General features: G+C 42.8%; 3 protein-coding genes across 3 annotated transcripts; 1 reads left to right on the top strand and 2 right to left on the bottom strand.

Annotated features, from left to right (window-relative positions):
• Positions 1 to 17,130: 17,130 nt before the first annotated feature.
• On the bottom strand, positions 17,131 to 22,721 carry LOC311144762 (serine/threonine-protein kinase PLK2-like). The gene is made up of 13 exons (XM_084180864.1): positions 22,495 to 22,721; positions 22,224 to 22,331; positions 21,982 to 22,098; positions 21,624 to 21,753; positions 21,247 to 21,430; positions 20,920 to 21,118; positions 20,589 to 20,736; positions 20,242 to 20,339; positions 19,844 to 20,057; positions 19,479 to 19,638; positions 19,041 to 19,170; positions 18,606 to 18,716; positions 17,131 to 18,268 (listed from the first exon to the last, which is right to left on the bottom strand). Exons 1-13 carry the CDS (start codon positions 22,684 to 22,686, stop codon positions 18,077 to 18,079), a joined length of 1,983 nt encoding a protein of 660 aa, XP_084036990.1. The 5' UTR covers positions 22,687 to 22,721; the 3' UTR covers positions 17,131 to 18,076.
• A 1,293-nt stretch (positions 22,722 to 24,014) lies between these two features.
• Positions 24,015 to 27,408, bottom strand: LOC311144211 (adenine nucleotide translocase lysine N-methyltransferase-like). Its single transcript, XM_084180218.1, has 6 exons — positions 27,147 to 27,408; positions 26,283 to 26,473; positions 25,351 to 25,455; positions 24,918 to 25,058; positions 24,785 to 24,835; positions 24,015 to 24,577 (listed from the first exon to the last, which is right to left on the bottom strand). Exons 2-6 carry the CDS (start codon positions 26,451 to 26,453, stop codon positions 24,407 to 24,409), a joined length of 639 nt encoding a protein of 212 aa, XP_084036344.1. The 5' UTR covers positions 26,454 to 26,473; positions 27,147 to 27,408; the 3' UTR covers positions 24,015 to 24,406.
• A 3,576-nt stretch (positions 27,409 to 30,984) lies between these two features.
• On the top strand, positions 30,985 to 43,494 carry LOC311144731 (ras-related protein Rab-3C-like; the record flags this gene model as incomplete). The annotated part of the gene is made up of 5 exons (XM_084180826.1): positions 30,985 to 31,002; positions 33,291 to 33,515; positions 39,570 to 39,688; positions 42,876 to 43,000; positions 43,304 to 43,494. 5 exons carry the CDS (start codon positions 30,985 to 30,987, stop codon positions 43,492 to 43,494), a joined length of 678 nt encoding a protein of 225 aa, XP_084036952.1.
• Between the last annotated feature and the right edge of the window lie 13,488 nt (positions 43,495 to 56,982).

Raw genomic sequence — 56,982 nt, 5'->3', positions numbered from 1 at the left:
TCTCGCTCATTTCCGCTGCCCTCTGCTCTAACCTGATCTCATTTCACACCACAGGAGGCTGCTGAGGGGAGAACGGCTCATAATAATGGCCGGAACGGCGCAAATGGAATGGCATCAAACATCTGGAAACCATGTGTTTGATGTATTTGTTACCATTCCACTAATTCCGCTCCAGTCAGTACCACGAGCCCGTTCTCCCCAATTAAGTTACCACAAACCTCCTGAGGTCCACACAGGGAGCACCCAAAGCTTTTCGGTCAATGACTGAGAGTGGCCAGATGCACAAGTTCTGGAACTCAGTATTGTCACTGACTGCCCGGTCTAGAGGGGATCTACTCAGAACAATAGTTTCATAGTTAGGGTTATGTAAACGTTTTTGTATAGCAATGACATCAGCAGGGCGTACAGCTATTTTAAAGAAAGGATGGTTGGACGTCAGTTCTTGTGTAACCCGAACAGTAAAGTGTGTGTGTGTCTGTCTAAATGTGTGTGTGTGTGTGTGTGTGTGTTAGTGTCAGTGCGTGTGTGCGTGTTAGTGTCTGTGTGTGTGTGTGTGTGTGTGTGTCTGTGTGTGTGTGCGTGTCTAGCTCTGAAATGCCATATCTGTCAGGCCTCACCAGGGTTTTGGAGGAAGCCTGAAGGGATCTCTCACCCCAGATAGACGTCACCATGTGGGGCAGAGTTCTGGCCGTGTGTCTGTGCCAACCCCAGAGGGAGAACCACTGATAACATTTCACATGGCATTTCCCTTTACTAGTGCTGTGCCATGGGGTCTGAAGAAATGCCAGGGGAGCATTGGTTGTACCAGAGATATTTAACTTAGATATCAGTTTGTTTGATATGCCTGGCTGCTTTGAGTTGGCCCAGGAGTTTGTCATGACCATGTGACCTGCCCAGGAAAAACCTAGGAAAAACTCTGTTCAGGACAAACTCCTGTCCCTAGTTCTAACTAAGTAGGATTGTAAATATACTGATGTAGACTTGACTACGGCTCATGTTCTATTATTTACTGTAGAGATGGTGAGTGTTGACATGTGCTCCATGGTTTCACTGGCTTGATGAAAACCACAGGATTGCATTACAATGATTTATATTTACACAAGATGACTGATAGGGGGCGCTGTGTTGAAGCCATCGTGCCTCCATCTTCGCACTCCCCCACCATTGTAAAAAATATTTTGGAAGCTATAGAAATGCATTTATTAATGTCTACATTTGTTTTTGCCACATTTATTATATTACAGACCCCTTAATGCATACCTTTAAATATTATAGTGAGGGAAAAAAGTATTTGATCCCCTGCTGATTTTGTACGTTTGCCCACTGACAAAGAAATGATCAGTCTATAATTGTAATGGTAGGTTTATTTGAACAGTGAGAGACAGAATAACAACAAAGAAATCCAGAAAAACGCATGTCAAAAATGTAATAAATTGATTTGCATTTTAATGAGGGAAATAAGTATTTGACCCCCTCTCAATCAGAAAGATTTCTGGCTCCCAGGTGTCATTTATACAGGTAACGAGCTGAGATTAGGAGCACACTCTTAAAGGGAGTCCATGGCCAAGACCAAAGAGCTCTCCAAGGATGTCAGGGACAAGATTGTAGACCTACACAAGGCTGAAATGGGCTACAAGACCATCGCCAAGCAGCTTGGTGAGAAGGTGACAACAGTTGGTGCGATTATTCGCAAATGGAAGAAACACAAAAGAACTGTCAATCTCCCTCGGCCTGGGGCTCCATGCAAGATCTCACCTCGTGGAGTTGCAATGATCATGAGAACGGTGAGGAATCATCCCAGAACTACACGGGAGGATCTTGTCAATGATCTCAAGGCAGCTGGGACCATAGTCACCAAGAAAACAATTGGTAACACACTACGCCGTGAAGGACTGAAATCCTGCAGCGCCCGCAAGGTCCCCCTACTCAAGAAAGCACATATACAGGCCCATCTGAAGTTTGCCAATGAACATCTGAATGATTCAGAGGAGAACTGAGTGAAAGTGTTGTGGTCAGATGAGACCAAAATGGAGCTCTTTGGCATCAACTCAACTCGCCGTGTTTGGAGGAGGAGGAATGCTGCCTATGACCCCAAGAACACCACCCCCACCGTCAAACATGGAGGTGGAAACATTATGCTTTGGGGGTGTTTTTCTGCTAAGGGGACAGGACAACTTCACCGCATCAAAGGGACGATGGACTGGGCCATGTATCGTCAAATCTTGGGTGAGAACCTCCTTCCCTCAGCCAGGGCATTGAAAATGGGTCGTGGATGGGTATTCCAGCATGACAATGACTCAAAACACACGGCCAAGGCAACAAAGGAGTGGCTCAAGAAGAAGCACATTAAGGTCCTGGAGTGGCCTAGCCAGTCTCCAGACCTTAATCCCATAGAAAATCTGTGGAGGGAGCTGAAGGTTCGAGTTGCCAAACGTCAGCCTCGAAACCTTAATGACTTGGAGAAGATCTGCAAAGAGGAATGGGACAAAATCCCTCTTGAGATGTGTGCAAACCTGGTGGCCAACTACAAGAAACGTCTGACCTCTGTGATTGCTAACAAGGGTTTTTCCACCAAGTACTAAGTCAAGTTTTGCAGAGGGGTCAAATACTTATTTCCCTCATTAAAATGCAAATCAATTTATAACATTTTTGACATGCGTTTTTCTGGATTTTTTTGTTGTTATTCTGTCTCTCACTGTTCAAATAAACCTACCATTAAAATTATAGACTGATCATGTCTTTGTCAGTGGGCAAACGTACAACATCAGCAGACCATGGGCGGCGCACAATTGGTCCAGCGTCGTCCAAGGTAGGGGAGGGTTTGGCCGGCAGGGATGTTTCCCCACGGGGGGCCAGTATGAAAAAATAAAATAAAATAAAAATAAACATGTATGCATTTACTAACTGTAAGTCGCTCTGGATAAGAGCGTCTGCTAAATGACTAAAATGTAAATGTAAAATGTGATCAAATACTTTTTTCCCTCACTCTATGTAAGCTAAACATACAAATAAAAAATGTAAAAAATATATAAAAACGTTTTCCTTAGTATATTTTTTAGAGATTACTAATGTTACTGTCCCCACTACAACATAAAAATACTTAAATAAATGTAATTTTTCTCCTTTAAACATGTAATTGAAATAGTGTAGAATTCCATTAATTCCTATTGTTAACTGCTCCTACTGGGGAGTGCCGATATGGCTGACCGGTGGCTTCAAAGCCTCTGGATGGCCAATACGTAGCATCAACAATCCAGAGTTTATATACATCATTGATGTGTTAGCGACTTGTTGTGCCTTTGTGGAAAACATGTGTGAATCTCCAAGGAGAGGGAGAGGGAGGGAGTGACGGAAGGAGAGAGAGAGGGAGATAGAGATACATAGAAACAGATGGAGACTGGGCCGTTTATCATCCAGTGTAACAATATCAACATGTTATTTCATGTACCCAAACCTTGTACTGTGAAAAGAGATGTTGCCTTGCAGAGTAATTTGTAAACATCATCATTGCAGCTAAGAATGACAGGTAGGCCTATATCATATTGTGTTAGCTGCTGCAATATCTGCAGAGTTACTGTACTATAGACATATTTATCAGAGCATGAAATAGATACTGTCATCATAACTATTGTACATCAAAACATGTACTGTTACCATGGCATATGAGTCACACTGACCTCCAACATCAATACACTGGAGGACAGTCAGAGTGGATATACTGAACACAGTGAATGGTATATTATGCTTGTTTTTAAAGGGGGAGTCTGTGAAGTTATTTTGGAGTTACTTTGGACATTGACTGTGAGCAGAGCAGAACCCAACATGCCTCAGAGGGAGGTGCAGTGTGTGTGTGTGTGGGTCGGCCCACACCTTGAAAGCCACGGTGAGTCATGATATAGAGATCTCTGGTGGCCCCACCTCCGGAGTTCCCTCCATGTGTGTTGTGAAGCGCACCTCAACATGAAGCCGTGTATTTAAACCCTTGTCTCACTTGGAGTGTCAGTGTTAGATGCTCCACCAGTCTGTATTTAGCCACACTCACAGCTAGCAGTGTTCCTCTGGAATGCCCACCAACCCCTTGCACATAGCTACTCTGTTCCCTCCCAGCCAGGGGAAGATCCTGTTGTTTCTCTCTGTTGATCCCTCAGGCAGATCAAGGTTAATGTGCGTTAGAAAAATTTGCATTAGCTGTTAACACTGATACCTGCCACTGAAAATTGTGTTCGCTGCGTAATTGTTTGGCCAGATATCAAGTATATGTCTCTGCTAGATAAACAATAAATGCCAAAGCCCAAATAGCTTTGAGCTGTGTGTGCTTGCTTAAAAACATTATTAACATTTTGAGAATTAAAAGAAAGGGAGAGTGACTTGAGTTTGACTTGATAGAACATTATTAAAACAAACTTATATTTCATGATGACAAGCAAGAATGGAATGCCACTTCCACAATAATGGATTAACACATTAGAAGGTTGGTCTATCCACACCCAGTAGTTGACGTTCAACCCTCCTAATTCCAATGTTGACTGTGACATTCACCCAGTAAAAACACTCCCACGTAGCTCATAAACACTGTTGAGTCAGAGAAACCCAAGATAAATAAATAGATGATCGTTTTAGATTGATAATACTGTTTCTAGGCACACTTTTGTCTCCCTGGGAATGACCTCAAACTGTCGCCATACTAATATTGCTGTGGCATTTCTATCCAGTTTAGTTGATAAGTGCCAGGCTGATGTGTTCAGTAGTGAAATACAAAAAATGTGTGTGTGTGTTTGAATGATATTGTAGAGATTGAGGGGCGACAGCCAAAGTTTGTCCAGACCTATTGGCAGAGGCCATAATATGTTCACATGCAGGGAGGCTACTACAGCATACTGTATGTTGGAAGAACAGGCAAGGCTTGTAACACACTGCTGTGTAACAACAGTAACAGACTTTCTCTCTGTTCTATGTATTACTTTCTGAGGGAGAGAAGTGGGTTTAATTCTCCACTGTGATCAGTGACTGTGTGGCACTCAGTAGCAGATGCCAGGCTGTTGCCAAATCTAATGAATGTCATTGATTGTTGAGATCCTGTGACAGCAACAGAATCATTACTTGGGTGGACTGAGAGGAGGGGAAATTTCAGGCAAGTTGGAACTCAATGTGCTGCTAAAACACATCTACAGTATTGTGTTCATAAATCACCACCACAATGTATACAACAAGCTTGTTTAACAACAGTAAATTAGCCTAACTTTAACATTTAGTCCAACTAACTATCAATACTAGGCTTAATCCTTGTGTTTTGTGCTCAGTGCTGTTCACGTTAAAGATTAATCTGGCTCATTGACAGGAAAAGAGAAATGCAAGCATGTGACAGTGAATATGTATGTCCTGGAGAAGGGAACAGGATATCCCTTCACTTCAAGGAAGTCCGCTCTGCCTCCTGACGTCATACAATGAGAGGAAAAGCAGACCCACCTCTGGAGAGCGATGGTCAGCCTTGTGAACTTCTAACACCATACCTCTACATGATGCATATTCATGATCACATCCGCCATCCGTCAGCCTATAAATACATTGATCTTCTTGTAATAAATAATCATGAACCATGACTGCTGTTACAACATTCCTGCTGTACCAAGTCTCTTCAATTTATTGGTTTGTGATAGATTTTTTCATTCATCCACTACTGTGGATGAGCTGTCAATCATCATATTAATCTGACTGAAGTGTCAGTCAATGGAGCGGACGTCATCTCTGGGGATACATCTGTTAGGTTGAAGTTACCCATATGCACAGATCTAGGATCAGTTTACACTGCCCAATCCTAAAGTTAACCAATAGAGGGAAAACTCAAAACTGACCTTAGGTCAGCATCCAAGGGAAACTACATCCTACTCAGTTAGGCTCAAGGGATGCTGCCATTTTACTGGCTGGATTTAGCAGGAACTTCACCAATTATTTGTCAAATAGACAGGAAGCTGTCAGCTGATTGGCTGGGTATTGGCAGACTGTCATGGCATTGTGGGTACTCACGTGCATACACGTACCCATTTTACTAGCCCTGGTTCTCGTTGCCAACCACGCCCACAGGTTAGCGCCAAGCTGAATGGCCATCTCTCCTGCAGTGCCAAGCTGCATGAATGGGCAGGACTAGATACGTCAATTAGCTCTGTGTGCCCTGTCAAATACCAGGAGAGGGTACAGCTGAATTCTCACATCTATAACTGTGCTCTGCTCTCTGACATGCACAGGCTTGCATGAAGAGCTTACAATATGCATGAGCCAGATTAAAACCTATTCACTCGCTTTCACTTTTATTATGAGTGGAATGGTTTGTATTGATGGTTTGTGATTTATGTCATTCTCGATTAAACATAAAAAAAAAAAAAAAGTTTTGTTTATTGAGAAGTGTGTCTTAATAACTCACACAACGGAATAGGTACAAACTTACAGCTTCATGTCTGGTTCAAAGCTTTGCCTTATATTTATCATCTAAAAAAACTCAGCAAAAAAAGAAACGTCCTCTCACTGTCAACTGCGTTTATTTTCAGCAAACTTAACATGTGTAAATATTTGTATGAACATAACAAGATTCTACAACTGAGACATAAACTGAAAAAGTTCCACAGATATGTGACTAACAGAAATTGAATAATGTGTCCCTGAACAAAGGGGGGGTCAAATCAAAAGTAACAGTCAGTATCTGGTGTGGTCACCAGCTGCATTAAGTACTGCAGTGCATCTCCTCCTGATGGACTGCACCAGATTTGCCAGTTATTGCTGTGAGATGTTACCCCACTCTTCCACCAAGGCACCTGCAAGTTCCCGGACATTTCTGGGGGGAATGGCCCTAGCCCACACCCTCCGATCCAACAGGTCCCAGACGTGCTCAATGGGATTGAGATCCGGGCTCTTCGCTGGCCATGGCAGAACACTGTCATTCCTGTCTTGCAGGAAATCACGCACAGAACGAGCAGTATGGCTGGTGGCATTGACATGCTGGAGAGCCATGTCAGGATGAGCCTGCAGGAAGGGTACCACATGAGGGAGGAGGATGTCTTCCCTGTAACGCACAGCGTTGAGATTGCCTGCAATGACAACAAGCACAGTCCGATGATGCTGTGACACACCACCCCAGACCATGACGGACCCTCCACCTCCAAATCGATCCTGCTCCAGAGTACCTGCCTCGGTGTCATGCTCATTCCTTCGACGATAAACACAAATCCGACCATCACCCCTGGTGAGACAAAACCACGACTCGTCAGTGAAGAGCACTTTTTGCCAGTCCTGTCTTGTCCAGCAACGGTGGGTTTGTGCCCATAGGCGACGTTGTTGCCGGTGATGTCTGGTGAGGACCTGCCTTACAACAGGCCTACAAACCCTCAGTCCTGCCTCTCTCAGCCTATTGCAGACAGTCTGAGCACTGAGTGCGTTCCTGGTGTAACTCAGGCAGTTGTTGTTGCTATCCTGTACCTGTCCCGCAGGTGTGATGTTCGGATGTACCGATCCTGTGCAGGTGTTGTTACACGTGGTCTGCCACTGCGAGGACGATCAGCTGTCCGTCCTGTCTCCCTGTAGCGCTGTCTTAGGCGTCTCACAGTACGGACATTGCAATTTATTGCCCTGGCCACATCTGTAGTCCTCATGCCTCCTTGCAGCATGCCTAAGGCACGTTCACACAGATGAGCAGGGACCCTGGGCATCTTTCTTTTGGTGTTTTTCAGAGTCAGTAGAATGGCCTCTTTCGTGTCCTAAGTTTTCATAACTGTGACCTTAATTGCCTACCGTCTGTAAGCTGTTAGTGTCTTAACGACCGTTCCACAGGTACATGTTCATTAATTGTTTATGGTGCATTGAACAAGCATGGGAAACAGTGTTTAAACCCTTTACAATGGAGATCTGTGAAGTTATTTGGATTTTTACGAATTAACTTTGAAAGACGGTCCTGAAAAAGGGACGTTTCTTTTTTTGCTGAGTTTATGTGGCTCTGGTTCAAAGAACGTAGAGTTACATACAGCAAAGAGGAACTTAGTAATTGCTTCCTTCCCTCAGTGTGCACTTACCAGTTTAAAAAAGGAGTGTACTGCAGGGAAGAAAGTTACTCCAACTGTGAACTGACGTAATGTTCCCTATTTGGTATTTACTGTTCAGTTTGTAACAATGATCATACGGTAGAAAATCCAAGACTCAGTACTTGTGAATGAAACATTGTCAAAGGCGTCAGGGTAGCAGCATATGAAAATACGCTGTTCTATTTGTGGCACAGGCTACTTTAAAGAAGCCATGAGTCACACCTTCGCCCAGAGAACACTTTGTGATGATAGTTGAAGGAGAAAGATCCCAGTTGGCACCCTAACTCAGAGACTATCTTGCTAAGCCTGTGCACGTGTTAGGATTTCTCTGCTGACAACGTGACATGAAGAAGCAGAAAACAGCTTGTGTTTGAAGAAGCTGAAGAACCTGCATCATCTGAAGTGAACCGATTGTTGTCAGACACTAACACTCCCAAGAACATCTTCTGAACTTAGTCTTTATGTTAGGACTGAACTCCACTATCTAAATATATTTTTTAATTAGCTAGGCTGCTGTAAATTATTAATGTTAGTTAATAAATCCTCTAAGATTGTGCTACTGGGCCTGTCTCTTATGCTGACTCAATGACAGTTAGATTAAGTTGCCTCTAGAAGCTGATCTATGGTCAGTTTGGTATTTTACCCTCTAATGGTTGAGGTTAGAATGGAAAGACGCTCAGCTGATCCTAGATCTGTGCCAACCATTGAGGTGGCGTCATGCAACTCCTACCATTCTATCCAACGTACTTTTCCTTTTCTGGAGGATGAGGTTCGACCTCCTGAAATGTGTTTGGATGTGGAGAAGAGGGAGTATATTGGTCTTGGCGTGCATGGCATGCATCAAATCATTTGACGTCAGCGTTTGGAGTTTATTTGTGTGACTCTGACCGGAGGAACCACCGACTCCAGAGGCTGTCGATGTCAAACCACATGAACTGAGACCTGGAAGTGTCATCAATAATTCCTGTTCCTTCCTCTTGTACTTCTAGCCTTCTCTCGTTGTGTGTTCATGTTTATGCATGTGGAGCATGTATAATTTACCTTCAAGACAGTCACTCAATCCTCCCAAGTGGCGCAGCGGTCTAAGGCACTGCATCGCAGTGCTGAGGTGCCACTACAGCCTGAGGTTTGATCCTCCGTTCCTCCGACACATTGGTGTGGCTGGCTTCCGTGTTAAGCAGTGTGTTAAGAAACAGCGTGGCTTGGCACCTCTCCCGAGCCCGTTGGAGAGTTGCAGCGATGAGACAAGATTGTAACTATCAATTGGATATCACAAAATTGGGGAGAAAAATGGGGTAACATTTTAAAAAGACAGTAATTCAAGATGGATATACAAGATAATACATGTTTAACTTCTGTCTTTACATAATGCCTGAAGGGGCAAAGATATTTGATCAATGCAGACGACTCATCATGTACAGTAATTGAGGTTAGTTGTATACATATTTCCTCTTAACACAAACAGACACACAGACACACACACACACACTCACACACAGGATTCAGTGCCTTGGCTTACAAGACAACCATTTTAAAGACAATCCACTTTCAGCTCTGAATACCTCATGGTTCACTGACACTCTCAGGCTCTGCAGTTAATAATACAACCTGTCAACAAAAGACAAGTCCCTTTTCAGAAAGGGAATAAATAAGTGGTGGTAAATGTAATCCAGCTCAATGTTAAAACGCTATGTCAGTGAAAGCTATTATTACATTCTCATTATCATCAATTCTATGCTATGCAATGCTGAACATCTGTGAATTGTAAATGGAGGGTGAGCTAGGGACAGGCCCCGTCATCACAGAATGAGAAGATGAATAGACAGGCAGAGCTGAGGTCAGAGGCAGGCTGACGAGGAGAACCACGTCAAGGACCAGGTTGTCACTAGGACTGTATGTCTCTCTCTCTTACGTAACCAAAGTCCTTCCCATAGAAATATAATTCTTGATCGAGCTCTACCTGTTTCTATGGATACGAAGTCAAACAAGGTGATGGGAAATATCATAGAATTAGGAATTAGTAATTCAAAAGGATCTCTATGGGAAAGATTATCTTAAATAGTCAAACAGGAACATCAAGAACTGATGTAATAATAACCGTGGCATAATTTTACTACATTTATTTAATTTCATTTATTTAACCATTACATTTTATCAGGGAGTCATACTGACACCAAGGTCTCTTTTACAGATGAGCCCTGAATTACAGAAATTACAAAATATGAATACCAGATGCAAGCAGAAAGAGAAACACAGCCATAAAAAAAAAATACATTTATCAGTAATAAGGTCCTCAATCAGCTTTCTGAATTGCCCTAGAGGCACTAAAACATCCAATTTAAGAACATTTTGAAGATTGTTCCACAAATAAAGTGCAAGAAAAATAAAAGCTGATTTACCTAACTCAGTAGAGACCAAAGGAATTTCCAGAGTTAGCCATCCCTGAGACTGGGTGTGGTAACTCATAAGTCTAAAGTTTAGTAATGATGTTAGGTACAGTGGGAGTTTTTGTAAAAGGGCTTTATAAATGAAAACATCAAAGAGGGCCAAACAACTTTCTGGTAGAGAATGCAGTGATGAGCACTAAAACTGTTGCCCGCAATAAAGCGGAGTGCGCTATGATAAACTGCATCTAACGGCTTTAATGAAGTGGCAGTTGTGTTGATATAGATGATGTCGCCATAGTCTAGGACCGATAAGAACATAGACTAAATAATCTGCTTTCTACTATTTAGCGAGAGGCTGGACCTATTTCTATAGAAAAGGCCATTTTTATTCTCAGCTTCTTAACTAACTCATCAATATGCTTTTTAAAAGACAGATTTTAATCTATCATATGCCCAGATATTTGTTAGCATGGAACACGATCAATATGGACAACATCCAAAGTACACTGAACAAAAATATAAACGCAACACACAACGATTTCTAAGATGTTACTGAGTTATAGTTCATTTAAGGAAATCAGTCAACTGAAATAAATAAATTAGGCCCTAATCTATGGATTTTTGTCACAGATACCTTTAAAAAAAGGTAGGGGCGTGGATCAGAAAACTAGTCAGTATCTGGTGTGACCACCATTTGCCTCATGCATCGTGACACATCTCCTTCGCATTGAGTTGATCAGGCTGTTGATTGTGGCCTGTGGAATGTTGTCCCACTCCTCTTCAATAGCTGTGCGAAGTTGCTGGATATTGGCCGCAACTGGAACACGCTGTCGTACACGTTGATCCAGGGCATCCCAAACATGCTCAATGGGTGACATGTCTGGTGAGTATGCAGGCCAAGGAAGAAATGGGACATTTTCAGCTTCCAGGAATTGTGTACAGATCCTTGCGACATGTGGCCATGCATTATCATGCTGAAACATGAGGTGATGGCGGTGGATGAATGGCACGACAATTGGCCTCAGGATCTCGTCACGGTATGTGCATTCAAATTGCCATCGATAAAATGCAATTGTGTTCGTTGTCCGTAGCTTATGCCTGCCCATACCATAACCCCACCGCCACCATGGGGCACTGTTCACAACGTTGACATCAGCAAACCGCTCGCCCAAACGACGCCAAACATGCTGTCTGCCGTCTGCCCGGTACAGTTGAAACCGGGATTCATCCTTGCAGAGCACACTTCTCCAGGGTGCCAGTGGACATCGAAGGTGAGCATATGACACCGAACTGTAGTCAGGACAAGACCCTGGTAAGGATGACGAGAACCAGATGAGCGTCCCTGAGACGGTTTCCGACAGTTTGTGCAGAAAATATTTGGTTGTGCAAATTCACAGGTTTATCAGCTGTCCGGGTAGCTGTCTCAGACGATCCCGCAGGTGAAGAAGCAGGATGTGGAGGTCCAGGGCTGGCGTGGTCACACGTGGTCTGCAGTTGTGAAGCCGGTTGGACGTACTGCCAAATTCTCTAAAACGACGTTGGAGGCGGCTTATGACAGAGAAATTAACATTAAATTATCTGGCAACAGCTTGGGTGGACAGCATGCCAATTGCACTTTCCCTCAAAACTTGAAACATCTGTAGCATTGGGTTGTGTGACAAAATTGCACATTTTAGAATGGCCTTTTATAGTCTCCAGCACAAGATGCACCTGTGTAATGATCATGCTGTTTAATCAGCTTCTTGATATGCTTCACCTGTCAGGTGGATGGATTATCTTGGCAATGGAGAAATGCTCACTAACAGGGATGTAAACACATTTGAGAGAAATAAGCTTTTTGTGCATATGGAACATTTCGGGGATCTTTTATTTCAGCTCATGAAACATTGGACCAACACTTTAGATGTTGCGTTTACTTTTTTGTTGAGTGTACATATGTTTAAATCATCAGAGTTCTTTTTATGCGCTCTCGAGGACAACATATACTTAGTTGTACCTGCATTCAATACTAATTTCAGGTCAATAAAGTTTTTCTGTAATACAATGAAGGCAGACTGTAGTTCAGATAGAGCCTGGTCAACCGTGGGGGCAATAGCATACACAACAATATAATCGGCATACAAGTGCAGGTTACTTTAATTTTTTACAGACGTCAATATTGTTAATGTAAACAGTAAAAAGTACAGGATCCAGAATTGACCCCTGCGAGACACCTTTCGTTATGTCCAGAAAAACTGATTTAACACCATCAGTAGATATACAGTACATTGAGTTCTATCTGTCAAGTCATTTTTAAATCAGTTACATGCAGCCTAGTCTAGGCCAATTGATTAAAGTCTCTGAATTAGCAGTGAGTGATCAACAGTATCAAAGGCCTTTGTCAAGTCAATGAAGAGGGTAGCACAATGCTGCCTTTTATCAATACAGTTAACACAGTTAACACATCATTTATAACTAGGGATGCAGCAGAGATAGTGCTATGACCTGGTGTAAAACCCGACTGATGTACATTAGAATACATTTCAAACATAGCTCAGAAGAAAACCAAGGGTTAGATCTATCTTTGACTCTGAATTGTTTAAAAGGGGCGTGCTTAAATGCCAGAGGAATAAATATGGAGGATACATTTTCTAGAGCCAACTCAGGGTCAGGAATACAGTAGCTAAATCAGAGTAGAACATGTCATGTAAAAACCCTTGAGGAGAAAACATTTTAAAATGTATCTTCTTAATTAAACAAGGATTAGTATTTTGCTGTTTGGTAGCTCTAATACATACTATGGGACAATGATCACTGAGTGTCACGCCCTGACCTATAGAACTCTTGTTTGTTGAGTCAGGGTGTGGGAATCTATGTTATATTTTCTATGTTTATGTTCTAGGTAGTATATTTCTATGTCTGGCCGGGTATGATTCCCAATCAGAGGCAGCTGTCGCTCATTGTCTCTGATTGGGGATCATACTTAGGTAGCCTATTGCCTACTGTGTATTGTGGGATCTTGTTCCTGTTAGGCTGGTATGTGTATAGCCCTTTAGACTTCACGTTATGTTGTTTCTTGTTTTGTTGAATGTTTATTTAGTTAATAAACATGTACGCTTTTCACGCTGCACCTTGGTCCGACCTGTCTCTCAACGATCGTGACAGAAGATCCCACCAAACGAGGACCAAGCAGCGTGGCCAGCCTGGACATGGGAGGAGATCCTGGATGGTAAGGGATCTTGGACATGGGAGGAGATCCAGGCTGGGATGGATCGCCGTCCTTGGGAACAAACAGAGGAATCCCGGGTTAGAGAGGAGCAACGGCGACGCCGACGGCGCCGGCCGAGGAGGAAGCCCGAGAGGCAGCCCCAATAATTTTTTGTGGGGGCTAAAGGGGTGGTCGGGGATCGAGAGAGAAGAGCACCAACCACTGCACCCGGTGGGGTTCCAGTTTGAGTCCCTACGACCATGGGAACAGGAATGGGAACAGTTTTACACTGAGTCGGAGGATGACGGAGGATGACGACGATGATGAGTTTCTGTTCCCTAACTCGTGGGGGCTCCCGGAGGAGTCCTCACTGGAGGAGGATTGGGCGCAGAGAGTAAAGGACTGGTACAGTCGTAGACCTCCAGCGCCGGTTCCCAGTCCGGTATGCCTTGTGCCTGCTTCTCACACCAAGCCAGTGGTGCGTGCTCCCAGTCCGGTAAGATCCGTGCCTGCTCCTTGCACCAAGCCAGTGGTGCGTGCTCCCAGTCCGGTAAGGTCCGTGCCTGCTCCTCGCACCAAGCCAGTGGTGCGTGTTCCCAGTCCGGTACGGCCCGTGCCTGCTCCCCGCACCAAACCAGTGGTGCGTGTATCCAGTCCGGCACGGCCCGTACCTGCTCCCCGCACCAAACCAGTGGTGCGTGTATCCAGTCCGGTACGGCCTGTACCTGCTCCTCGCACCAAACCAGTGGTGCGTGTCGCCAGCCCGGTACGCCCCGTACCTGCTCCCCGCACCAGGCTAGTGGTGCATGTTCCCAGTCCGGCCCGGCCCGTTCCTGCTCCTCGTACCAGACCTGTGGTGCGTGTTCCCAGTCCGGCCCGGCCCGTTCCTGCTCCTCGCACCAGGCCTGTGGTGCCGGTCTCCAGTCCGGCCCGGCTCGTTCCTGCTCCTCGCACCAGACGTGTGGTGCGTGTCCCCAGTCCGGCCCGGCCCGTTCCTGCTCCTCGCACCAGACCAGTGGTGTGTGTCTCCAGTCCGGCCCGGCCCGTTCCTGCTCCTCGCACCAGACAAGTGGTGCGTGTCCCCAGTCCGGCCCGGCCCGTTTCTGCTCCTCGCACCAGACCTGTGGTGCGTGTCCCCAGTCCGGCCTGGCCCGTTCCTGCTCCTCGCACCAGACAAGTGGTGCGTGTCCCCAGTCCGGCCCGGCCCGTTTCTGCTCCTCGCACCAGACCTGTGGTGCGTGTCCCCAGTCCGGCCTGGCCCGTTCCTGCTCCTCGCACCAGACCTGTGGTGCGTGTCTCCAGTCCGGCCCGGCCCGTTCCTGCTCCTCTCACCAGACCAGTGGTGCGTGTCCCCAGTCCGGCCCGGCCTGTTCCACCGGGGTACAGTCCAGCTCCGGTCAGCGGCTCCACTCCGGAGCCAGAGTAATCCGCTCCACTGGTGCCTGATCCAGCTCCGGTCAGCGGCTCCATTCCGGAGTCAGAGCATTCCGCTCCACCGGGGTCCAGTCCAGCTCCGGTCAAGTTAATAAACATGTACGCTTTTCACGCTGCACCTTGGTCCGACCCGTCTCTCAACGATCGTGACACTAAGATCATATGCAAAAACTCCACTAGACAAATATTTATGTGGGTTATTAGTAATAATTAAATAAATCAATGAGGAGTTAACAGGGTTTTTCACATTTAGCCGTGTCGATTTTGAGATCAATTGAGTCTGATTAAAATCAATGCATACAGTATACTATTTAATTGATCTGAGGCCGGGGATAGCCAATCCAGATTCAAGTCCCCTAAAATGATCAACTCCAAGGACAGAAAAGGTGTTAAACACTCAGATATAGCTCCAATAGGAATCCGCCATGGCAGCAGGGGGGGTGCTAAATCCCAGCAACAAATAATTGTGTATTCTGGTTTATGGACACATCAACATCAAGGAGCTCAAATTTCTTGGGAATAGAAGTATTTCAAGATTGGGACGCCAAGAAATTTGATTTTACATATATGGCCACTCCTCCCCCTTTCTGTAACCTGTCACATCTAAATACATTATAATCATTTACTTCAATGTCTTTATCAGATACAGAACCATTCAACCATATTTCTGAGAGAACCAGAATGTCAGGACACGAGTCCTGTACCCAAATGTCAATTGTGTCCATTTTGTAATAATACTTACCACATTTAGGTGCATTAGCCCAAGCCCCTGCGAGATTTAAAGTAAGAGGGGGTATTCAGCTCATTACCATAAGAGCTAACAGGCATAGGGTCATCTGCAGCTATTTGTTGAGCTGAGACTTTGCCAAGGTCCCTGGCCAACCACATGAGAGCAGAGCAGGCTGAGCATTCGACAGACCTCCCTCAAGTCGCTGGATGTAGGGTCTGGGGCGCGAACTGGGTGAGCAGTGTTGGCAGAGCTCAGTCCACCCAGATGAAGCTCCCGCCAAAGGAGTGGAGCTGCTGCAGGGGACCGGAGTGTCTGCCGATGCTCCATTCTGGGTGTGCACAGGAGGCCATGGTGTGGCTCCCGTTGCAGGGTTGGGGCTGCCATGGGGGGCAGTCTGTTGATGGGAGTAGGGAGGGTAACCAAAACTAGCCTGGGAGGGAGGTTGTGGGGGGAATTGAGGAGGGTGGTGCGGAGGGCAATGTGGCTGGCAAAGCTCCAAACTCTCAGCAAATGAGGGCTGATGATGTGAATGATACATGGTGTGGACTGCATCATTTGGTACACTATCCTCGACAGTGGTCATGTGGTCTGATGTGTGTCTGATAGTGTGTGGGGGGTTGTCCTTACAAAGCAACTTTTCGTTTGAACAGCTATCAATTGAGAAAGCAAAAGAATGGACAATCTGACAGTATAAATTCAGTATATTCTCAAGCATTACCCTCATCCATCCACCCTCAACCTCATCCACCCTCATCCATCTCAACAACCAATTCAAGCAGCTATTTACTGTGAGGAAATATAAGTATTGTGTTATTTTCCAACTGCAACGTCGATGTGACCAATGCTGCACGAATCATCGTCATCGTCAAGCTTCCTCAATGCACCAGTTCTCAACTGGCTTACCTGGTTAAATAAAGGTGAAATAAGATTTTTTTTAAACAGACCCTCACGTCTCCCTTACATCACTCAAGTCTCCCTCCTCTGTTCTCTGACACGTGAGTGCGCTAGAAACTGCTGACATGATGGGAAACTAGTAAAAATGTAACTGTAGGAATGTAAATGTAAGAGGGTTTGTAAAGTACAATGTATTCCCTGAGTCTTTGTTGAATTCGTTCTGTTAGTATTTCAAAGGTCTTTATCAAAACACCTGGGAAACGTTTTACACCTGAGGAGAGTTTCACTAAGACAGGTAGTTCATTGTATCTCTAAGAATAGCAACCATTTCATAGCAATCTTTGACCGTAGACGCTTGAAATAAAACACCTAAAACAAAGACAGACCATTTGATGTGTGAGAACCCCAATAACTCAGTCATATCGCAGTATATATTTTTTGAAAAAGTTGTATATTTATTAAATACTGCACTTTTGTACACAATAAGTTATTTTTTTCTAATGTCTAACAGTGTAATGGCTCTTCTTGTATGATCAACATCATTCTCCCCCTCCTTCACAGCCTTACACAGCCATGTCCATCTGTCCTCACAGAGAATGAATCACAGTTTGAAGTCAGCTAGTGTTTCTCCCCTCCCTCTGCTCTGCAGAAGTGCTGTGTACATTACAGTCCTCTAGTCTAAGGTTTTCCCAAACTCAGTCCTGGGGCCCCCCCTGTGGTTTTTTTGCCCTGGCATTACACAGCTGATTCAAATAATCAAAGCTTGATGATGAGTTGGTTATTTGAATCAGCTGTGTAGTGCTAGGGCAAAAACCAAAACGTGCACCCAGGGTGGGCCCCAGGACTGAGTTTGGGAAATCCTGCTCTAGTCCAGCTCCACTTACACCTGAAGCATCCATCAGCCCTTATGGTTCTACTTTCATTAGAAAAACAACAACAACAGAAACAACAACATAACAGTTTTATCTGGTTCCAGCCCAGTGTTCCTGTCCACTTTACTTCACTCTTCCTCAAAAACAGATGGTTTTCACATTCGTACCTCCATCCCCTCATCATAACATAACATCAGTCATTTTATCCTCTGATTATCAACATACACATCAGCCCTTTTCTGTTCAAAGTACTTGTGCTCTATACATGCTCTTTCTCTCCACTGTCCTTTTCAGAGTCTCTCCATCCAGATTCAGCTGCACCTCTGCTGATAGATTGGCAAAGGTTACCAATCAGTAGTCCATTGCTTTACACAGGTCTGACCCCATATACTGTCCCACCACCTGGCGCTGCTTCCTGGTTCAGTTGCAGTGCTGCAGTAGCATGTTGAAGGAAGTCTGTCTGTCCGTCCGTATAAACGGTCCCCCGCGTGGTGCTGCTTCCTGGTTCAGTTGCAGCGCTGCAGCAGCATGTTGAGTGAGTACTCCATGCGTTGGCGTAGGTCTGTGGGGCAGCCGGAGGAGAGCAGAGAGCTCAGTCTGAAGGTGGAGGACACACGCTCCTCGTTGATGTATGTCAGCATGTACTCCTCCCTCTGGGTGCACAGGATGATCTTGGTGTGGTCGTGGTAGAAGTTGACCTGTTAAAGAAAGATATGGATATATACGGTTTAATAAAGTACTGACAGGACAACAAATAGCATAATACCAATATTACTGTAGATTGTCTCATATTTGACCCCCTTGGGAAACTGATGACCAGTGTGCCTGAAATGTGCCATCTGTTTGAAGTACATTTGGGTGCTTATCTGAAAATCTATCTATGAGTCTATACAACACAATAACTGATTTGAATAGCTGATGTATGTGTCATGCATTTCCATTAAGTGTTCTGTGGATTTACCATAGCTGCACTGTGTCATGTGTTTCTTGGCTGAGAGTAATGTCTATTTTAGCTGTGATGATGAGTGTGTTTACCTGAAATGTGCCGTCGTTGAAGAGCATCATGAGGGCACGGTCAGACTTGAGCCACTGCAGCAGGTAGAGTCTGGGCATGTGTGTGTCTGCCTGGCTCACCAGGTCTCCACCCTACACAGCAAACACAGGAACAGGTTCATCATTAGACTGAGAGAAGACTAGGAAAAACGAAAGAGAAGGAGGAGAGGAAAGACGACAGAGGGAGAGAGCAGTACAGGAAAGGAGAGGGGGGCAGGAAAGAAGAGTGGAGTGGAGGACCGGGAGGTAGAGGGAGAAAGGACAGGAAAGGAGGATTTTTTTAGGAGATGGTAACAGTAGGAAGAAATTATTGAGAGGATAGAGAATAGAGAGATTGCCAAAGATAGGAACAACAGGAAAGGAAGATAGGAATCGAGGATGAGAGGAGAGGCTAGAAGCTATATGGGGAATACTTACATCCATCAGGTTCTCTTCCATGTAGTGGGCGAAGTACTTCAGGACGGTCACCTGACCTACGAAGTGCTCAGGCACATCAGATGTGGAGAACACAGAGCACTGACCCAACTCAGCATAGTAGTGGACAGTCCTACAGACAGAGAAAAGAGACAGAGGGAAAAGAGAGTTAACAACCAAAATAAACACTTGCAGGCTTCTGAAGGACAAGATGCATGCCAAACAGACGTATTTCATGTATTTAACAGACCTTCTTTGTCTCTGACTTTTTGTTGACTTTTACAGCTGAAGCCAGCAATACTTTCCACTTCTGTTTATTTACACCCATCAAGCACTTTGATGTTCAGTCAGACTGCTGAATGTTAAAACCCATACAGCCTAAACAATCTCCAACTAAGGTATGAGTGATGTATTGTGTGATAAAGAGAACAGAGTACGTACTTCTTGTCTGCGAGGAGGCTCATGTGTGTCCCGTTGTTGAACAGAACGCCCACTATGTGGTCTGAGAGCTGGTAGCCAAAGCCATACTTGTTGGAGTAGTCCACCCACTTAGTGACCCACTGCAGGTTACCACACTCTGTCCCTTTGGGGATGTCATCCGCTAGAGAGAGAAAGGTATTTGTGATTAAAACACAATTCAACCATGTGTAATAACAAAGGGAGTCCCACTTGACCATATTTAGTTAAATTGGTGTTGGAATCATTTCTTTACATGGTAGTAAGTACTACAGTGTAATTACACTGTACCTGCCTTATTTCAACAAACTCGTGTCTCATCTCCAGGATTATAAGTGCATTTGGCTTACCTTTCGGCATGTTTTCCAGGCATCCTCTGAGAACGCTGGTGATTGTCTCAGCCACACTGCCAGTGGTGCTGTCCTCAAGACATTCGCTACTGCTGCTGCAGCTTCCCAGACTGCCCCTGACGATAAGCCGGATGGTGTCTCGCGTCGTCAGGGGCAGGCCCTCTGTTGCCGGGGCAACAGGCCTCCCAGCAGATGGTGACGGTGGCCTTCCATCCTGAGGGGAGGAGAAAGAGGGAGGGGTTACATAACATGGCCTCACACTTTCCTTTATCATGATTCAGCATTTCCTCATACAAGGACTTTTCCATAATATGACTTTTCACTACTCCCCTAACTTGAGTTTCTATTTTATTTTATCATGACTATCATGGTCAAATAGAGAGTGATGAGCTTCTCACCTCAGTCATCTGTTTGCTCTGCTGCTGCTGGCTGATGACCGTCTTCTTCAGGTCATGTCGAAGCTTGTAGATCTCCTCTTCCTCTTTGGTGAGTTTATCTACCAACAACACACACAGTCAGCATACATTCTGGATGGCCTCACCCTGCAGCCTCTCATTCATACAGGAACTCTGCCAAAAACGATCATGATACATCAGTGGATTTACGACACCACAGCTTTTATCACTACTTATTAATTAGCAACATTGTTTAATATCCTTTTATTAGGCAAACAAATACTAACTGATTTAATAATTGGTGACATTGGCTAAGGCTGTTTTACGAGGTGAATGATTGATATACTCACTCAAAGTCTCGTAGTATTTGACCTTGTCTCTCTTCCCGCCGAAGAGGGCGGCCGCAGCCTTCTTGAAGAAGCTCTTGGCAGGGCTGGAGACGTGGAACTCTGGAGCGGAGTGGCAACAACTAGCAGGGAGACGCTCTGGCACGAAACCCTGGAAGGATGGAGAGAGGGGGAGAGTGAGAGATGTTAGTAGAATGAAAAAGTGCAGATAGATGATTAATCATATCATAAGTAGGAAACAGAATGTTAAAACAAAACGACATTTGCAGTCTCATGTTCCATCCGGTACAGAGAGAGCAAGAGAGAGAGGCTGAGAGAGGGCTAGCTAACTCACCTGTGAGAAGAAGTCATGGCGCAGTATGTGGTCCAGGTGAGGTCTGTCCTCCGGGGTCTTGGCCAGGAGGCTGGAGATGAGTTGTTTGGCCTGGGGCGACAGGGAGGAGGGCAGGGAGTAACGCGCCTCCCGGATACACTTGTACGTCTCCTTCAGATTGGTGGTCTCGAACGGGGGTCTGCCCAGGAGCATGGTGTACCTGGAGAACGGAGGGGGAGAGACTTAGTTAGTGACTGGTTGTCATAACAGTGTATTTACATATGGAATGTCATTTTACAGCGCCGTCTATTGACAAAGAAAACTCTAAATATAATAGAATGTACTCACATGACACACCCCAGGGCCCAGACGTCCGACTCACAGCCGTGGCCCTGCTTGTTGAGCACCTCAGGGGACAGGTAGTTGGGCGTCCCACAGATGGTCTTCCTCCTGTTCCCAGCAGGCTCTAGCTTGGCAGCCAGCCCAAAGTCTCCCACCTTCAGCTCCATCGACTCACTCACAAAGAAGTTACCTAGGATGGGAGAAGAAGATGACAAATATTATACCATTTACTGTATGTGAGTGATGGATAACATAAAGTGGTTGGTTTGCAGTTCATGACAGGTGAAGGTTGCAGGTTTGAATCCCTCTGCATAGTGCTTGGCAGAGCCGATTGAATGATAACGACTCTGGCTTCTATTGTGTGTCTTGCCACAGATGCTTACCAAGTTTGAGGTCTCTGTGTAGGATCTCTTGTTCATGCAAGTACTTCAGCCCTGAGATGATCTGACGGAGGTAGTATCGCACTTCAGGCTCTGTGAGCACTTTGCGTGCCTTCAGGATGTGTGCCAAAGACTGCACAAAGATAACATGGGAATAAATATTAGATCAGTCAAGGCAGTCTATGGAAAATAAGAACATCTCTTTCACATTAACCAAAGATGGGATTATTTTTTGTTTCCCATTTTATGTCTGCGCGCCCAGCAATGGCTGTGGTTTTGAGGTGCTGCTACTGTATGCAGGAATTTCTCAGACCAGTTCAGTAATAAAGGCTTAGTATTCAAGTACAGCAGTAACACTCACTCTTCTACTGCAGTATTCCAGGAGGATGTAGATGTTATCTTTATCCTCGAAATGATGGTAAAAGTGCACGATGTGTTTATGGTGGAGAACTCTGTGTAGCTCGATTTCCCTGTCAATCTATGGAGAAGATATATCATAGTGATGATTAAAAGCAATTCATTAATTATCCAAAAGTCCAGGACATTCAGTTTCAATCTATATAGGCATTATAATACATGATGAATTGTGGTGCGCGCTCTTACCTTTTCCCTTTGGTGCGGTTTGGAGACGCGCGTGTGTGGAATAATTTTCGCTGCGTAAACTTTACTCGTGGACAGGTCGGTCATCTCATAGCACTTGGCGAAACCTCCCTGAAAAGAAAATAACACAATCATATTGATAAGCATATTTACCAGGTTAATTTAAAGTGTGCATGCTTCGGAATAACAGTGTACTATTCCCAAAGTAGACACTTATAAAGAACAATCTTGTCTTTGAGTAATTTGCGTTTTGCTGTAATTCACTGATGGCTACCTTTCCCAGAACTTTCCCACGGCAGTAACATTTCCCGGTGGCAGGATCCGTGACAATCCTCGACATCTCTGCAGGTGCATGACCGTGGTCCTCGGTTCTCTTTCTCCGCAGTTCACAGGACCCGTGTTGGCTGGGCTCGCACATCCTGTTGCTAATCGTCGGCTGTTGAGCGATATTCCTCAGTAATTCCATAGCGAGGTGATGCCTCCGCTGCTCGTACTCTGAATGCAGTCAAGAGTGGTTGGGTGTTTGGGTTTATATGCAGCCTGGTCTCATTGACTAGACCCCCCCCCCTCTTGTCTGGCTGGCTCTCCGACGTCACTCTAGAGAATCCTCTGTTATGAGGAGTTGACGAGGTCTGGTAGAGCGCCCTAAAGTCAGGGCTGGCATGCAAATGACTGATGTTTATATGGTTATGATAAAGGAAAAGGATAAAATTGAAAATATTTACCCAATCTTGCTATGATAAATGCTGATAATAACCATCATTAGAATCTTCATCATTACCATTACATCATCATCAACACCATATACTCAGTGTCAAGGTGTGTGACAGTGTCACATACCACACTTATATCAAGCACAAGCAAAATATTGGTAACAACTAATCAAATCTGACAGTTGGGTGAATCAGTAATGAAAACCAAATGGTTAAATCATGTGTTCTGTATGTACAGTATGTGTTGTAAAATCATATGCATTGCTACAGCATATAGAAACGCTACTAAATTGTGAGTGTAAATTAATACAACTGTGGCTCTCAGCCGCTCTGATCTTAATTTGAGGTTCTAGCACCATCAGGTGGTGGTTTTACGTCCTCCAGGTTGGAATACAGTTTTAGGATCTGCCAGTATGTCAGAGCAGATTACCATAGTTCCTGGATGCTTAAACCAACTCCTGTCGTTCCACGTGCATGTCTCCACCCTTAGTCAGGAGACAGAAGCAGTCACACAGGAGGTGGGAAGGTTTGTGCATCCCAAATGGCACCCTATTTCTTATACAGTGCATTACATTTGACCATGTCCCATAAATATATTGTCAAAAGAGGTGCGCTATGTAGGGAATAGGGTGCCATTTCTTTTCTTTTCTAAGGCAGCACATGGCCCGCCACAGGGAGCTTGGGTCAATGTGATCATAACCCACAGATCTAAAGCCTGCAGGGGGCTCAGCTGCACACCACAGAGTACCCATGGCCATGTACCCATGCTTCCCTCACCAGCCTACTACTGTTCCTCTGCTCTCTCCTGCCTGCTTGGCATGTGGAAACACAATACAATTAACGTGCCTTTTTAGTTAAGAGTGGGGATGATATGATATGAAGTCAGCCAAATGTATGTCCTGCTCTAACCTCTATATGACTGGTCAGTACAGTGATCAGCTTGGATAACTAATGCTCTTCAAGCATTTTCCATAGTAGCCTCCTGTATGAACTCAGTGGAAGTGAAAATGACTAGGCCTACAGAATGGGCATTTTCTAAGACAATAACCCAGCTGGGAACAAAAAATGTCGTCAACATCATCCAGAAAATAGAATTGTATTAATTTTTCTCACAGTTTGCAACCTTACTTTCACACCACAGTGGGAAAGACTAATTTACATAATTCTTTCAAATGCTCTGCATATTTGTTCTCACAGGACATACAGTATCTGGCACCTGGTTTAATCACAGTGTAAGGACATGTTTATAATTCCCTTCCTTTACGTTTGACCAATGAAGCTTGGCACACACCTCACCCTTCATATATTGTTCAATAAATCAACAAACAAAATGTATACAAAGAAAGACGCAGTTGGCGATACAGGGTTTGTCATTTGATTGGGGTGTTAATTAGCATATATTGGGTTTGGTGTGAACCAGTGAATGACATTAGGATTAATCCAGTCATCGATGCACAGTATGATGTCATAGGGTCATGCCTGGCCCAGGGCTGAGCGCACAGTGCTGATGTCATAGGCCCAGGCCTGGTCGAGGCCGTCGCCCTGCGAGGCTCGGTGGGGCCACTGGGGGAAGGGGAAGCGGCAGGCGATGATATGCGCGTCATCAGGAAGCTCCCTCAGCAGCTTCTCACCCAACACCTCCATCTGAGGACCAATCAGAGAGGCTGGTTTTAGTCATCAACCAATCAGATCAACACTCTCTTGTCAAATGATCCAGCACACCTAATCATTTCTATCTGAGTTAAGACTGTTTGAATATAATATATACAAATCTAATTGTAGGACTTATCGTATTATAAGAGCAGGAATTGTTCTTGCTGTGCGGCGGCCTTGTGTGAATAGAACACTAACCAATCCTGGGGCTAGGAATACAGTCACGTTGTTGTAGTTTGACAAATCAGTCTGTCAAATGAAGGAGAGAAAACTAATTTAGTAAAGAGTATGTGTCTAATAAACACATTGATGTTAAAGAACTATACTGTACCTTCCAGAAGTCCTTGTTGACAAAGTTTGCCTGGCTGGGTGGTACTCCTCTCCAGCGTGCCTTCACTCTAGCATATGCCAGCAACATGGAGTTGATCTCAAATCCAGTGCACTGGAGGCCAACAGAGTAGGCAGCAAACACCTAAGACAAGAAGGTAGAGTGAAGTTGAGTCATACAACTACCTATAACTGCACTGCAGCAAAAGAGTGAGTGACTCCACTATAATTTGTCTGTTGCTTGTTGTCCTCACCACACAAGATCCCTTGCTAGAACAGAGAGAAATGTAAGTGGCAGACTCAGTATGTGTCCCAAATGGCATCTTATTCCCTATATAGTCCACTACGAAGTACACAATATAGGGGATAGGGTGCTATTTGGAACACAGCCTCTATTGTTCATAGCAGAGAGTTTTATTTCACCAGAGCCAACTCACCAGTCTCCCGTCTCCTGATCCCAGATCAGCTAGTTGGCCTCTGCGTCCCTCCAGCAGCTGCATGGCGTTTACGATCTGAGCTTTACTCGAGGGCAGGTAAGGCACCTGCATGAAAATAATATTGCCAGTCAATAATATTGGCTATAATATGGGAGACGGGTAGCCTGGTCCCAGAACTGTTTGTATTTTTCCAACTCCATTGGTCATTGTCAAGCCAAACATGACAATGATTGACAAGGAGTTGGCATGTAGCACAAACAGACTGGGACTGTGGGAGACTCCACTGAGTTGTATATCACTTTAATTGGTTCTAGGTAGGACATACTTATCCCTTGAGGTTTTACAGTTGTAGCCTAATACAGCACTACTGTAGAAAAACAAAGGCAAGGGGATTGAATGGAGACATCCTATTGTCAACAATTCAGCTGCAGAGGTGGAAAAAGCCTTGCAAAGGGCCTTGCACATACAAGATGGAGACATCAATGACCCAGCCAAGACCAAGCCAAGACAAGACCAGGGTTGAAAACATGTGGCAATCCAATTTATCTTCCATTCTTTATGTCCCTGAACCCCCCAAATCCCTTGGTTTGTATTACCCCAATTCGTGATCAACTGTGCCTGACGATAAAGTGCTCTTGTCTGATGATGATGAACTGATGGTGAAGAGAGTAGCACAGGATCCATTAATCAAAAACACTGCATCATGGCGTAATTGGAAAAAACATCCTAAAAATATTTACCAAAGACTTACCAAATTGTTGTTCTAAAAATATTTGACTTACCACATAAACCCCTTTCTCCATTTGAAGGCACCATGGAGCACACATGGAACATTCCAAGACAAGCAGCAAAGCATTCTTAAGCTTATTACTGTTTATTGATTTCACTGTTCAGTTATAGGGCCTGAACACATTCATGTGAATGAGATGTACCTTGAGTCTTCTTGGCACTTTGCGGAAGCCAGGAAGGGCAAACATAGTCCACATCCCGTAGAGGCCAGCGAGCAAAGCCCCAGTAGCAGCTGTCAGGATGGGGTTGTCCTTACTGCCATAGATCATCCTGGAGCCTTGATCCTGGAGGATGAATTCTGTGGAGTCCTCCATGATAAACTGTCTCTATTAGGCTACATAAAGCAGTGGTTAGCATCTATATTAGTACTACTAAGCCAACCAAAACAGCAGAGGCAACATTCAGGTAGACAGGGATAGGCTTAATATCTTGATTAATTGTTTATTTTGACACAATCATAAAGAAATACCTGAACACAAAAGTTGTTACCGGTATTCAAAGTATTTGTAAAGCAATGCAAATAGAGTTTCTCTAATATTGACATTTGCAACATGTGTCATAGACATCGACATTTAATAAAGTAATTCAATAGACATACAATAACTAAAAGAAACCGGCAGAGGGTGCCATGGTATTATATTATCGTGCAGAGCACTTTCTAGAAAAGTTTTGTTTACGAAACTTAAGCCATCAAAATCTTTTCAAACATAACAATTGCTCAAAGCGAGCCTGCTACTATATCAATGCATCCGTTAATATTGGTGAGTTAATCATTACCCAAGATATTTCGCAAGATATTTCCCACATATTTTATACACGTTGATTCTGTAAGCCTATGTATGTTCTGTAGAACATTTTTTGACGAGACACATTTGGAGACGAGAAAACATGTGTTGTAATATTATTGAACGACATAAATTGGTTACTTAAGATATTTGCACAAATGTTGCATAAATAGGCTACAATTTAGTAAAACACGCACATTAGGCTTTTCAACTGCGACCTACCTGACGCGCCCCCTGTCTCAGCAATCGCTTCTTTAATAGCTCAATGAGCCATCCAGACGGTCAGTAGAGGTCAATCAAAAAGGCCAAATGCTTAATATCCTGCCCAGGAGTCATTAATTAATAACACACCCAATCAAATCCGTTCCTGGTACATGGATAGGTAATTTACTTTCCATAACTGAGGTTGACAACAACTCCTAAATGGACAGTAGCCTACATCCAATGAAATTGCCTGTCTATCCTATTATGTAACCTTTGTTGTGTCTGGTAGTGTCGTTAAGTAACCAAATGTAACATTTTAATATATTCAGATATATTGGCTGAAACAATTAGATTTGACATACACTCTAGTCAGATGTAGGCCAAATGAATTAGGCTTTATAGGGCAACATGGAAGACTTTAAAGTCTTTATTTTCATAATGGCACTGGAAGTGTGCAGAGACTTTTTCCTGTTTCTCCAGTTTTGCCTTTTGCCTGCAGCACCTTCACAAATCAGCTTTGGGTGTGGGGTAGATTCAGCCTATTATCATAATGTGCAAAATACAGAAGGTTATTGTGACCTTAACTCAAAGACTAGTCTGTCAACATGATTCCTCCCAGCATTTTTTAATCCTCAGGACTGTAAGAAATAGCAACACAGATTAGGTGTGGTCTAGTTGATCACAACAGTAACCATGTGATAGCCTGTTCCCAGAAAGGTTTGTGTTCTTGCCAAATCCATTGCTGGCATCTTTTGAGTGGTAAGGAGTTGGCATGAAAGCACAAACAGACTGACACTCAGGCGAGTCAGATCAGAAATAGCAACAGAGAACAGGTGTGGTCCAGTTGTCTAGAACAGTTGCCATGGGAGCCTGGCACAGATGATAAATGGGCTGAATGAAATGTGGAGGGGCTGTTGACTAGGATGACATATTATTTTATATTGGAAAGGGGAAAGGGGATACCTAGTCAGTTGTACAACTGAACGCATTCAACTGAAATGTGTCTTCCGTATTTAACCCAACCACTCTGAATCAGAGAGGTGCGGGGGGCTGCCTTAAATCGACATCCATATATAGTGTGTGTGTGTGTGTGTGTGTGTGTGTGTGTGTGTGTGTGTGTGTGTGTGTGTGTGTACGTGTGTGTGTTTAGATTTCCAGGTCCCAAATACCATTTCTCAGTTACTTTGAATGTCCATGTTGGCCTATTTTAAAACAGAGCGTTCTTCATACCTATTAGTCACAGTAGGAGCAGTGATATAAATAAATCAAGGAAAATAAGTCTCCCAAAACAAAACAATGTACAGTGGGGAAAAAAAGTATTTAGTCAGCCACCAATTGTGCAAGTTAAAAAGATGAGAGAGGCCTGTAATTTTCATCATAGGTACACGTCAACTATGACAGACAAAATGAGAAAAAAAATCCAGAAAATCACATTCTAGGATTTTTAATGAATTTATTTGCAAATTATGGTGGAAAATAAGTATTTGGTCAATAACAAAAGTTTCTCAATACTTTGTTATATACCCTTTGTTGGCAATGACACAGGTCAAACGTTTTCTGTAAGTCTTCACAAGGTTTTCACACACTGTTGCTGGTATTTTGGCCCATTCCTCCATGCAGATCTCCTCTAGAGCAGTGATGTTTTGGGGCTGTCGCTGGGCAACACGGACTTTCAACTCCCTCCAAAGATTTTCTATGGGGTTGAGATCTGGAGACTGGCTAGGCCACTCCAGGACCTTGAAATGCTTCTTACGAAGCCACTCCTTTGTTGCCCGGGCGGTGTGTTTGGGATCATTGTCATGCTGAAAGACCCAGCCACGTTTCATCTTCAATGCCCTTGCTGATGGAAGGAGGTTTTCACTCAAAATCTCATGATACATGGCCCCATTCATTCTTTCCTTTACACGGATCAGTCGTCCTGGTCCCTTTGCAGAAAAACAGCCCCAAAGCATGATGTTTCCACCCCCATGCTTCACAGTAGGTATGGTGTTCTTTGGATGCAACTCAGCATTCTTTATCCTCCAAACACGACGAGTTGAGTTTTTACCAAAAAGTTATATTTTGGTTTCATCTGACCATATGACATTCTCCCAATCCTCTTCTGGATCATCCAAATGCACTCTAGCAAACTTCAGACGGGCCTGGACATGTACTGGCTTAAGCAGGGGGACACGTCTGGCACTGCAGGATTTGAGTCCCTGGCGGCGTAGTGTGTTACTGATGGTAGGCTTTGTTACTTTGGTCCCAGCTCTCTGCAGGTCATTCACTAGGTCCCCCCGTGTGGTTCTGGGATTTTTGCTCACCGTTCTTGTGATCATTTTGACCCCACGGGGTGAGATCTTGCGTGGAGCCCCAGATCGAGGGAGATTATCAGTGGTCTTGTATGTCTTCCATTTCCTAATAATTGCTCCCACAGTTGATTTCTTCAAACCAAGCTGCTTACCTATTGCAGATTCAGTCTTCCCAGCCTGGTGCAGGTCTACAATTTTGTTTCTGGTGTCCTTTGACAGCTCTTTGGTCTTGGCCATAGTGGAGTTTGGAGTGTGACTGTTTGAGGTTGTGGACAGGTGTCTTTTATACTGATAACAAGTTCAAACAGGTGCCATTAATACAGGTAACGAGTGGAGGACAGAGGAGCCTCTGTTACAGGTCTGTGAGAGCCAGAAATCTTGCTTGTTTGTAGGTGACCAAATACTTATTTTCCACCATAATTTGCAAATAAATTCATTAAAAATCCTACAATGTGATTTTCTGGAGAAAAAAAATCTCAATTTGTCTGTCATAGTTGACGTGTACCTATGATGAAAATTACAGGCCTCTCTCATCTTTTTAAGTGGGAGAACATGCACAATTGGTGGCTGACTAAATACTTTTTTCCCCACTGTAGGTGTAGGCTGGTTCACCCAAATTACAAAATTAAAAATTGGTTTCCTTACCCTGTAAGCAGTCTGTGGACAAGGTAAGACAGCAATCCATGCTTTGGTTTTGTTTACCTGGCCACTGTCTCCAAATGCTAACTTTTAAGGATTTGTGGCACAAATCCAACACTTGTCAAAATCCACTATATGTGCATTTTTCGCACTTCATGTCTGAATAAAACACTGTATTCTAGACATATACAAAATGCTAGTTTCCCCTTGGCAAGGGCCTGTTTTAATGGAGAATTCCCATTGGAAGTACATTTTAGTCTAGATTAGGACCAGGCTTAATCTACACCACCATGAGCGACCAGTGTTTGGCATACATTTCTGTAGTTTCAGTCTCAGCATCCTGTATGTTTGGTGCTGAGATGAGAGGAAGATATGAGGGAGGGAGTGAGGTGAAGAATCCAAGCTTGTGTGACATTGGTAAAATATTTCCCACATTTTCTCCCATCCCCCATCCAAGGTTTATAGTCAATATTGCAAATCTCATAAAGGCCATATGGTACCTACCTAGATGTTTGAATTTGCTGTATTTTCGCATCATAGGCCTACCCCTATATACTTTTTCCATCATGATCTTATCTATTTTCCATCATGATGATAAAGGCATAATTATAACTGACACATTGTTGCACCTCTTGACTCCATCAGTCCAGCTGCTTAACCCCCGCACGCCGCTGCCAGAGAGACGCTATCACCCACGTGCACCTGTTCTGTTTACTGTTCTCTGGAGCGGAAATGATTTCTGGGCGGGGGATGAGGGACCGATCGCAGTGATGCTCAGAACGAGTAGCCATTATTGACTTCACAAATAATTAATTTCAGGAAGAAGGTCTTGTAATATTGGTCGAGGTTTACAGTTTTCATTAACATTTTGCTCATATCACAGTACATTTGGTTTTATTTATTTATTATTGGGTAGCACAGCCTACATGGATTTATACGGGAAGGTAAGATCTTACCAGCATCTATCTGTATAGTAGCCCAGGTTTAATAAGGCTATACAGGACTCAGAATACACATCATCATTACATTGAACATTTGACATTACATTACATTTTCATTGAACAAATTAATGTAGTAGACTAACACACATTTCTGAAATTTAATATTGTTTATTCTAAAAGCAAGCATCGTTTTTGCTAATGCCACAGAGGAAATGTTATAGTTGCCAAAATACTTCATTAGATAAATGAAAATGGTCACAAAAAATCAACATTATTTTTTAAATGCAGTCTTCATGCAGTTTTAAATGGTTTTCTTGAGCTTGTCAAAAGTGATGTAGGCCTACAGTTGTTGTCAAAGTGACTTTGTTGCATGCTGAATAATGTAGTCACATCGCTTTAATTTTCCAATGTCCTGGGACGCTTTTGGCATTATAAAGACTACAAGCCCCATATTGTGAACTTTGACGTGGTTGAACGTGCTTACTACGCTTTCCAACCGTTCAGTTTCGGAAAACAGGGACAGCTCCGAGGTGCTGAAATTGTCGCGGCTCTAACGGAACCGTCTCCTACAGTAAGAATTTATATAACAACATAGCCTGATATATGAACTAGGAAAAGCCACTGACTGACACGAAGTCTTCGAATGAGGTTTGTTTGCTATGATGTCGTCAGATATGTTTTCTACATCATGTCAATTTTTTGCTAGACTGTGATAGAATTCCGGAAAGAACTTGATTGAACTAGGGCGGCTACTATAGATTACAGTGTATTTGCGATTATCCAAAACTCTGTAAGGTTTTATCCAATTTAAGAGGACTACATCTGTGAAGCAAAATGGAAGAGTGTATCTTCGTCGTCATCATAACATTTCAAATGGGAAATTAGCACATTAAACACCTAAAATTATGTGTCCTTGTATAGCTTATTGCATAAGGTAATAGGACATTTTGTTTACGAAATATTGAACAGTGTTGTTAATAGTGCAGTTATAGGCTTGCTTGATGTAAAACCGAAAGCATCCTTCTCCGTGTAACAGAACAGGCAAATGCTTGACATGGCAGATTGCTGAGGCACAGTGAAAACATGAAGGCTACTAGGAACAAAGATGTCTGCTGTAGCCTAGTTGTATTTTTATAGAATGCTGACAAATGATGACGAATTTTGCAAGAACGATTAAACATTCCACCTTTTGTTTTTGCTAGAGTCAGTAATTGGATTGTTGAATTGATTGGCCTACCCCTTGATAAATCCAAGCCTAATTGATCAAACACCTTACATACCCTGCTGGGTATGAAATGCTTGTGAAGGATCTGACTGATGTTCATTGGCAGGCACATAGATGTGAGGATGTAGAACACAGGTGGACTCTTCAACTCCCCAGGGTGTGTAGTGCTCTTCTGGTTTATCCCACACAGCCATCTGTCATCAGACACACAGTCTGTGCTTTTAACACCTAACTGAGAGGCTGCTGTGTCAACCTGGTCTCACAGCATTTAGTATTATTCTTTACGTAAATCAGAGAGACTCCTTTTAGTATGATATGTTACGTTTTGTATGGTATGTATTAATTTGTGGTTGTTCATCACCCATTTCATATGATATGTTATGAATTACAATTTGTATTATATGTTACGATTTTGCAAAACGTAAAATATGTAAAAAATTTGCAAAAGGTAGAATATGTAAAAATATTGCTAAACGTATGATATGTTACAAATTCTAGCTAGGTGGCTAACGTTAGCTAGCTGGCTAATGTTAGCTAGGCTAGGGGTTAGGGTTAGGGTTAAGGTTAGGATTACGTTTAGGAGTTAGGTTAAAGGGTAAAGGTTAGAGGAAGGGTTAACTAACATGCTAAGTAGTTACAAAGTAGCTAAAAAGTAGTAAGTAGTTGAAAAGTTGCTAATTAGCTAAAATGCTTAAGTTTTCCCTGATGAGATTTGAACTCACAACCTTTGGGATGCTAGACATTTTCGTTATACGACCAACCACCCTACTTTCATTTTTGCCTTAAGTAACCATCTGTCTTATGTAACCATACCAAACGTAACATATCATACTAATTTGAGTGTCCCAGGATTTACTTTTACTATGTTACATCTAGTCTATGAGACCAGGCTGGGGGTGTGTGTGTCTGTGTGTGATTATTTTAATAATTTATTATTCTTTTACACGTCCTTGACGTCCCTCCTCCATGCAACATATCTAAACCTTAAATAGTGCCATTTCTAATTCCAATGAGTTGATTTTAAGTTTGTCATGACCTTTGACACTGCGACTCCTGGTATTACCAGATGGCTGCCACACAGGGGACCACTCAAGGGAAGGAGGGCGGGGACCAGAACTTTGACTACATGTTCAAGCTGCTGATCATTGGGAACAGTAGCGTGGGTAAAACCTCCTTCCTTTTCCGCTACGCTGACGACGCCTTCACCTCAGCCTTCGTCAGCACCGTGGGCATCGACTTCAAAGTCAAGACTGTCTACAAGAACGACAAGAGGATCAAACTGCAGATCTGGGTAAGTCTGTCTCTAAAGTCCAGGGTACTTACTATTGTAATAGATAATGTCTAATGTACGTATAGCTTTTCAACTACAGTGTGCACAAATATGAGCTATTCATTCAACTGCAATATTGATCTTATCTTGCCTTGGTTTAGGAACAGTAATTTAAATCATTTGATCTAAATACTCAAAAGTATTAAGCTCAAAATGTCATTGCCAGTTTTAGTAGATTACCACTATTGGAAAATGGCTACATTCAAAACAGGTTAACAATGGCCAGAAAAGCCATTGAAGCAGTGCTGAGCTTTTCAAATTGATTCTGCTGTTGCAACCACACACAACTTACTTTTTTGCATCACGTCATGGAGAAACTCAATATTTTGTATCTCTCATTGCAATCTATTTTTGATATCACCAGAGTATTGCCTCTAGCTCATAAGTAGTATGCATATGAGGAGACATCCTGACCTACAGTAGTCATAGGAACTAGCTCCTGTTAGAAGTTGTCCGTAGGCACAGATCTACGATCAGTTTACATCACCCCAATACTAACACTAACCATTAGAGGGAAAAAATACATAAGAGACCATAGATCAGCCTCTAGAGGCAAATTCAGTCTTATCCTACAGGGGCTCGGCATCAGCCTAGGGTAGTCAACCTATTTCAGACATTGTCAATCTATCTCATCACTACAATCATGCACTCTCATTCATTCCCAAGGGGCTTTAGGGAGCTCGTAACTATTGAAATAATCAGTGTCTTCTTATGTCATTTGTATTCTAGCCTCCCAAGGAGTCTTGGAGGACTAACCTAACAGTGGGCTAATGGAGGTTCTATTGAACAATAAACAAAAGCCTTCACTAATTGTTAAGGGGGGTTTGGAAAAAGAAACTCCCCTGTCCAATCTCCCTTTCTTTTAACCGAATGACCCTGGTCTGTAAACCACATTAGACTATGATTTCATAGCCAGGCCCCTTCCCCTTACCCTGTCAGCTACTCTTGATCAATAACTATCTAGGACTGTGACAGGTTGTAACTAGATGGCTCATGGTTGGTCAAGCAGTCATTCTCTCTATTTCTCCTGAGTAATTTGTTAAGAAAACACACTTGTAGTTAAACTTAACAAACATACACTACCAGTCAAAAGTTTGGACACACCTACTCATTCAAGGGTTTTTCTTTATTTTTACTATGTCTACTACTAGACATCAAAACTATGAAATAACACATATGGAATCATGTAGTAACCAAAAAAGTTTTAAACAAATCAAAATATATTTTATATTTGAGATTCTTCAAATAGCCACCATTTGCCTTGATGGCAGCTTTGCACACTCTTGGCATTCTCTCAACCAGCTTCATGAGGTAGCCACCTGGAATGCATTTCAATTAACAGGTGTGCCTTCTTAAAAGTTAATTTGTGGAATTTATTTCCTTCTTAATATGTTTGAGCCAATCAGTTGTGTTGTGACAAGGAAGGGGGGTATACAGAAGATAGCCCTATTTGGTAAAAGACCAAGTCCATATTATGGCAAGAACAGCTCAAATAAGCAAAGAGAAACGACAGTCCATCATTACTTTAAGACATGAAGGTCAGTCAATACGGAACATTTCAAGAACTTTGAACGTTTCTTCAAGTGCAGTTGCAAAAACCATCAAGCACTATGATGAAACTGGCTCTCATGAGGACCGCCACAGGAATGGAAGACTCAGAGTTACCTCTGCTGCAGAGGATACGTTCATTAGAGTTACCAGCCTCAGAAATTGCAGCCCAAATAAATGCTTCACAGAGTTCAAGTCACAGACACATCTCAACATCAACTGTTCAGAGGAGACTGTGTGAATCAGGCCTTCATGGCCGAATTGCTGCAAAGAAACCACTACTAAAGGACACCAATAAGAAGAAGAGACCTGCTTGGGCCAAGAAACACGAGCAATGGACATTAGACTGGTGAAAATGTGTCCTTTGGTCTGGAGTCCAAATTGAAGATTTTTGGTTCAACCGCTGTGTCTTTGCGAGACGCGGTGTGGGTGAACGGATGATCTCTGCATGTGTAGTTCCCACCGTAAAGCATGGAGGAGGAGGTGTTATGGTGAGGGGGTGCTTTGCTGGTGACACTGTCTGTGATTTATTTAGAATTCAATGCACACTTAACCAGCATGGCTACCACAGCATTCTGCAGCGATACGCCATCCCATCTGGTTTGGCCTTAGTGGGACTATCATTTGTTTTTCAACAGGACAATGACCCACCACACCTCCAGGCTGTGTAAGGGCTATTTTACCAAGAAGGAGAGTGATGGAGTGCTGCATCAGATGACCTGGCCTCCACAATCCCCCGACCTCAACCCAATTGAGATGGTTTGGGATGAGTCGGACGGCAGAGTGAAGGAAAAGCAGCCAACAAGTGCTCAGCATATGTGGGAACTCCTTCAAGACTGTTGGAAAAGCATTCCAGGTTGAAGCTGGTTGAGAGAATGCCAAGAGTGTGCAAAGCTGTCATCAAGGCAAAGGCTGTTTGAAGAATCTTTGTTTAATGTCCATTGCTTGTCTTTCTTGACCCAAGCAGGTCTCTTCTTATTATTGGTGTCCTTTAGTAGTGGTTTCTTTGCAGTAATTCGACCATGAAGGCCTGATTCACGCAGTCTCCTCTGAACAGCTGATGTTGAGATGTGTCTGTTACTTGAACTCTGTGAAGCATTTATTTGGGCTGCAATTTCTGAGGCTGGTAACTCTAATGAACTTATCCTCTGCAGCAGAGGTAACTCTGCGTCTTCCTTTCCTGTGGCGGTCCTCATGGGAGCCAGTTTCATCATAGCGCTTGATGGTTTTTGCGACTGCACTTGAAGAAACGTTCAAAGTTCTTGATATTTTCCGTATTGACTGACCTTCATGTTTTAAAGTAATGATGGACTGTCATTTCTCTTTGCTTATTTGAGCTGTTCTTGCCATAATATGGACTTGGTCTTTTACCAAATAGGGCTATCTTCTGTATACCCCCCCTACCTTGTCACAACACAACTGATTGGCTCAAACGCATTAAGAAGAAAGATATTCCACAAATTAACTTTTAAGAAGGCACACCTGTCAATTAAAATGCATTCCAGGTGACTACCTCATGAAGATAGTTGAGAGAATGCCAAGAGTGTGCAAAGCTGTCATCAAGGCAAAGGGTGGCTATTTGAAGAATCTCAAATATAAAATATATTTTGAATTTTTGAATATATTTGTTTAACACTTTATTGGTTACTACATGATTCCATATGTGTTATTTCATAGTTGTGATGTCTTCACTATTATTCTACAATGTAAAAAATAGTCAAAATAAAGAAAAACCCTTGAAGGAGTAGGTGTGTCCAAACTTTTGACTGGTACTATAATTGTTTGCTGCTTCAAACCTTTTTGTCCATGCCTGTTACGGTTACCAGGCAACTTTATAAACAAGCAATCCCTTAAAGCTTACAGGTAACGATACTGACATCTACATTGTTATAGATTTCTATGAGCCAATGTGCAGACTAGGATCCAGTCACAATTACATTTGAGGTGGTTTGTGCCACTTCGCTGTATGAACCTGGAGTGATTGAATGCGATGGATGTGTCATCGTTTACAGGATGCTAGTAACCCTTAGCTGAAGGACATCATCACTGAATAACACTCCTCTCAGACTGTGTGTTCTCCTGTGGTTGGCCGACTTCGCCTAAGGCTCTTTTAATTAGGAGGTTCGGAGATGGAGGAGTTTGTTTCTGAGCACCTCTGAGGCAGCTAAGGCTACAGTTTAAAGCCTGCTTCCTCCAAACGCCCACTCTCACTCTCTCCTAGAGAGGCAATGCTGTTCGCTGTCATATCTACTGTCTGTTCCACCAATTAATTGGTCCCAGACAGTACTGTAGCAGTTAATCAGCTGATTTGCATGGGACACAAATCACACGCACTTTAACAGGAAGCAGAAAAGCAGGGTTGAATGTAAACAGTTTAAATTACGAGTAATGAGGGTAATGGGTTTTTGTCAGTTAAGGAAAGACAAGCAGGTTCTAACAGAGGCAGGATTGCCAGAGAGAGCATTCAAATGAATAGCTCTAGGTTGTCTCATTGGGCTTTTTGAGAGAACTGTTCCTTCAGTGGTCATTTCATAATAATTGATTATGTCCTTGTGGGTATTGCAAGATTAATCACATGTGAAATTGTGTTTCATAGTAATTTGCAAATACAGTTACGTTTTACTGGTTATAGTTTTATGTATTATCATAATCATGTTTGAGAACTGTACTATTCCTGACGAGCCACAGTATACCAGAATTGACCAGTAAGATTCAAATAAGATGTCCTTCAATCCCTGCTGTCACTCTGCACTGACTGTACTAAAGGTTCTGTCAATTTTTTGGGCTTATTCACACTGTAAACTGCAGTGTGGTCCTTGGTGATGCATAAACAAACTCAGTCAAACTCAGTTAGTTTCTAATGGAGCACATGTTCACTGGACTCTGGATTTCACTGGATTTCACTGGATTTACTGAATTTTTCTGTCTTGCTGTGTTTTTAGCTAAGAACAAGCAAAGCTGCCCACTCAAATAGCCCAGAGATATAAAAAAAAAAAAAGGTAATCGTCAAGCACTTGGCCCTGAATCGATAGGGTAATGAAATGTGTGGATGCAGACAGTATGTCCTCAGGATGCAGCCAAGAGAAAAGTCAACAGTCAAATCATTGTCTAGATGAATGTTTCATGTAAAGTAATGTCACAGTCTGCCAAACAAGAGAACCATTAGCAAAATGTGTGAAAAAGGCTAAAATGATTTCCTTTCAAAACATTAGTAATGCTATAGGCCTACTGTGCATATTGTATTGTACAAAAAAAGAACACACCTGCACACCCTCATGCACGTGCATATGCAGGTGCACATACAGTACGTCAATGTGTTAGTGTGTATTATTGTGGGTTTCCATTGCTCAGCCCAGCTGCTGTATGAAGGAGATGGAGGGAGGCAGCCTTTGAGCTGTGTGTGCTTTTGAAGGTCAGAGATGTCCTCTGGCTACCACACAGATACAATTATAGCCATATTCACAGAGCAGAGCAGGCCTCTCTGTAGCTAATGTAACCCAGCACTGTTTTGGCTTAGAATCCCCTACAGAACACAGATGACAGATAGTTTTAGTGTTTTCGCAAAAGGACAGTGGGATTTTATCCCCTCCAACCACCTACTTCAAACATGAGTTGGAAATCAGACAAAATGGCCGTTTGCCATTTTCCTTTTGATGAATCAGCCAGTCTGCTATATGACTGATATGCTAACTAGAGTACCAGCTATGACAATCAATAGCACACTGCTGCGTTGCCCTATACAATATGTTTACTGTAAGCCAATAGACATTACATAATACAGTATGGCACTTTCAGTAGGCCTCAGCCACCACAGTCACTAATCATGGCCTCTGAAATATATATATTTATTTCAATTCTTAGCTACAGTATATGGGATCAAACTGTTTGATATGAGTGGTCTGCTTCCCATTGGGGTGTGGAGACATCACCAGACACTCTGTTGTGTATCAATTGCTCTGTTTGGAATGGGCCCTGCAGAGATGGAGAGAGAGTGAGAGAGCTCGTTTTGGGTGATTTGATTTATTGATCACAGTGCATGGTTCATTTACTGGGGAGACTTGAACCTCTAGAATCTGGGAATAGATAATGACCATCCTATCAATGACAGCGATGCAGCATACATGATAATCACAGCCAGCCAAACCAGTCAGCGATGCATTATGCATATGATAATCACAACCAGCCAAACAGGTCCAGAATAAATACACACATGAAGGATGGGAGACTTTCTCTGTGACTGTTAGTTATCTGTGTGACTGTGTGTGTGTGTGTGTGTGTGTGTGTGTGTGTGTGTGTGTGTGTGTGTGTGTGTGTGTGTGTGTGTGTGTGTGTGTGTGTGTGTGTGTGTGTGTGTGTGTGTGTGTGTGTGTGTGTGTGTGTGTGTGTGTGTGTGTGTGTGTGTGTGTGTGCGTGCGTGTGTGTGCATGTGTTTGTGACCAGCAATAACAATGTTCTATATCTCTCCAGGACACGGCGGGACAGGAGCGGTACCGGACCATCACCACTGCATACTACCGCGGAGCCATGGGCTTCATCCTTATGTATGACATCACCAATGAGGAGTCCTTCCATTGTGTGCAGGACTGGTGAGTTCTACTGGGGTACAAAACATTTTCACCCTCTCTAGGAGGAAAATGGGAGACGAATATCATGCGTTTCTTTTCTCATCGAAAACCAATACGTACCAGCATTACAGCTTTCATCAGCACGTTGGTAAGACTGCAATGTTGTGTCAGTACATCATGTATCATGAAATACACGAGGGAAGGAAGCAACTTCAGATGCCAAGTTATGTTTTCATCTCTTCATTCAAAGACTCAATCATGGACACTCTTACTGACAGTTGTGGCTGCTTCGCGTGATGTGTTGTTGTCTCTACCTTCTTGCCCTTTGTGCTGTTGTCTGTGCCCAATAATGTTTGTACCATGTTTTGTGCTGCTACCATGTTGTGCTGCTGCCATGTTGTGTTGCTACCATGTTGTTGTCATGTTGTGTTGCTACCATGCTGTGTAGTCATGTGTTGCTGCCATGCTATGTTGTTGTCTTAGGTCTCTCTTTATGTAGTGTTGTGGTGTCTCTCTTGTCTTGATGTGTGTTTTGTCCTATAGTTTTATTTTATTTTTTATTTTTTATCCCAGCCCCCGTCCCTGCAGGAGGCCTTTTGCCTTTTGGTAGGCCGTCATTGTAAATAAGAATTTGTTCTTAACTGACATGCCTAGTTAAATAAAGGTTAAATAAAAATTAAATGAATAAATATTGTTTGATGGATTAAGTACTGTATATCTTAACCACATTCTCACAAAGACTACATATCTTTATGGACAAGGACAACAGAAGAGGTGTGTTGTTGTTGGGTTGTATTGAGACAGGATGAGTATAAGATTTCTCCCTGTGATTTCTCCCTGTGAAGAAACAGACCCAAATAGCTGACCTTCATCCCTGTCAGTATCTCCTTATCTAAGCGTATTGATTAGAGAGCTTGTTGTCAGAGAGCCTCTGGCCCATCTGTGTGAGGGTCCCTGGGGAGGCCGGGCAGAGCCATGAATCGCTGTCTTTGTAAACCACACAAGCTATTTCCATCTGAATACTGAATACCTACACTAACCTGTACTGAGTGTTTCCTGTACCCTGAATTCAACATGATTTATTCAGGACTAGAAATAAGAACACAAGAGGAGTCTATTTAATCAGTCACAAAAAATAGGTTTCTGGAATAAACTCTACCAGAATGGTTTAAGAAAGATAATGTTTTGATGGATGCACTTGACAAAACTGCTTAACTGTCTCAAGGTGAAACAAAATGTTTGTTGGTATGTTGTGTGGGGCATCTGTGTAGAAAGGAGATTGGTTAAACATCTCTGTTCCCTGTGGTTGTGTACATGTAATATGAACAAAAATATAAACGCAACAATTTCAACGATTTTACTGAGTTACAGTTCATATAAGGAAATCAGTCAATTAAAATAAATACATTAGGCCCTAATCTATGGATTTCACATGATTGGGCAGGGGCGCCTACTGGGGAGCCAGGCCCAGCCAATCAGAATGAGTTTTTCCCCAGAAAAGGGATCATGCTCTTTAATCAGCTTTTTGATATGCCACACCTGTCAGGTGGATGGATTACCTTGGCAAAAGAGAAATGCTCACTAACAGGGATGTAAACAAATGTGTGCACAAAATTGAAGAGAAATAAGCTTTTTGTGCGTATGGAACATTTCTGGGATCTTTTATTTCAGCTCATGAAACATGGGACCAACACTTTACATGTTGCGTTTATATTTTTGTTCAGTATAGTTACAGTAGCTAATGACTGGTATTATCCTGGAGCTGTTCAAATCAGTGAGTTTTCTCTAGAGCATAGAGCAGACAGAGCACAACAATACTTTATAATTCTACCCAACAACCTAAACAGACTTCTTCTTATGGTAGGCTTTTACTCCATTCTCAATTCTTCTTCCTGGTTATAAGGTTGAGGGCAAAGATGCATGGTTTCCATAGCAACGGCTCCTTCCCTGCCAGGCTGTGTGTGAATGAGCTCCTGTCCTGACACACTAATTTCCTGTGTGTGACGCAGTTGTGTCCTGATAGTGACGAAGGCACGCCTGTGCTTTTCACAGAAATAGATGCTGCTGCACCTCTCCTCTTCTCTCCTCTCCTGGTTATTGATCATTGAAACACAGAACTAATAATTGGGAGAGATAAACATAGACATCGTTAATCATTTCGACACTAAATATAGGCTAACCTAGAGGTCAATTATATGTAAACATTCAATGCAAACGGCAGTTCAGAGCAGGTGTTTTTGACTGGGATGTCATTGTGAGATATATCAGTCAACAGTTAGATGTGATGGCCTTGCTGCTATTCCAGTTTCAACTGTTCTGCCTGCGGCTACGAAACCCCTACCTGTCCCAGACCTGCTGTTTTCAACTCTAAATGATCGGCTATGAAAAGCCAACTGAGAGACCTGAGCCCTAGGACCATACGTCGGGACTACCGGCCGTGGTGACTCCTTGCTATCCCCAGTCCGCCTGGCCTTGCTGCTATTCCAGTTTAAACTGTTCTGCCTGCGGTTATGGAACCCCTACCTGTCCCAGACCTGCTGTTTTAAACTCTAATGATCGGCTATGAAAAGCCAACTGAGATTTATTCCTGATTATTATTTGACCATGCTTGTCACTTATGAACATTTTTGAACATCTTGGCATGGTTCTGTTATAATCTCCACCCGGCACAGCCAGAAGAGGACTGGCCACCCCTCATAGCCTGGTTCCTCTCTAGGTTTCTTCCTAGGTTTTGCCTTTCTAGGGAGTTTTTCCTAGCCACCGTGCTTCTACACCTGCATTACTAGCTGTTTGGGGTTTTAGGCTGGGTTTCTGTACAGCACTTCGAGATATTAGCTGATGTAAGAAGGGCTATATAAAATAAAATTGATTGATTGATTGATTGAATTGACCTATATCTCAACTCCTATGACCAGTCTGATCTGGACTGAGTAGTACTGACATCAAGGTACATTACTTTGTTCCGCTGGTGCTCTGGCCTGCTTACTGTGTGGCCACAGGGGAAATGTGTTCCTGAAATGTTTCTCCGAAAATCAGTTTATCAGTTCCAGTCCTACAGTAGCACCTCATCGTCCTGATCTGATGATGGAGGAGATGTGTTGTTGTTTACTGTATCAGCTTATCACCTAGAGCTTCTAGTAGATAGATGCAGTGCTCTGTTTTGAGTTTTAGTTCCTGTTTCTTTCTGTGTGTGTGTGTGCGTGTGCAGGTCGACCCAGATAAAGACCTATTCGTGGGACAACGCCCAGGTGGTGTTGGCTGGGAACAAATGTGACATGCAGGAGGAGAGGGTGGTGGCTGCAGATAGCGGGAGACAACTGGCAGAACAACTGGGTGAGCTGCTGTCATTTCATTGATCAGGGACACTTTATATAAACAGAGATAAAATAATGAACTCATTGAATCATCAACAGTCAGATACAAATATCTATAATGCGTTAGCTCGTGCTGATTCACAGCACCAGTGCCTACATGGGCTTTTGTAAGCATGACCTACAGTATTTGACAGGCTTACATTTCCACTAAGACATTACATCAAGAGATTTCTGAATGTGGACAATTTACTTCTTGTAAACATCATCAACAATGTTCATATATTATTTATAATTTTCTCTCTCTCTCTCTATCCATTCACAGGTTTTGAGTTCTTTGAGACGAGTGCCAAGGACAACATCAACGTCAAGCAGACCTTCGAGCGCCTCGTTGACATCATCTGTGACAGGATGTCCGAAAGCCTGGACACTGACACCGCCGTTACTACGGGAACACCCAGCACCAAACTGACAGACAGCGCCCCGCCCCTCCAGCAGCCCGCCTGCAACTGTTAGTGGCTCCTCCCACTTCCTGTGTTGCCAAGATACCCAGTCCCTTAGATGTAGTCAGCATCCCAAATGACATCCTATTCCCTATATCAGAGTGAGAGGTGGGTTGCGAGTGAGAGGTGGGTTGCGAGTTATCAGAATACTATAATCTATAATCACACACAATTTCTTCTTAATTTGAGTCGTTGGAGGACGATTTGGGTCATGGGAGGATGGTAAATTTTTCATTTGGGTCTCGAGCTGAAAAGGTTTAAGAACCCCTGCCCTATATAATGCACTACTTTTGAGCAGGGCCCACATAGTGCTCTTGTCAAAAGTAGTGCACTATGTAGGGTATAGGGTGCCATTTTGGATACAGCCATAGTTTTAAAGGTACAATGCAGACATGTTTTGAATCTTAATATCATATAATTTCTTGGTAACAATAAAGTACCTTACTGTTATTGTTTTCAACTAAAATGGTAAAAAAGAAACCAAAATAGCTTCTTAGCAAAGAGCAATTTCTCAAGCAAGAAATTTGCTAGGGCTGTCTGGGAGTGGTCTGAGTGGGGAGGGGAAAACTGAAAACTTGCTGTTATTGTGAGTGGGGAGGGGAAAACTGAAAACTAGCTGTTATTGGCAGAGAGGTTTGGAACGCTCTATCTTATTGGTCTATTAACTTATTTAACGCCTGGTGATGTCAACAGGCAGGCCAAAACTCCATTCCACCAAAACAGGCTGAAATTTCAGGCGGCCTGACATTTTCACAGTCACAGTATTATTCCAACCTCATAGTATGGAAATATATATAAAACATAGGAAAGTGACATTTTTTTACTGTACTGGGCCTTTAAAGCAGGGGTGCACTACTAAGGCCCTGGAGGGCTGCTGTGAAGGCTGACTTGCGTCCTTGCCTTTTAGTCAAGAGATTGACCAGTGTAGCTGCTGTAGTTGCACTCTCTGGCCAGTCAGTGACAGTAGTTGATCAATTAAGTGCCAGGATGGAAGGAAAACCAGCAGGACTTGATCCCTAGAGGACAGGAGTTGTGCACACTTGTCTTTCTGTATCCTGCACTGTAACAGAAAACTAATTTATACAGTCATTTTGAGTATTATCATTAGTAAAATACTCTGAAACTTTTTACTACAGCATACTGTATATTATGGTGCATTGTGGTAAATGTTGTGGGCTGGGAAATAATTGCTGTATTTTGAATGGTACTGTAATTCCACCCCACAGAATACAGTACCATACTGTATCTTTGGAGCGCCAAAAACCTTTTGACCACTTGTGGGTGCATGGTATTGTTGTGCCACTCAAAAACAATATTTTTGTATTTGTTTCATTAGTCCACTGTTGATACAGTCCCTAAATGTTTTGCATGTCAGCAATCAAGTTTTCAAGATATAGAAAAAACATCATACTGTGACACTTTCTGTATTTTAAAAGTTATATATCTTGAAAACTTGATTGCTGACATGCAAAAACATATGGGACTGTATCAACGGTGGACTAATGAAAAACATACAAGAAGGTAATTTTCCCTTTAACATATTTTGAGGCGTGCCTTGTAAGAGGCTATATTGGTTGCACCTGCGAGTGAGAATGCTGTACCAATTTGACTACTATGTGGTGATAGTGACCCATCAATCCATAATGTATAGGGGACAGATTAGAGTGGCAGCCAGTCAAACCTTAAATGGTTAAGCATTTTGCCAGGTCCTTTTGGTCTGTTTTGCCCTGTAGTCGCTGTCAGTTTGGAAACCTTTGTTAAGGCCTCTAGATGTGCAAGTGACACAAAACACCAAATATTCATTAATATGCTATAATGTGTAAACACTTTACATAGCAGCCAACTTGCTTGCACCACTCCCTTGTAATTACAGTAAAATACTGTGAAATACAAACCCCTCCCCTCAATTAATTTCATCCATTCATTCATTCTGATTATGGTAGAATTAACTTTTTTGCAGTATAATACAGTACATTTTACGATATTGTACTGTGTGTGTCATTACACAGTACTTGCTTTGATATCGTATTTATATAATAGTAGGTGTACTGTAATATGAAATACAGAATTTTACTTGCCACTGAGCTGCCTGTAAGTTACTGTCAAATTCACAGCAACCCCTTTACAGTGTGGTGTGTCATCCGACCGCTTTTATCATTGTACATCAATGGCAATCAATTAGCCTGGGTGCCAGTTTGGTTCTGCTCTCTTGCCAACTCTTTATGGATTTGTCATGCCAAACATAGCGGGGCAATGGCAACAATGGAGTTGGCAAGATCACAGATCTGTGACCAGGCTAGCAATCAATGTCTGTCCCTCTCCATAGCTGTGTTGAGGAACTGTCAGAATATGTCTGATGAGTCTGTGTAGGCCTATTACAGTGTGGCTGATATTAGGACACTACAAAAATACATTATCCTCTTTAGCTTACCTTAACATTCACAAAAATGATGCTTGTAAAGGCTTTTAGAATTCAATGTGTGGTCAATGCACGTACTGCACAGTAGCTTTCCAACTGGCTTCAAAGACTTGTTATCAGTTCTAATTCTATGAGGAGAACCCATAGCTGTCACTATTTTTACTGTCCATCCTAAAACTTTCCTGACACACAGTTATAATCAGTGCTTTAATTTATTTATCCTTCTATTTATGTATTTATTACATTTGTTTATGTATTGTTGTTACATATTGTCTTCTGCCACAGCCAAAATATATTATTCAGTGTACTGTATACAAACTGGTAGGTGGTAGTTGATTTCTGTTTGCAGTGTGTGTGTGCGTGCGTGACCGTGTGCCTGTGTGTTTTAGGAAGAGTTAATGAGTGTGGCTGTATGACTACTTTCAATCATCTACCTTGGGTAAAAACAAATGTGGCCTTTTAGTATTTCCAACATGGCCTCTTCTCCTTTGTGCTCACCTGCCACATTTATTTCATATTTCATGAATATACTATACATGCATTGTGTCTGTGTGAGTACTGTATTATACTTTACATGTGTATTTGTAGTAGTAGTAGTCCTGATGTGTGATCTAATGAGTGTCTGCATTTCTGCAAACTGAATAGATCCTCTTTTCCTAGCCTTAATAAGAATAATACAAGTGTGCTGTCAAATAGCCAATAACCGAAGTTGTGTTTTTCTACCCAGACCCTTACAGTTAGCTTTACCCAAACTATAAACCCTTCCCTCATTTCCAGCAGATTTACATTTATTGTCATGAATCTTGACCTGGAGGCAGAACTGAGCGGTTTCTGCTAGATAGGCCAGCTGCAAAATCAATATTGTCTATGTTGTAGAAATTTATGAAAACAAAAATTAGCTTTTTGGTCTTAATTTAAGGTTAGGGTTAGGTATTAGGCTTAGCAGTGTGGTTAAGGTTAGGGTTAAGGTAAGTTTAAAATCAGATTTTATTTTTGTGGCTGTGCCAGCTAGTGACCACTCCGCAGAGCTGCCTCCAGTACATGAGTCATGTCAATAAATGCCAACCTGCTCATTTCCACTTCTCAAGAGAATGAAAACATATAATACAAAAATTAAACACAGCCAAGATATGATATGTTATGACAGATGGATACTGAAGCCATGATAGATGGTCTGTCTGACTGGATAAACAGCAATATTCTATAAAACAGTCAACACATCCATATTTTATATACCTGCAATATGGGTTCCCTTTTCTAAGAAACTAGTGCACCTTTTCCACATCCCTGACCAGCTTAGGGATCATGTTATTATTGTCTCTCCATCATTGGCTGAAGCAAATTGTCCTTTACATTTAGCATGTCCTGTAAATCACAGTAAAGATAATCTCTACTACATATTAAGTGAATAGTTACATTTCTCCTTTAGCTTCAAATAACCTAGAAACTGAATAGTAAAACAGAAAAGAAAAGTTGCATGAAGACATTGAATTATCTATATTTCTATCTATAAGGGTGTATATTGTCTATGTTTAAGTGCATCCTCGTAGCTTTGGCTGTGGGGTGCAATGGGCCAACAAGTGCAATATTTTATTAATTATTTCTTGTACATAGTCCTCCTAGTACATTATACTTGCAGTAGAGTGACTGTTCTAATGTTCTTGTTGTACTGTATGGCGCTGCAAGCATCACACACACACTAAATATGTGCTTTATCTGGGATTCGCAGTGAGGTGAAGTAGTGAGTGTGTATATTACTTATTGTGTGTGTTGACCTTTTCTACTGATGTATTCATGTACTACTTACTATATACTGTTCCTGTTAGCTAACTGTTGGTGAACTCGTAATATACGTCAAAATGCAGTGTTGTGAAAGATAGTCAGGGAAATTAGTATATATGCCATATGCCGTACTGATATTAAGTCTATGTGATAAAAAAGGGAAATATCTCAACTCAAACATGATGTCTGTGTGAGACATGATTATTTACCTGTACACACAATAATAGGCATTACCCTGCTGAGTTTGAGACTACTAACATCACTCCATTCAAATCCCCTGTCATCTATTTCATCTGTGATCATGCATATTCATGACCTCCACTAGCAGGTGAAAAGCCACTTCAACATGTCATTACTGATGAAGGCTTAAGATGATAATAATGAATAACAATAATAATAATAATAATAATTCATTGTACTTATGAAGTGCTTTTGAAGAACTTGAAGAGGCTTTATATCAAACTATAGTATACTCACGCTCTGGTCACCTCTCATTGAAGTGTGGACTGATATTAAACTGGATATATTACTTGTACCTTTAAGTGCAAGCAATGTACAACATATGTTTTTGAGATGATAGGAAATAAACAAATTGTACTCATGTCATGTGTGTATTGTGTTTGTGTGTAGAGATCCATTGAATACCTCTTGAGATCGGTGTTCAGCTTGTCGGTGTGTTTTTGCGGTCACTCTATTTCTAGAGAAAGTGTGCCTCTTAAGGGACAAACTAGGGAAGTTCATGTTTTACAAGTTCTACCCATTCAAGAAGAATTCAACTGGTTTTGCTGCCCGTGTCCTGTTTCACCTAACCTTGACAGACTGAATAGATGATGATTCTATGCCCAGCATTGGGTTATGGATATGACCATGGGTTGAGGTCAAGGAAAGGATTAGGGTTGTGTTTGAGGCTAGGGTATGGGTTGAACAGGGATGTGAACATGAAGCTAGGGTTAGGGTTTTGGTTCCAGTTAGTGTTGAACCAAGGTGTGGAGATGAAAGTAGGTTCAGGCTAGGGTTAGAGTTGAACCGGGATGTGGACATGAAGCTAGGGTTAGGGTTAATGTGGTTGTGTTTGTGTTTAAAGCTAGGTTCAACTCTAACCCTCAACCGCAACCCTGACTCTAACCCTAGCTTCATGTTCACCTCCCGGTTCAACCTAACCCTAAACCACAACCCTAACCCTAGCCCAAACTACAACCAAAACCCTAACCCTAGCTTCATGTGGTTTTGGTAGATGTCCGTTTTTACCACTAGAGGCCCGGCTTTCTCCACGTACATCTAGTCTGGAATCAAACATGCACAGGCAGGGACAAATGCCCCAGAAGTCCCATTACCACTGATCTAGACTACCCAAGCCTAAATCCTAACCTTATGGATGGACTGGGACATACACTATACAGTGGGGAAAAAAGGTATTTAGTCAGCCACCAATTGTGCAAGTTCTCCCACTTAAAAAGATGAGAAAGGCCTGTAATTTTCATCATAGGTACACGTCAACTATGACAGACAAAATGAGAAAAGAAATTCCTGAAAATCACATTGTAGGATTTTTAATGAATTTATTTGCAAATTATGGTGGAAAATATGTATTTGGTCAATAACAAAAGTTTCTCAATACTTTGTTATATACCCGTTGTTGGCAATGACACAGGTCAAACGTTTTCTGTAAGTCTTCACAAGGTTTTCACACACTGTTGCTGGTATTTTGGCCCATTCCTCCATGCAGATCTCCTCTAGAGCAGTGATGTTTTGGGGCTGTCGCTGGGCAACACAGACTTTCAACTCCCTCCAAAGATTTTCTATGGGGTTGAGATCTGGAGACTGGCTAGGCCACTCCAGGACCTTGAAATGCTTCTTACGAAGCCACTCCTTCATTGCCCGGGCGGTGTGTTTGGGATCATTGTCATGCTGAAAGACCCAGCCACGTTTCATCTTCAATGCCCTTGCTGATGGAAGGAGGTTTTCACTCAAACTCTCACGATACATGGCCCCATTCATTCTTTCCTTTACACGGATCAGTCGTCCTGGTCCCTTTGCAGAAAAACAGCCCCAAAGCATGATGTTTCCACCCCCATGCTTCACAGTAGGTATGGTGTTCTTTGGATGCAACTCAGCATTCTTTGTCCTCCAAACACGACGAGTTGAGTTTTTACCAAAAAGTTCTATTTTGGTTTCATCTGACCATATGACATTCTCCCAATCCTCTTCTGGATCATCCAAATGCACTCTAGCAAACTTCAGACGGGCCTGGACATATACTGGCTTAAGCAGGGGGACACGTCTGGCACTGCAGGATTTGAGTCCCTGGCGGCGTAGTGTGTTACTGATGGTAGGCTTTGTTACTTTGGTCCCAGCTCTCTGCAGGTCATTCACTAGGTCCCCCCGTGTCGTTCTGGGATTTTTGCTCACCGTTCTTGTGATCATTTTGACCCCACGGGGTGAGATCTTGCGTGGAGCCCCAGATCGAGGGAGATTATCAGTGGTCTTGTATGTCTTCCATTTCCTAAAATCCCACAGTTGATTACTTCAAACCAAGCTGCTTACCTATTGCAGATTCAGTCTTCCCAGCCTGGTGCAGGTCTACAATTTTGTTTCTGGTGTCCTTTGACAGCTCTTTGGTCTTAGCCATAGTGGAGTTTGGAGTGTGACTGTTTGAGGTTGTGGACAGGTGTCTTTTATACTGATAACAAGTTAAAACAGGTGCCATTAATACAGGTAACGAGTGGAGGACAGAGGAGCCTCTTAAAGAAGAAGTTACAGGTCTGTGAGAGCCAGAAATCTTGCTTGTTTGTAGGTGACCAAATACTTATTTTCCACCATAATTTGCAAATAAATTCATTAAAAACCCTACAATGTGATTTTCTGGATTTCTTTTTCTCAATTTGTCTGTCATAGTTGACGTGTACCTATGATGAAAATTACAGGCCTCTCTCATCTTTTTAAGTGGGAGAACTTGCACAATTGGTGGCTGACTAAATACTTTTTTTCCCCACTGTATATACAAAAATATGTGGACACCCCTTCAAATTAGTGGATTCGGCTATTTCAGCCACAACTGTTGCCGACAGGTGTATAAAATCGAGCACACAGACATGCAATCTCCATAGACAAACATTGACAGTAGAATGGCCTTACTGAAGAGCTCAGTGACTTTCAACGTGGCACCGTCATAGGATGCCACCTTTCCAACAAGTCAGTTCATCAAATTTCTGCCCTGCTAGAGCTGCCCTGGTCAACTGTAAGTGCTGTTATTGTGAAGTGGAAACGTCTAGGAGCAACAATGGCTCAGCCGCGAAGTGGTAGGCCACACAAGCTCACAGAACGGGACCGCCGAGCGCTGAAGCGCGTAAAAATCGTCTGTCCTCGGTTGCAACACTCACTAACGAGTTCCAAACTGCCTCTGGAAGCAATGTCAGCACAATAACTATTCGTCGGGAGCTTCATGATATGGGTTTCCATAGCAAAGCAACCGCACACAAGCCTAAGATCCCCATGTGCAATGCCAAGCGTCGGCTGGAGTGGTGTAAAGCTTGCCGCCCTTGGACTCTGGAGCAGTGGAAACACGTTCCTTGGAGTGATGAATCACGCTTCACCATCTGGCTGTCCGACGGACAAATCTGGGTTTGGCGAATTCCAGGAGAACGCTACCTGCCCGAATGCATAGTGCCAACTGTAAAGTTTGGTGGAGGAAGAATAATGGTCTGGGGCTGTTTTTCATGGCCCCTTAGTTCCAGTGAAGAGAAATCTTAACACTACAGCATACAATGGCATTGTAGACGATTCTGTGCTTCCAACTTTGTGGCAACAGTTTGGGGAAGGACTTTTCCTGTTTCAACATTACAATGTCTCCGTGCACAAAGCGAGGTCCATACAGAAATGGTTTGTCGAGATCGGTGTGGAAGAACTTGACTGGCCTGCACAGAGTCGTGACCTCAACCCCATCGAACACCTTTGGGATGAATTAGAACGCCGACTGCGAGCCAGGCCTAATCGCCCAACATCAGTGCTCAAACTCAGTAATGCTCCTGTAGCTGAATGGAAGCAAGTCCCCGCAGCAATGTTACAACATTTAGTGGAAAGCCTTCCCAGAAGAATGGAGGCTGTTACAGCAGTAAAGGGGGGGACCTACTCCATTTTAATGCCCATGATTTTATAATGAGAATGAGTTCGACGAGCAGGTGTCCACATACTTTTGGCCACGTAGATGGACTACGTAGATGGACACAAAGATGCTACACTGGTGGAAGACGCTTCACTGCCTAGAGTAAACATACTGACACCTTCTGGCTCAGATAGACAGACAGACACACAGAGTACAGACTTTAGAAAAGGCATGAACAGTGGACATCTCAGCTTGAGCCTTTCTCCAGAATATTCAGATTTATGGCTAGAGTTGGCTAAAGCAAACACAGCTGGCACCCAGGCTAGTGCTAGTTTTATTTCTGGTTGGAAAAGTTACAGAAAAGGTTTTAGATCCACTTAAGTCTGTAAGCATTGATACTTTGTCTATAATACATATTTTAATTTGTCTACTAAACATCAGTTAGCAGAGCTGGCCTGATGTAAAAACCTCATCCCAGAACTATGCTAAGGACTTCTTTTTTTATCTCCAGACGAAATATCTACTATCTCACTCCCAACATAATTACAGTTTTTTCAGGCACTGCATCACCTCCGTCTTCCTGTTACTTTCTTTCACAAAAGAGAGAGAAATTATTTGTATTTATTTCTGCATTGTTTCCATGGTGCATGTGCAGTAGTGAAACGTGTGGCTAGTCAGAAAACAGTTAATGGCTTCCATGTGGAAGGCTAGAGCAGAAAGGGTTGAGCATGTGGAAGGCTAGTACAGGAACACACGGACACCAGGCTAGAGCAGAAACACACAGACACCAGGATAGAGCAGAAACACAGACACCAGGCTAGAGCAGAAACACACGGACACCAGGATAGAGCAGAAACACACGGACACCAGGCTAGAGCAGAAACACATGGACACCAGGATAGAGCAGAAACACACGGACACCAGGTTAGAGCAGAAACACACAGACACCAGGATAGAGCAGAAACACACAGACACCAGGATAGAACAGAAACACGGACACCAGGATAGAGCAGAAACACACGGACACCAGGATAGAGCAGAAACACACAGACACCAGGATAGAGCAGAAACACACAGACACCAGGATAGAGCAGAAACACACAGACACCAGGATAGAGCAGAAACATGGACACCAGGATAGAGCAGAAACACGGACACCAGGATAGAGCTGAAACACACGGACACCAGGATAGAGCAGAAACACACAGACACAAGGATAGAGCAGAAACACGGACACCAGGATAGAGCAGAAACACACAGACACCAGGCTAGAGCAGAAACACACGGACACCAGGCTAGAGCAGAAACACACGGACACCAGGATAGAGCAGAAACACACAGACACCAGGATAGAGCAGAAACACACAGACACCAGGCTAGAGCAGAAACACACAGACACCAGGCTAGAGCAGAAACACACAGACACCAGGCTAGAGCAGAAACACACAGACACCAGGATAGAGCAGAAAGACAACAGAACCAGGCTAGAAAAGTCCTCTATCTGTTCAAATGATAGATGAATAGTTATTTCCTAGGTCAGAGCTTTTAATCACTTTCATTTTCCAGATTGACAGCCAAGACAAAACAAAGAGGACATTTACCCACCCAGACAGAGACAAAGAGGACATTTACCCACCCACAGCACACGCAGACAGAGACAAAGAGGAAATTTACCCACCCACAGCACACGCAGACAGAGACAAAGAGGACATTTACCCACCCACAGCACACACAGACAGAGACAAAGAGGACATTTACCCACCCACAACACACGCAGACAGAGACAAAGAGGACATTTACCCACCCACAACACGCAGAGACAAAATTTGTAAATTAAGTTGTTTATTTCACAGAACAGACTCAAATGAAATAGGTCAGGTTAGATTAGACTTTTATTGAGTTGAAATGAAAGCATTCATTTGCAACCACGCACAAAGAATGAACCAGGAATATGATCACTTATTATGCCAGTATCGTGGTTAAAATGTTATGTTTTTGATACCATCACAAAACCTCAGGAGAATGATATTGCTAATGTTGCCTTAACTTCAAGTATTGACCAGCTAAGGACAATGGGCCACATCCTAACACCTAACTGTGACTTTCTGATCTTGGAAAAAAAGTATCAATAGTGTTATTACAATTCCAAACATGAGTTTAATCTGAGATAGTTGGTTACAGTTTACAGCTATACAATCCCTTCGGCAGTCTTATCAAGAACACAGTACCAGTCCCTCCCAATACTGTTGTAACTATTTATGTAGTGCTTAAAAAGGGAATGTATCCATGAAGTGAATATGAGTATTGAAGTTTTGTGTTCTATTAATCCTGTGTTTTATGCTTTATTAATCAAGTTAACCATTGTGAATGTTTATCTTTCCTTATGTGAAGGTTTGAAGTTCCTGGGTGGCTGGTAGCCAACCTAGTACAAGTTGGGTGTAGATGGAAGGACTGAAGGCTTTTTTATTATCATTATTGCCTATTAATAAAAGTGTGATTATTTTTGTTTGTATTGTATTTAAATGAGTGACACCCTACAGGGTGTCAATAGGGGGAATCCTAAATTTCCCTGAAATTTCTTATTTTGGGTTTTCTTATTTTGGGTTCACGCCCAGTGGGTGTGAAAAGGGGGATTGTGGGGATCTATTTTCTTATAACTAGATGTGATGCCTAGCTTAGAAAGAATGCATTAATGATTAAACATAATAGGTTTGTACTGTACTGATATAAATTGTTTAACATAACAAGCTGTGATGTGATTCTCACAGACATACACGAACACTGCCTCTTTGTTAAACCGCGCTCAAGGACATGTGTACTGCAAAAGTGCTGACTTTCTGGACAAGTTGCAAAACAACTAGACACCTGGCAACAGTGAAGCGCCAAGGGACTGGGACCAGCCTGTGCGCCAACGATAGGCTGAGTAAGTCTAAACCACGCTCAGACTCTACTCTGATTGGCTAGCAGGGAGCGGGAACTATCTCTGTCAGAGTATTTAAAGAAGAACTTATGACAATGGCTCAGTTCTCTGAGTGCCCTGTGTGGTATTTCAGTGGACCCGTATATACGAACATCATATTTACCATTGAAGTGTTTTGCTTTAATTAAAATACTAGTCTATTTTAGAAGACGTGTATTGACCTCTTTTTGAATTGACGCAACTTAACAGAACATTTAGGTGAATGGAGACCATATTACAGTAGCTGATGTTGGATATCACCAGAGCCATATAAATATATGGCTCTGAATAAATATATGGCTCTGTATATTTGGAGACAAATATACAGTAATGACATACTTCAAACATACAGTAATGACATACTTCAAACATACAGTTGTGACATACTTCAAACACAGTTATGACATACTTCAAACATACAGTAATGACATACTTCTGACATCTGCAGGCAGAGAGGAGGCAGGTATGCGTACAGTATGTTAGCAAAGATCCCTGTCATTAACTAATGCAAGGCATGTTCCTAAACGTATAATGTGCCCAACTCATAACAGACAAGGCGATGGTGATGTACGCACAACAAAACAAAGACAAAATCAAACAAAATAATTCCCCCTCCTGTTGTCCTGGGGTCATTCTGACCCCAAATTAAATCTTTTGCCGACAAAATATGTTTTTTATTCATCAATTGGTCTGAAAATAACGGTAGTTGTTTAATACTATGCTCTTTATGATTCAAACAAATTTGAAGTAATTTGATTGAATTATGGGTGTTTTACTAAATGTAATAACTTCTGTTGTCCTCTGGGGTCAAAAAGACCCCGCAGCACAAAGTTTACATACTGCTTGGCAAAACATCTTTGATCATGTTTCTTTGATGTGTGGGGTCAAAACATCTTTGATCATGTTTCTTTGATGTGTGGGGTCAAAACATCTTTGATCATGTTTCTTTGATGTGTGGGGTCAAGCAATGGTTATGACAACAACAACAACAAAAAAAGTATTTTCTCACAGGTGTTTGGGCATTTCACATTTTAGTCTGAGAGAGACAGGCAGCACAATGAGGAGGCAGAAGTTTTATAATGCACAGGAGGCTTGCAAGATAATTTTTGAAATAAAAGAAAATAATGACCAGGAGGACAATGCTGCACATAATGAGGATGAATCAACTGATGAAGAGGGTTCAGGGTCAGAAGAGAAGGAACATAATGATGAGGTGATAGATCCAACATACAGACAGCATGCTACTTCTTCCTCCGAAGATTCCCCCACATCTCCTGCTGCAGAAATGGAAGATGATTATGAATATAAGGAAATGGATGAACGTGATGATGACGTAGAATCTGAAGTTGAAATGGAAGAAGTGTCAGAAGTGGAGGACATCATCTATTATGATGAAGACGAAGAATCAACAGATGAGGTAGAATCTGAGGAAGAGGACCCAGCTGAGATGGAAGAATATTTCCAGTCAAAGGATGAAACATTGATCTGGTCTTCCATCCCTCCCAGTGACCGACGACGCATGTTGACAGCAGAGAGAGATACAAGCCACCATGGTCCAACTGCATATGCAAGGTCTCGGATTGATGACATAAAGTCCACTTTTGACCTGTTTCTGCCAAAGCCTATTGAAGACGCAGTGCTGAGCATGACAAACAAGGAGGGGCAACGCGTTTATGGCAACAAGTGGAGAAAGATGGATCAAATGGATTTGCAGGCATATGTGGGTGTGTTGATTCTTGCTGGCGTGTACCGATCTAGTAAGGAAGCTACATCTAGTTTATGGCATGCCGAGTCTGGTAGGACAATTTTCCGTGCTACCATGACACTCAAGATGTTTCATAAAATCTCAAGAGTGATTAGATTTGATGATAAAGCCACAAGAGAAAATTGCCGTGCACGAGACAAACTTGCTCCCATTCGAGATGTATGGGACAAGTGGGTGTCTCTCCTGCCGTTGATGTACGATCCAGGTACTGATGTGACTGTGGATGAGCGCCTGGTCCCCTTCAGAGGTCGCTGTCCATTCAAACAGTACATCCCGAGTAAACCAGGGAAATATGGGATAAAAATATGGGTAGCATGCGATGCCAGGTCTAGCTATGCATGGAACATGCAGGTATACACTGGCAAACCGGCTGGTGCGCAGTCAGAAAAAAATCAGGGCATGAGAGTTGTCCTTGACATGACAGAAGGTCTCCGGGGGAAAACAATCACCTGTGACAACTTTTTTACTTCACAT

The sequence above is a fragment of the Coregonus lavaretus genome (genome assembly GCF_964263955.1).
Source record: "Coregonus lavaretus genome assembly, chromosome: 17".
Lineage (NCBI taxonomy): Eukaryota > Metazoa > Chordata > Actinopteri > Salmoniformes > Salmonidae > Coregonus > Coregonus lavaretus.
This window is presented reverse-complemented; position numbering and strand designations above follow the sequence as displayed.

Coding starts and splice junctions, on each gene's coding strand:
- LOC311144762 (XM_084180864.1), bottom strand. CDS start 22,686: ATGGAATTACTGAGGAATATCGCTCAACAGCCGACGATTAGCAACAGG. Junction 20,737..20,919: donor GCCATGACTTCTTCTCACAG/GTGAGTTAGCTA, acceptor CCATCCTTCCAG/GGTTTCGTGCCAGAGCGTCT. Junction 20,058..20,241: donor AGAGCAAACAGATGACTGAG/GTGAGAAGCTCA, acceptor TCCTCCCCTCAG/GATGGAAGGCCACCGTCACC.
- LOC311144211 (XM_084180218.1), bottom strand. CDS start 26,453: ATGGAGGACTCCACAGAATTCATCCTCCAGGATCAAGGCTCCAGGATG. Junction 25,456..26,282: donor AAGTGCCAAGAAGACTCAAG/GTACATCTCATT, acceptor ATTTTCATGCAG/GTGCCTTACCTGCCCTCGAG. Junction 24,578..24,784: donor TATTCCTAGCCCCAGGATTG/GTTAGTGTTCTA, acceptor ATTGGTCCTCAG/ATGGAGGTGTTGGGTGAGAA.